At 35.0% G+C, this 72089-nt stretch overlaps 3 protein-coding genes across 4 annotated transcripts; 1 reads left to right on the top strand and 2 right to left on the bottom strand.

Annotated features, from left to right (window-relative positions):
* Positions 1-7694: 7694 nt before the first annotated feature.
* LOC129004344 (serine/threonine-protein kinase meng-po-like) lies at positions 7695-25854 on the bottom strand. Its single transcript, XM_054432906.1, has 8 exons — positions 25711-25854; positions 16421-16558; positions 15796-15987; positions 14948-15080; positions 14730-14811; positions 12549-12684; positions 11720-11894; positions 7695-11303 (listed from the first exon to the last, which is right to left on the bottom strand). The coding sequence occupies exons 1-8, from the start codon at positions 25774-25776 to the stop codon at positions 11002-11004; spliced, it is 1224 nt and encodes a 407-aa protein (XP_054288881.1). The 5' UTR covers positions 25777-25854; the 3' UTR covers positions 7695-11001.
* A 1438-nt stretch (positions 25855-27292) lies between these two features.
* On the bottom strand, positions 27293-42473 carry LOC129003771 (ecto-NOX disulfide-thiol exchanger 2-like). 2 transcript variants are annotated; one of them, XM_054432066.1, is made up of 14 exons: positions 42159-42473; positions 41556-41621; positions 40923-41078; positions 40384-40555; positions 39580-39808; positions 38897-39101; positions 38472-38597; positions 37527-37760; positions 36502-36714; positions 32646-32752; positions 30630-30776; positions 29804-29944; positions 28603-28816; positions 27293-27909 (listed from the first exon to the last, which is right to left on the bottom strand). In XM_054432066.1, the coding sequence occupies exons 1-14, from the start codon at positions 42196-42198 to the stop codon at positions 27692-27694; spliced, it is 2268 nt and encodes a 755-aa protein (XP_054288041.1). In that variant the 5' UTR covers positions 42199-42473; the 3' UTR covers positions 27293-27691. The 2 variants fall into 2 exon arrangements, with proteins under 2 accessions (XP_054288041.1, XP_054288042.1); XM_054432067.1 differs by lacking the exon at positions 41556-41621.
* Positions 42474-44279: 1806 nt separating this feature from the next.
* LOC129002231 (DNA helicase MCM9-like) lies at positions 44280-58681 on the top strand. Its single transcript, XM_054429882.1, has 15 exons — positions 44280-44367; positions 44776-44872; positions 45827-46002; positions 46692-46858; positions 47960-48097; positions 49741-49847; positions 50617-50833; positions 51032-51268; positions 51835-51981; positions 52317-52492; positions 52841-52990; positions 53830-53907; positions 54514-54686; positions 56803-56999; positions 58622-58681. Exons 1-15 carry the CDS (start codon positions 44337-44339, stop codon positions 58679-58681), a joined length of 2151 nt encoding a protein of 716 aa, XP_054285857.1. The 5' UTR covers positions 44280-44336.
* The last annotated feature ends 13408 nt before the right edge of the window (positions 58682-72089 follow it).

The following is a 72089-nucleotide window of genomic DNA, read 5'->3' on the forward strand; positions in this document are numbered from 1 at the left end:
GTTTGTTTTCCCCATATTTTTTAGTTTATATTGTACTTGTACAGCGTACACGTATAACGTAGCCTATTGTAAAATTGAATAACTAATTTATATTTGAATCTTCTCAAATTTAAAACAATTAATATTTAACAAAATTGAACAAAAAAAACAACTTTTGAAACGACAGTATTGTTAATCTTATGTACAGAAGATTAAAGCGTTAAAACATCGTTAAATGCAAATCAATACCAACCACGTTTCTTCAACAATCCATGCAACATTTATGTATTGATTATATAATCTAAACATATAAGCATACACTGAATTCAACTTCTTATCTAAAAAAAAAAAAAACAACTCGAGAGTAATGTTCACTAATTTGAAGAGTTTTAAGCAGTAGTAATTTTAATTTTTTTAAATCAATGTTTCGTCACTTAGTTTTTTCAATATGAACTTGTTTGTCAACATTTAATTTGGTAGGGTTCACGAATACTAGAAAAATGCCAGTATGGATCATAAACATAAACAAATGACGCTTTTGGCCTGAAAGTAGACAAAACAAAACCCCTATGCTAATAGCATTAATTAACATATGGTTTTGTTTACTCTCGGGCCAAAAACGTAATTTGTTTATGTTTATGATTCATACTGGGTCTTTTATAGTATTCGTGGTAGGGTTTAAGTCTCAAATATCTACCAAAATTAGTTTTTATACATTTTAAAGTAAAACGTTACAAGTTTTACATAATCTGCTAGAGAAATGAATCTAAAATACTTAGAGGATGAATAAAGAACTGAAGTATAATCAATACAGTCCATTTTACTGTTCATTCATTTCTGAAATTTCAAAATCAGTTTTTCTGGAAATGCTCTAATAACATCAAAGAACACTCGATCAAGCACTTTCAAGCCATGACAGGTTCTTAGTGATGCCTACACCTTTCAAGGGGTTTCAAGAAACAAGAATTCTCGACCTTATCACCGACTCTTAATAATCAATAAAATTAATCATTCTTGTTAAAAATCAATGCAAAAATTAAGTTCTGATTAATTTTAATCTCGAATGTCTACACAAAATTATATTTACTACCTTTTAGCATTGACTATATATTTCTATAGTCAGATATAGTTATATATATATATATACCTAATAATATATATATATACCTATATGTAGAACCTTGATAACAAGACTCTCATGGGGATTGTAATATAAGACTTGTTATCAAGGTTGACTTCTTATCGAGGTTTGTAATAACATGTAACATGTAACATGTGATTAGGGGTAAAATAAATCTAAGGGGATTTGAAAATGACACTTGTTATCAAGGGTGACTTGTTATCGAGGGTCTTCTTATCAAGGTTCCACTGTATAGTCGTATACATAGTACGATAGGTATATATAGTGCAGTAGGTATATATAGCGCTTTTAGCTAATTGAAAATAATTTATGTTTAAGACCTTTTAAGCAATTAAAAATCAATAAACGTTGTTAAATTTACATAAATTAACACACACCATGGTAAAATTTATATTAGCAATGCTTGTCAACAATCAATGAAAATTTCGTTTACTATTCAACAAATACAAATTATCCACACAAATTCAACTGTTTGAACAAAACATAGACGTGACAGTAATCCATATCTGGTATGAAATAAATAAAACACTACCAACATACATAACGTTAACTCGCGAATCAATACTGTCAAATGCACTGCCCTTTCACCTGCAAGATATGTTCCGTCTAACTTACAGATGTGTTCAAACATTTAATCCACTAATTGAAACATTGTGTTAATCAATTGAAATTATAAAATATGCGTGTAATTTATTTTGATTGATTCAATTGCCGATCAATTGTTTTGCAGTAGACAAAAACAAGTGTTTTACCTGTCACTGCACCAGCGTTTTAATACATTCCTTGAATCCACCCAAAGGTAATAACAAAATGTACACTATTTAGTAAATAACAAATGTAGCACCGCAACAATGAAAAGTAACTGTGTAGACGCGCCCGTGCTTACAGCTCGTTGCAGACTAAAGCTGCGTTTCGACCCTGCCATAGACAGACTGTGCTGGTATCTATCGGAGCTTCGTGGAACTAACAGGATCTACAGGTAGTTTACTTCCACCCCCTTACGGCAAACCTGCAAACTCATGCCTTTTGCGGTAAAATCACCATCAATATCGATTTGAAAAACCTTTTTTGGGGGTTTTGGGGAACTCCTTAATATGAGTGTTTGTGTGGATGTGTACAGAGCTACCACACCTGTGTTTCAATTTTAATGCAATTAGGTATGTCACAAACTCATAGTAGCCTATCTCCAGGATTTTTTTTTGAAAATTTTGATTTTTTTGGGGAATTTTTGTAAAATAATAAAAAATCTTACTATAGTTCAAACGGTTTTGTTTCAAATTTAGTATGTTGATCCTTTTCGCTCTGGACGAAATGGCACAACCCCCGATGCTGTAAAAATTACGGCTCAAAGGTTATTGTGAAATTAGCTTTTGGGATTTTACCCATAAAATACCGTAGTTAATCCCGCCTCCTACCTACTGATAATATTTTTTTCAAGGCAGGTGTTTGTGTTTGTGTAGCAGAAGGTGTGAGTCAGTTTGTTGATACAGTTTATTCTTTATAGTACTTCTTTACGTGATTAACAACGCTTTCATTTTGATATTTCCACATTTTCAACCAGTCTATGATCTATGGTAGGCCATACACGAATGTAGGCTATTTAACAATCGCAGATATTTTTAAAAACTATGGAAAATTTAGATAACAAAATGTTTAAATGCAGGACAAAGAAGATACAGAAGCAATATTTTATTTAGTTTAGTATGGTACCAGTTACTAAACTTAAACTGAAATATCTATGACTAGGAATTAGACAATTCTTAGAAATATTTGAACTTAAAACCAAATCGAATCGCGAAAATAACTGTACAATCATTATGAAATAAAGTTTAGCTATTTATTCCATGTTAGTACCTTTTAATATGGGTTTTGAGTCGATCTAACAACCTGTAAATCTCGTTAAGGTAATTAAACAATTAGTTCACTATTTGGCTCATGGACCAACTTCAGCCTCGCATTCTAATAATTAATTTGGGTTATAGGCATAGTTGGGAAAGTTAGTCAAAAGTTCTAACTAGTTAGAAGTTATTAGTTAGTACCGTAAAAAGTAACTGATAGAAGTGATTAGTTAAAAACTAACGAATAAAATAGAAGTTAGAATTTCTATTCGTTATTCCCAAGTACTCACGTAGCCTATATATAACTTATATAGGATACGTGAGTTTGCATATTATTTTTAATTGTTTTATAAAATAGTTTTCGCGTATTGTTGTTTATTTATTTATTTAGAGTCTAGAAGTGTATAAACCAAAGTCTCGATACAGAGTATATTATTTAACTAAATAGTTTTTGTACCTAGGGCCGAAAATGAGGTTTTGTCTGCTTAAACAAACGAAAGCTGAAACCCCGTTTCGGCCTGTGATACGAACTCAATTTTTCACTAATATACAATATTGATGTTCGGTAATTAGACAAGTAATGCAATGACTTACGTCTGAAGGTGAAGCGATCTCTTTTTCTCACCACTCCCCAAACCTATGAAATTCGACATATCTTTACTTATATTTTGATGGTCTTCAGGTACTGCTTCTGCTTTTCTTTTCAATGAATTCTGTATTTTTCCATTTGATACAATGTACACTAACAGTCAACACAGCTACAACTATAACGTTATGTGAAGAACTAGAGTAATCAGCAAAATTAATAAATAGTTGACAACAAAACATTTCTATAGCAATGCATATGTATACTGTTTGTGTAAATAAGTGAACAGCTGGTTTTACCTATTTTGATTCATTATTATTGCAAATTCGTTTTTAATCCAACAGGGGATATATGTATAAATACGTTTCCACCACACTATGATGTTTTTAGCTGTGTTACATACGTTAATTGGAGACTGAAAGTTACGTTTTGCTGTCCAGGGCCGAAATATCAGCTGTCATCGTCATTTGAGGGCCGAGCAGGGTTTTCCTGCAGGTTTCTTCAAGCCGTATAGGGCCCCTAGCTCGACCCCCAAATGATTAATGATGGTTGATGATTGAAGATGATCATTGGGGGGGGGGGGGGCTTTTCAAACGAGGCCGCCACTTTTTAAATTTGAGTAGTAACCGCAGTTTAGGTTAGGTATGGCTAATTTATAGCTTTACTCACACGTTTATTTCATTTACTGAGCAGAAATAATCACATAAACTCAAAAATCACCTAACCTAAACTGAGGGGTTTCCAAAGTTTAAATAGTAGTGACCCTTTTCTGGAAAAGACCCAATTCATTAACAAAAATTACTAAATTCAAAAGACTGCAAAATCAAATGTGACGAAACAAGAATAATAGTTCCAAATAAATAATAGTTTCATGCAACCGTGACACAAGGCTTGGTTGGAGCGTTGAATCTGCTGCTAAAATATCGAACACTCAAGCCGCTGCCAAAGAATTCGCCATCGAAATTCAGCCTCCGTTTGGCGCCCGGCCCGACTAGGCATTGCTGCGCTTAATGCTGTGCAATTAATTTGTTCTGTAGTACTATGTACTATTTGTACTATATTATACTGTGTGTAATGAAACCGATTATATTCACAATATTTAGTCAGTTTGAGGAAAAGTTTCCCCACTTTTTGTGTACTTAATGTATGTTGCTTAATCAGCTGTTGAGTTATTATTTTAAACATAAGGGTCAAGTGGAGGGAATATATTTCTTTCCCTAAAACCAAAATATTGTGAACGAAGTATATAATATTACGTGTTAGCGCTGTTATACGAATAGTGTGTTACGTTGTATAACACTTAGACAAGTTTAAACTGTAAACATTTGCAGGACTTAATTATACAAAATGTTAAATTGATCGATTTTGACCAAAAACTCTTATCATCATCAGACCCAAATGGATATTCTTTAAAGGCTATATATGTGTAACCGTCCTCTATAAATATATCAAATGGCGTTTTACTATGTGTGTAAACCCAATTAAAGAAAAAAACTTTCCTTTTTTATTGTTCAGCCTCACCAAACTCGAACACGAAATCGAAAATATTAAAATTGTATTCTGTGTACAGAAGGGAAATGCAATTTGCCTATTGCGTTGATGAATTAAGTGTTCAATCTAAATCGATCACCACTTACCATCTTTTATATATAGGAATAAGTCTTGTTAAAACAGTATGAGTGTAAATATATAACACTTTCAAGTGTTAGACTTATTTTTATTTACTTTCCGAGACACAAAAAGGGTCTGAACGAACTTAATTTTATCATCTGAAACGTAAAAACTATCTTTTCTTACTCCAGTGATGAAATATACTATCATCTATATTATTAAAAGAATATGGGTTTTTGTATTCAGCAAATCAACTCCTAAATATTAATTTTATAGGCATATTTTGTATCAATTTAACGCTATTATCCTCTAGATGAGCCTTTTGCGGGTTTGGATTATATCCCGTGAAAGGTCTTCGGCCTATAGGCTTTTAAAATTTTAGAGTTTGTGCTGAATTCTGTAGTCAATCATCTGAACTTTTACAAGTTTACATTTGTTTACATCAATACAACGTGTACGATACAATTATACGAAAATTGTGTCATCGTTGCAGTTGGTGTTGTTTTAGTGAATTCAAGTAACATATTGTAATGGTATTAGTATAAAATGTAAAGAAGAAAATGACCAATGCTATATTTTGTGTTTTGATAGGATTTCCAATAGAAAATTTTAAATTAATTCAACTATAATAGATCTTGAAGTCACAAAGTGACGCTGGCTGCTAGTTATTTTTGTTTGTTTTCACCACTGTTTGGTAAAGTACAGAGAAGTAGTAAAAGCTTTCAAAGCAAATACGAAGTACGTTTTCTAGTATTTCAGGTCGTGAAAATGTATGTTTGGTAATGTACAGTATGGTAAATAGTTCAGTCTCGCTATTTACTGTACAATCATTTCAGAAATCTACGTGACGTCATCAAATCCTTTTATGTGTTTATGATCACATAACACTTTAGGTTTACTACGCTCACCTACATTTACACATTACTTTAACGTAGACGTTGTATGTTGAGTTTAAGAATTTATATAAACGACAGGTAGCTTCATTTGTACTCAAAGGAAAACTAACCTAAAAATATGTACTTTGAAACGTCACTACTTTTTATCAGTACAGTTCACCCTTGTACTGTACCGGCTCACCCCTTGCTTTGCTGGAAACATTCCACGCCTAGGCTTCTGTATCCCATGTGGACGGGCATGCAAGGTAAAAGAGGAGACTCCAAACTCTTTTAAAAGAAAAATACATGCATACATCACCAATGATTAAATAATTCCTCCCATCTATGTTCATATCGTTCTATAATCGTAAGCGTGAAATAATTAAATAAACAGTTGGGCCTTTTATAGTAAAAGATTATGTGATTTCAGAAATAGTTTCTAATCTGTTCTATGATTCTATAACACATGAGATATACTAACACAATATGTATGTTAGTAATACACTTGCTTAATTAAGTGACTACAGTAATGTAATCGTAATCGTAGTGTTTAAGTAGATTTTAACCGCCTGCTTTAAAAAATAGCTTGTCATCTGTATCCATACTGTAATTATAAAATAATGTTTTCATGAGTCTAGAATTAAAAAAACAAAGTTGGAACAAAAAGAACTTCTTTTATCAATGATGACCGAATTTTACATTACAAGTAATCAATGGTATGATAAGTACTCTTATAATTTTAAATACACTATTTATTTATATTAATGACCCGTGAGACAGTATGAAGTAAAAGGGTTTGGAAAATATAATAAAAAAATACAGCAAAGTGCAGATTTTTTGTTTTTTCTATTTCTAATCTATAATTGATGCAGTTGATTTTCACACCTTCCCCAACTAACATATTTTACTGTTTTTTTGTCGTTTTGTTTACTTAAACTTAGAGAAATCGTGTTTAGGCCTATAGGAAATATAATTTGAGGCAGATTTTGTGACATTAAACCAAAATATTCGTACAATAAATAATACCATCCTACTAATTCCTTTGTTATCCCTAAAGCGACCAAAACTGTTCTCATTGCCTTTCTGGCAATAAATCATTGAAAGCATAATAATTATTTAAATGCCTTATAGCATCTTGGACACTAAACCTAAAATTACCACTGACAGTATAATGGAAGAGGTTAAGACATACAACAAAACAATTTTACACAATTTAAAAGAAGAAGTTTGTTTACCTTTTTATCAAGAAAAAACACCCGACCAAATAAGCTTAAACATTCAACTGGCATAACCTCTATACGGAGGGGAAACATTGGCATTAATGTATATTTTCTTTATACTGTAATTCAATAACTCAGGACATTGATCTGGCACTAAAACGTTCTGAGGTAGAGAGTTTGGGCATACATACTTAATTGTGTTTGTGGTAATTTAAAACCAATAATTTTACATAATTTTCAAGTCTCTTTCATCTTCTTCTTATTTGTCGTTTCATTGGGACATTTTCTTCATGCAGCTGATTTGAAGAGAAGATGTAAAAAATGACTTCCATGATATCAAGTCTATACTTTTTTATTAGGACTGGAGAAATAAATGAACATTACTGCTGCATTTTTAGATGTTAACGAATAATGAGGTAACAAAAACAACACACATAATACTACAGGTAACATTTTATTCATGACATCTAGAAGCGTTTCAATAATGAACTGGAAAGTTCTCAGTCTTTTACGAGTCACTTATTAATTTAAGATGGTATTCTAGCCTTTGGATTATTGAATATTGCGTAAATATGCTCATTTATAGTAACTATCAGGTTGTGGTTAGCAACCGAGTTTCGGCACAAAAGGTGACATGATTATGATATAAAAGAGCACGAATACTAGAAAAGACCCGGTATGGATCAAAAACATAAACAAATGACGTTTGGCCTGAAATCAAACAAAACCAGATGTTAATTAATGCAATTTCTGTAGGGGTTTTGTTTACTTTCGGGCCAAAAAAGTCAATTGTTTATGTTTATGATCCATACAGGTATTGTATTTTTCTAGTATTCTAGTAGTAGTATGGAGACTACATTTTTTTACAATAATCGAGAAATGTGTACTTACAATATTGAGATAACCAAAAAGAGTATTTACACATTTTCAATAGAAATTTACAAAAATAGTAAACTTACGACACAAATTCTAATTGTTTGTAATCAAAAATAGGCACATTTTGTGGTATAATAAAAAAGCTTCGTTTCATTGAACAAATCACAGTAGTTTAAACCTATGTATGTATATTTAGATTGTAAATTGATTGTTATAAAAAACTCTTTTTAAATATACAATTAAGAAACAGTGTTTTTATGTCAATATTTAAACTTGGATTATTATTAACACTTTTTGAACTGTAAACCAAACAGTATGTAATGCAATTGAAATTGGATTATAGTTGCAGTTTTACGCGCATAAACGTAGTGAAAAGTTAATTTTTCTCAAGAACAATATCTACAATTTTGAGGTTTTACAACATGTAATAATATTATTATAACTCGAATATTATAAGAACCGTTGAAAATATTTCCTTCTATTAAAACTGTTTAAATATATTTTCTAATATTTACAATTGAAACATACGATTATTTCTAAATCCATAATATAATAAAATATTTTATTACAATGATATGTTGGCAACATTACATCAACAAATAAACCAATTAAAAAATAACATAGAACACAATTACACTTTTCTGAGATATTACTAAACTAAAACTATATTTCTCTTTCTGTTTCTACATTTTTGAAGATCAACTGAGCTACTTATTAAATACACGAGATAGCAAATTTTTCTCTTAAAATCATAATACAATTGAATACACTTTTATTATTTTGTTTTCATTTTGAAACTAGTGATTCAAAAACAAAGGTCTTATAGATTAGATTTGCAAATTAGAATAGCTTCGTTTATATATTTATTGTAATTTAATCGATTGATACTATTGTATTTTTGAAGGAAACTATGCTACTAAACTAACATATATTGCTATTCAATAATGACATTTATATTGCATGGTTACTAAGGACTTAAAACAAAATTCCTTCCCTGGACACAAACACAATTTACATAATCATAACTGGGTGGTTCTTGGATATACTTGGACACATATATATGGACTTACATTAAATTAACTTACAAACGTATTTTATTTACAAACAATGACTTATTTCTAAGTCACAACAGTATTGTCCTAAGTTATCAGGTAATTTCCTATACATATCTTAAACATTAATACAATAACCCTCACATATAAAATATCCTCTTTTTACTCTACAAAAAAGGCTGGATAAAGATAAGGGATATCTTAAATTAACTTTACAATAGTTTAGCACTTAGAAACTAGTTTAGATATAAAATGAGAACCATTTATCGAGTTGTTCGAGTACATGGTTATCCTTTGCTATAGAGCATCAATTTTAAAAATCTAAAATAATAAAAAAAATCAATGACAATAATTAACTAAAACATTGTATCAACATTAACACAAATACTACATATGTGCTGTACATTAACCCTTATGGGAAAACAAGAGAATCAAAACAACGTCCTTGCTTGAATACCAAGCTTTGTTGAGGTCACCAGATATTTTGGAAATACAGACGAAAATCAATCAACAATATGATGGTGAACTTGCCACTGGAACTTGTCCGAATTTCCTTTACAAAACTACCAGCGACCAACTGTATGAAAGCAAGACGTCTTTATGATTCTCCGAGTTTCCCATAGGCCTGTGTACTGATCGAAATACACAGGGTGTCCCGGAACTCTCCACCAATATTTTAGGGCATTGTTCCTGGGTAAGAAACGTTTCTAAATATCATATTTAAATTGTCCGTAAGCCCTTAGTTACTCACACATAGCCACCATTGAGTTTTTTCACTTATTGTTTTTTTAGAGGAAAGTGGTTAAACATACAAAATTGGAACTTTGCACAAACGTGTATCAACTAGACAAAGCTGCAAAAAAATATGACAGTTTTCCAAATTCATAAAACAAAATGGCGGCCATTTAAAATTTTGTATCCTAATAACACAAAAACCGTTGATTTTACAAAAATCTTAAAGGAATAACCTTTTTCAAGGCAATTTAATTACAAATCGGTTGCAACCTTATTTTTTTAAGATTGAACGAATGTTAACTGAGATATGGCAGCTTTAAGCTTTATGATACGTGTCCGCTCGAGGTAGTTGCAGTGTATGCCGAGGCATGCTGTCTTGTACTATTAAAGCTCCAAATTTGAACTTTTTTTAGTTATTTAAGAACAAAAATTTTAAATGGCCATAATTTGTTTTTATGAATTTGGAAAACTTTAATAATTTTGTAAAAGCTTTGTCTAGTTGTTACATATTTGTGCAAAGTTCCAATTTCCTATGTTTAACCACAAACAAAGTGAAAAAACAAAATGGCGGCTGTATGAGTAACTAAGGACCTCCAGACAATTTAAATATGATATTTAGATACGTTCCTTACCTAGGAAATATTCCCTAAAATATTGGTAGAGAGTTCCATGACACCCTAACAGCCAAAAAAATTTGTCTTTATCATACTAAAAGCTTACAGTAAAAGTGCATAGATGGTATAGATATCGGATACTTTAAAGACTGTATCATATACCCATATAACAGCACCAGAACGTGCAACATATTTACAGTCGGGTTCAATCTAACACGAAGCTCGCTTTCAGTGTTTGTGAAGGTAAACAAGAAGAAACAGTGTCTTTTACAGATGTTCCTGACACGACGACCAGTCTTGTAATAGTAACGCCCCTTTACAATCCTTGGATTGCCTGTACCGTGCAAGACGGTGGCGCAGGCGCAGACAATATTAATCAGTCTTGGCAATGACACAATGATTGTCTGCCAGCAGACAATCTGAAGTCATCGCCCAAGACTGAGGAAGTTTAATATTTGGAAATCACCATATTTCTCAGGCACTCGCAGATCTACTGTCCGTCCCCACGGTTCCTGTAGAAGATCCTGCTTCCTTGGATCTCCCGTAGTTCCTCGTCCTGCTAGAGGTCGCGGTACTCGTTCCTTCCTCCTCTTCTTCATCTTCGTCTATCACGCTGCTCTGGATCCATTGACGGATTCTGTCCTTCTTCGCCTTCCTGTCCACCGTAGTCTCTATCCCGTAGGCCACCAGGGTTGACAGCAGTTTGTTCTTCTCCTCCGCGCTGCTGTGGAAGCTGTACATGGAGGGGCAGAGGCCGTCATCTTCGTAGCCCATCTCTGTAAAATTATAGATACATTATAGGCTACATGAAAACTATGACAGCCTTTTGGAAATAATCAAAAAGAAATAAGGAAGGACTCGTTTTTGAGGATGTGCTTTACGGCTGTGCAAGTGTGGACAGTAAAAGCATAGAAGTAGATAATGCTAAATAATGCTATAATAACGGGTCCATCAAAGGTCGGGGTAATGATTTGAGCAAAATCCCCCACCGTCAATGTTCATTTCTTGGTTAATGGTACAAAGATAGTTTTGAACTTATAGTAAACAAAATCTTGGAAACGTATAGCTGAAGCTTTCTGAGGTCGACACTCAGGAATGTTCAGTTCAACGCCATTGCACAACTAAGAAGTGAAATAGACATGGTAAAACCATCTTGGAATCGTTAAGTTTTGTAGTGATTTCTGATACCAACCAGCTTGTCGGTCCAGCGAAGACTTGGCCAGCCACCGATCCTCCAGATACCTCGGCAGATCCGTGAGACGCTGCGGTCGCTTGTCTGCGCGCGGCTCCAGGAACTTGCGCAAGAACCTCTGGGCTCGCGCAGACACCAGCTTGAACAGCTTGGGCTTGCGGACCGGCATCATCACCTGAGCAATCAGGTATTGTGGGTCAATCAAAGGTTGTTTTGGTCATTAGGCCAACGTACGCATGTCTATCTTTCATTGGATTTTTTTATTACTTACGAATATGAAACGTTTGCTATTTATTATCGTTTTGGTTCGTTATGTTTACTATTATGAAATGTAGTTTTTATAAATAAACATATTTTTTACGTCTTTGGAGTAAGGACTCACAAAAGATTATATATTTATATATAACAAATATCTATGAGTTAAATGACATTTTTATTTATTTTTGCTTCCCCACTGTATTCTAGCGTCACCGAAACAAATTACTAATTCTTTAGGATAGGGACTTCTACTTTCACATAAATTGTTTCCAACAACAACAAAATTATGTATGTAATTATGTATGTTATTATTATGTATGAGGTAGATAAGTATTCTACGTCAGTAGGACACATTCCCTTCACAACTGAGTGTATTTACACTCAATCCCAACGCCCTTGAGTTACTCATTAACGAGTATGAAACTTTAAATTGAGGTAATGATAGCGATCATCATAGTCGTCACCCAAAGACCATTCTATGAAATTGCCAATCCACTGATTCTATATACTACACAAACACGTATTAATGATCTGATTAAGAATAATTTAACTCTAAAGTATAACATGTTACCTGGTTGCTGCCGTGCCATTGGAGGTACCTTGTATACCTAGGGTCATCAAACATCGCCTTCTGCCAGGGAAGACACCCAGTGAGGCAGACGAACACAACGATGGCGAACTGCCACACATCGTGCGACGTCTCCGCTCTGTACACAGAGAGCAAAAGTCATAAGTGGTTACGGTAGCAACTGCGCCAGTTAAAACAACTGCGCCGGTTAGGACAACTGCGCCGGTAACGACAACTGCTCCAGTGACGACAACTGCGCCAGTTACGACAACTGCGCCAGTAACAACAACTGCGCCAGTTACGACAACTGTGCCAGTAACGACAACTGTGCCAGTAACGACAACTGCGCCAGTTACGACAACTGCACCAGTTACGACAACTGCGCCAGTTACGACAACTGCACCAGTTACGACAACTGCGCCAGTAACAACAACTGCGCCAGTTACGACAACTGTGCCAGTAACGACAACTGTGCCAGTAACGACAACTGCGCCAGTTACGACAACTGCACCAGTTACGACAACTGCGCCAGTTACGACAACTGCACCAGTTACGACAACTGCGCCAGTTACGAAAACTGCACCAGTTACGACAACTGCGCCAGTTACGACAACTGCGCCAGTAACAACAACTGCGCCAGTTACGACAACTGTGCCAGTAACGACAACTGTGCCAGTAACGACAACTGCGCCAGTAACGACAACTGCGCCAGTTACGACAACTGCGCCAGTTACGACAACTGCACCAGTTACGACAACTGCGCCAGTTACGACAACTGCACCAGTTACGACAACTGCACCAGTTACGACAACTGCGCCAGTTACGACAACTGTGCCAGTTACTTGTGGCATTTGTCACCATAGAGGAGTTTTCATAGAGGAGGCAAGTCGTAAAGGGGCATTGGTATAAGTTGAGTAGTCGCCATAAGAGAAGCAAATTATAAATGAGGGACTTGTAATCATTTATCATACTACTTGTTGGGTTTTTTGTCTGTAATTTATTTACGATGCAAATTTATCGGTGTGTACAACACAAAGGTCTCTAATTGATGCCATCATATCAGTGGTATAAAATACATATACCTATGTTCTAAACCCCATAATGCAATTAATGTGTGTTTTGACTTTATTGTCCTTATATAACAGTCTACAACATTATTTGGACGTGAGAATGTAATCAGTTATAAAATAAATGTAGACGCCAGCGAAACCTTTTGGATGCAATTCATTCTGAAGAGGCGTGTTAATTTCCACCTTTTTCACGTTGGTATACATTTTCAGAACGTTCCAGGAAACGTTGGAATCGTAGTTGTAAATTTATGTCAAAGACATTCGTAATGTAATTGTCCCTACAATCATACTTGGCGAGTTCAAAACGATTTATCAAGTCTGAAAAAACTTCACTTTCTTCTCTTCACAATCGTAGAACATAATTTTTGACACCGTGCCAGAGACAAGCTGTATGCCAAATCCCATCTGAACTCGGAACAGTTTACGATCAACCTTTCAAACCACATGATTTTCATACTCAATTATTGAATACAATTAATTATTATCTCAGTAATTATAGTTAAAAGTAGAGCATTATTAGTTGTTTCAATCTACTAACTTAGTTTAGCTGCATTTAACCAGGTTACTTTACAATTTAACCTTGATTTTACACTAGTCTCATAATTTCTTTTGTTGGGTTTGAAAATCCAAAAGACACAGCTTGGAAACTCCCCCAACTCGCACAACTACTCACTAAACCCCCACAAACTAATGGAACCCTTTTGGGTTAATTTATGCTAGGCCACATTCATCCCACTCGACTTCATTCCAGGAACCAGTAAATATCCTAGATAACATCTTGGTTTATACGAAGATGTTTGTGGAAGTTACAATTTTTCTTCAGATTTTTCTAAGGCAACAATGCCTCAAACGTTTCCCTCTACGTTTTTCGGAGGCACACTTGATTTTTATAGGACGGAAATTTGTATGCAGTAATACTTATACTACTTATGTATGTTCAAGGTGGTTCAACCTCTCCTCTCACACGAAGGTTCTTCCTGCCTTAGATAATTAATTATGGTTTTAGCAATCCCCTTTTATACCAACTGGCGTAAATTTGCAGAGACTTTTCTATTACTCCACAGCCACATTAGTGACATTATTCAGCTACATTTTTCTACCACTACCTACTCACTTGTATGTTTCATCTGTATTTGTAAGCAGAACTTCTGGTGGTGAGTATGGAAGCCATTCGTTCCTCCTTCTTACCAGCGTCCCTGAAAATATACAACTATTTTACTCCCGGAAGAAAACAATCGTTTGGAGTTTGGAGTATAGAAATCCTACATTACTCAAGTTTTATACGTTTCTGTCCACTAATTGTTTATTGTTTGTATTTGTTTTCACAATCACCTGCTCTCCTGGTTTCACCGAAGTCGCACAACTTGACTCTAGCAAAGTCTGACCTGAAGACCAACACGTTGTCCAGTTTAACATCTCTGTGTACCAGATCTCTGGCGTGGATGTGCTCCAACGCGGCCGCCAGCTGAAAGAATACATCAAAATTAACTAACTTAGTAATACAGTACTTTCATCAACATTCAATAGGCTATTGCGTGATTTTTCTTAATTCAAGAATAGAATGGAATTAAAAATTTACACAAACGATTTTCTGGTGAAATTCTAGATATTTATTCAACAATTCGGTTTGTAGACATGGTTATGGTTCCAGTTGGTATCCACCTTTAAGTCTTCTTGCATGATTGTATTCATTCAGCGTGTCTACTGGAATAAATTTATCATAGCTCTATGATGTGGAATCGACAAATTTATTTTTCCATCATAGTTTCAAGAACTAAATTAACGAGAATACCTTTGTTGTTGTCGCCTGTGGTCCTTGAGTAGGTAAGATGTTTGTGTCGCCCTATACATTTCGCCAACTTGCATAGGAAGATGCCACACAAGCTGACGAAGTGCTTCGGGTGACACAGTCATCTTACCAACTCAAGAACAACAACAAATGTGTTCCCTACGTCGATTAAGGCAACAAAGTAAGATATTTCTCAAATCAAATGCTTGAACCTCTCTGGTTCTCAAAGGGAAGGTAATTTCCATACTCAGTTTGACATCAGTAGGCTATTTCTCGAACACATCGATCGGACGTTGAAGTACTAAAAATAACACAGGCCAGGAAAGTAGTAACCGTTGATTATTGAGACTGTTACCAATGCTACGCTACCAATGCTACAGTCATATCCTACCTGTCTGGCCACACGTTTGCTATGCAGCTCTCCTATTCCCGTCTCGGACACGTTGCTCGTCAGATCCCCCAATGCTGCATATTCTTGACTGAACACGTAGAACCCTGCAGTCTCAAACGCCACGTCATGAGTTGTGACTATGTTCTTGTGAGCGGACAGATGAAGACCGTAATGGAATTCTCTGTAGAAATCCTGCGAAATAGTGTTAGTTTTCAGTGTAAAAGTTCAATGATCAATCATTAAGGGAGCACTAAGATTACTGGACGTCCTAATTTTTTTTATATAGGATGTTATGTTATCCCTTAGTTAATCTTTTGGGGTGTGAGAAGTGAGAAAATACTCCTTTAAAAGTTCGTTTCGATGGTTGATATATTTGAATTTAAACTATTCAATAACATGATTGTTATTGTATGATTGTAATAAGGATGGATTGTTAAAGCGTAAACTTAAAACATTTGTTCCAATCTAGGAAGAGAAGCATTTTATGTTGTGATTGAAAATAAAGCTATTGTATCTCTCTTTTCTTTGCCTTGAATATATGTTCATAACGATTAACAAATAGCATTCTGTGCACGAATCCCCATTTATTAAAGTATTCCACTAAACTTGTTATCTTTTTACTCACTTTTATAGAAACATAAGGTTTCGGCAACGCCTTCAAAACCATCTCCGTGTCTGTAACTTTGTGTTCTACCAACAGAATCTTGCCAAACCATCCTTCTCCAACAATCTGTAGAATGTCGAACTCTTCTGCTAGGTTTACCTGAAAAATACAAATACTTTAACATATTGTTTTCCCACTCAAATTACATGTTTTGTATTTTAAAACTTGATGTTGCATCGGAATATGCTCTCAAAATGTTTTGGAGTATGGAAACATTCATCCAAGTCGATTCAGATCAAGAGTTTAGTAACTAGGGTGAGTATAGTGATATTTAGGTGATTCAGAACCTTAGAAAAGTCAGCAGCTTTTCAATTGTTTGATATTGTAAAAGTCTGGGTAGCTGAGTGGTCGCAGTGCTCGCCTAACAATCAAAAGGTTGCAGTAACTTTTTGATGGTTTGAAACTGGACTCAGCTGTTCCTGATCATTGGGCTTTAAATAAATGGTCCTGGCTAATGAAACAGCTGATCTTAGTCAGTAACAATGCTAAACAGATCACCTCACTTCGTTCTATCACTCATCCTTCACTCATTTGGATTAAAATACGCAAGGTGGTGTCCCCATCTCAATTGATAATGATAACGTTGTTACTCTGCCCTTAATAATATGATTTGTAAACAAGATTTTGAATAAGAAAAAATACTTGGTCAGTAACAAAGGCATTCAATAAGAATCACTCCAAGTAGAAACACATTTTACTGAACTAATATTTGAGTAAGAATTGATTAAATACGTCCATTATCCACATCTAAATTTTGCTTTTTTTTAAACGTAGTGATTTTATGACTGAGCTACTCGTTTGCAATACAAATTTAAAACATGTACTAGAAAACATGCATATTGCGCATTGCATGGATGGGAAGTTGTTCAAAAACAGTTGTTATCTATCAGAGATCTGCGTCATAGCAAGACTTGCATTAGAACAATGGAGAGACTTGGCGCTTACAATTCATTATAACTGTTCTGTTTAGAGAAAATAGCTCCTCTAGAGCTCCGACTCTCTCCCTCAGTCTCTCTCGCTCCTAAGTATTGCATTCAACAACTGGTAAACAACAAGCAAAGACATATTTTTTGTAAACCACTAATTAAAGGAGCTTAACACAGATTTTTAGTAGTAAAAACTTCTAACACCAGAATTATATCAAAGAATTTTTGTTTCACACAACATCATAAAGAACCACCTTGGTTTTTTTTCACATACCAATACCTTAACAATGCAAAATAAAGTGTACAACAATCTGACTCATACTTTCTCCCCTTATCTTGTCATCAACTTTTATAAGGTAAGGTGGGAGCAACTATGATATTTTATAGGGAAAATCACAAAATGTACAATAACTTGCACTATTTTGTTTAGAATTACAAGGACCATAAAATACTGTTTTAATCGAAGCGGAAATTTGTTCAAAAATTCAATTTATTTTATTTTATTTCTTTATAGGGATAGTAACAAAAGTTACAATAATTTTTGAACCATAATTTTTACATAAATGGGTATACCATTTTGTTCAGAATTTTAAGGGCTATAACCATTAACTTACTAACGTTTTATCAATATTGTTCAGGTTTTTTTTAATTGATTTTTCCTTTTTTTGTGTTTTTACGGGAAAATGGCCATTAAAAATCTAAAATTTAAAAAAAAGGGAAAAGAACACCTTTAGATACCGTTTGTTAGTTTTTTACATACCATATTTTACCAAGATCGGACCCGAGGGTGTGGTCTCTAGCTCTGTACACAGCCACACATACAGACAGATACACACAGGCATCACTTCGAGTTCGAGAACAACTTTTTTGGGTCCAGGGGGACCCAAATCGGATATATCCACTCAAAACATCAACTCGAAAATGTTTACGAAAACAATACTTTCTCGATATGGCCTATACAGTAGGGGGAGAAAGTAAAACATCTGATTAAAGAAGCTATATCCTCATTCTTTTGCCTATCTTGAGCGCCTTATTTTTGGTTGATAATTATTTGTATGTGTAGCTTCAGTAAAAACAGCACTATTCAAATATATTGTATATTTATATGTATACACTGTATAATGGAATTTAATATTTGGACGTAATTTGATAACACGTCGGTTATTTATTTACGATTAATTTGAACTGCAAATTGAACAAAATAACACACGGGTGCTGAAATCGACACATTGTAAACACTCTGTCGGGCCGACTCCGCTATAGATAGCTGCACGAGATTAGAACCAGAACCAACAGTTGAACAGTTCAACAGTTCAGATCACCTAGCTAGTGGTGATGTGGGTTTATCACGAATACAAGAAAAATACCGGTATGGATCATAAACATAAACAGATGACGTTGTTGGCCCGAATTCCATACTAATATCATTGAACATATGTTTTGGCAGCTCTATCTAAGAAATGTTAATGTTTACTTTCGGGCCAAAAACGTCATTTGTTTATGTGGTGTTTATGTTTTCTCTATTTCATAGTCGACTTTTGCATTTCAAGGTAGACATCTCAACTGTAGGAATCAGCTGTTTAGTTCAAATATATGTATTGTTTAATGACCCGCTCAAACTGTTCTCTGTTTTGACATACTGTAGCGAAAACGGCTGTTGAGGGGGTAAAACAGAACTTTTCATCCCTTGAAATATCAGCTGGAGTGTATCAGCTGTACATCTTTCTCATTTCTACATCCACTGACTTTCAAGAATAATATTATAGTTCCAAATTATAGTGGAAGGAAAATACATAGGTGTGCTATTATTCCCGTCATATGCTGACGTCACCCAGATTGCAAACAAAGAATCAGCTGATTGTATTGCCATATAAGTATATATTTGTTTTGATTCGATTGTTATTGTTTTTTTTAATTTGTATAAATGGTAAAAATATGGTGTTTGCAATCTGAGTGACGTCAGCATATGACGGGAATAGCACACCTGTGTATTTTCCTTCCACCATGGTTCCAAATAATAATAGTCTACTATCGTCATCAAAATTTATTTGTATTTATTATCGTGTCAAATTAAAAATTTAACAAATAAATAGCCTATTTAATGTCAATTGTACCGATTTAAATGTAAATGTATATCATTAATTTTAATTCAAATTTATAATTTAGTTGGTGGAGTAATACCAGTTGCGTAAAACTTTTTTAACGACTAGAATATGGGTAAAATGGTCGAACTTAATGGTAACAGCTGTTTGTTTATGAAGCAAGACAAGATTGAAGTCAATTTGGAGCTAACTTCTAAAGATTGAATGCAAAATATTCGTGTTGTGAATGAGTCAACTTAAAGAATGGTGCAGTATGACGAAAGATGTAGTTCATCGCTCGGGCCAAAAGTGTCTTTCCTTCTCACACTTATTTTTTAGCATCTGCTTCGCCACGGTCTTCAAACTTGAGTTCGTGTCGAAAAGTCACTTTAGGTCCAAGTGATGAATGTTGTATAGCTTTATATAATATTTTTATTTGTTAACAAATTTGTTCGTAGTTCAGCTTGGTTAAACATTCCATGCATATTATCTAACACAGCTAATTTGACATGGTAATCTCAACTCTCATCCATAGGTGAAGTTTTCATTTCATTAAACAAAATAGTTCATGTTGCACACACCAAGGCTTTTTCACCCAAGCTATTTTCAAGACAAGCTCCGACATGTGAATAAAAGGTTATCATGTGTCGTGTTGTGATTTATAATATTAAATTAAATTACAGAGTTTGCAATAGGCTGAAAACTGAGCGTAGTGAATTAGTTTCTTTACAGGGATTTATTTTACTTGTGTTTTCCCTATTTCCCCCTTCATTTTTTCTCATAAATATATATATGTCTTTTCGTCTTTATTTCATTCCACTATACACAAATTGTTCCCGTAGCACACAAACCAATATTCTGCTCTTTATTTCCACCCTAATAAATAATGGTTTTGGCATTCTTGAAAAGGACAAAGTCAAAATGAATTAATTTTCTTTGCGAAATGAAATTCTCTGACTGGCTGTGTTGGGAAACTATCATCCAATCCATTCATTACCTACAGTTTCTATATTTTTGATTAGTTATTGCTACGTTTAGTTTAACGTATCTAGAACTTTAAACACAACCTATTAAAAACCCAGAAATATCACACAAGTGAGAGAAAACTATTCGTAAATACATTCTGATTCCAAGAAAACACAAACACTATATCAAATGCATAGTGTTGACAGAAAGTAGATTGCACTGTTTTGGATTAGCCATCCAAACGGAACTTCTTAAGACGAGTAATTTTCAATTTTTGATTGTTTTGCCAACATTGGTCATATAGGTTGCCATATTGGACACGATAATGCAAACAACAGTATAGCTGCTTAAAAAAACAAAAGTCAACTCAAAAGAACATTTGGTTACGCGCCATTAGACTTGTTTTAGAGTTTACTGATGATTTCCCTTATGAAAGATCGGTCCACAGTTAAACTTAAAGGGTGTTTACCTTAGGAATATGGGAGTGCACTGAACATATGTATTTTACCTAACCTTCAGGCATTGACTGTATTAATAGTCAAAGGTTCAGGGTTACTTCCGTATTGCTAAGGGTATGACTGGGTCTAGAGGTCAGTGTAATGCAGGGTTAACCTACAACCGATAAAGTGAAAAAAAACAACAAAAAACGCCCGATTATGTCTAAGAGTCGAGAGTCCCGTCAACAGATGGTCACAAGAGAAGTACCTGCTTAATGTAATCCCACCAGATTCAATGTCGCAAGGGAAGTGGACAAAAATACAAAAACATGGTGATATTTTAATATACAGTGATTAATTAGGCCTGCGTTTAATTTTTTACTGGAGTTTCGTTTCACAATTCGTGTACTGAGACATTGACATCCCTCGTTACCAAATGTTGGACTCGCCCGCTGGTCCAATCAGAGTATTTGGCATTTGGCAGCCGTTTGTTCAATTATACATTTAGACGCAGGTCCGCTCAATTTATGTCTCACTTCGTGGTTTCAGACTCGTTAGAAAGCTTTTAGATCCTAGACGTTAGCTATACTAATTCCGCCAATTAATTTACGATAGTAACGGGGTTTTCCTGCCTACAAAATCGGTTGTTTAAACTCAAAATGTTTATTATTCGCGAAAATAGTACATCACTGTTTACTGTGGTAGATGAGTATGTGGTTTTAGTGCTTAGCAACAATGTGAAGATTGTTGGTTCAATCTTAAAAAGTCAATACCTTTTTGAAGGTTATATCCTGTGAAAAGTCAATAGCTTTTTAAAGGTTATATCCTGTGAAAAGTCAATAGCTTTTTGAAGATTCAAAACTGGACCAAGCTGTTCTTGATCAAAGACCTTCTAAGACTTCCTGGATGTAAAATCACAGATTTTAGTCAGTAACAAAGCTATGGGAGGCTCATCATTAATCCGCACACCTCTTATCCCATCTACATTATTTACAATGATACCCTGAGTAGAAGATAAAAGAAGTATTGACTTAGTCTTGCAGTAGTGGTTTGACACAGACAAAAGGGGAAGTGTGGTGCAACAAATAAGTTTTTATTAAATAATCTCTTCTGCACTCTGTGACTCGTTGGTTTTTACCCTGAGTGAGATCTCTTTTGCACTCTGTGATTTGTTCTGCCTTTGATGGTGCAGTTACACTTGCTTGGATTTACTATCTAAATAAGATATCTTCTGTTCTCTGTGACTCGTTGGTTTTTACTCTGAGGGAAATCTCTTTTGCACTCTGTGACTCGTTGGTTTTTACCCTGAGTGAGATCTCTTTTGCACTCTGTGATTCGTTCTGCCTTTGATGATGCAGTTATACTTGCGTTGGATTTACTATCTGAGTGAGATATCTTCATCTGTGCTCTGTGAATCGTTGGTTTTACTCTGAGTGAGATCTATTTTGCACTCTGTGATCTGTTCTGCCTTTGATGATGCTGTTACACTTCCGTTGGATTTACTACCTTAGTAAGATCTCTTGTTGTGCTCTGTGACTTGGTTTTTACTCTGAGTGAGATCTTTTCTGTGCTCTGTGACTCGTTTGTGTCTCTGCTGCTGCTCTGTTTGTGAATGATTGTGGAGTCTGGTTTTCTTCTCTCTGGGTTTGAGTAAAGCTTCTTGTATTTGATTGTTTTACTAACTAAACTTTTAAAACTTTCTATGTATTGTAAATATGTCTTCATCTGAAACTACATATCTTACATTTACATTATTTTAAAGCTATTGTGTGTGCAATAACACTAATAACAGTTTAGTTGTGATAATAATGGAGTGACTAGGAGGGGATATTAATGCCCTAGCAAGGAAATAATTTATAGTAAATCCGGGTATGATACAGAGAATCTACCAAGCGCTTAAAAAATATAGCTGCCAAATTAACGCTTGACTCCTCTCTATAAAAAAATATTGACTAGTGGCCAACACCCAGAGGCTTTTATAGGTATCAAAGATAATAGTAGTTTTCAAGCCAGGAAATGAGCAAGAAGTTGCGTAAAAGTTATGCGCCCCAAGGCCCTACCAAGTGTGTTCCTATTAGCTGCTGAATTAATTAATTTTTTGGACTTGAAGACATCTCTAACCCCAAATCAAATCTTTCCTGGCTGAAAATTCTGTCTGCAACAGTGCAATGTTCTATATTGTTGTGTATGGTAATTGGTAAATTGGTGATAAATGTTTGTGGTAATTGAAAGAGTGGACTGTTTCTTGTTCCTCTTCAGGCAAGCCTGTTATCTTTAGAAAACAATGTAAAATTAAATATCAAGAGATTTTTACCGTCACATAAAACCAGTTTTTAAATTTTGGTTACTGGGAAAACTATATCATAAGATGCTCAGATTATACAAAAGAGTAAGAAAACTACTTGCATTATCCAAAGGTAATGGTGTGACTACACATAAACTTCCTCAGGCAAATCTTCAAACTTGTTGTTCATAAAGATAAAATTTGGTTGTCATATTTAGCTGCCAAAGGCAGGAAGTCTGTCTCTTGTTTCCTCTATTTATAGACAGCTAATTCACAGAACCATCATAACGAATTGTCTCTTCTAAGACTGTTTTAATAGAAGAATTTGTACATTTTCAACTGAATTATTATTTATTATATTAATTAGATTTTTTGCAACTATGCCTAAAATAGTATCTAGTACAAGCTCGCAAGGAACCTTTTAGTTTCAAAATTAAATTCGAAAAGCATTCCACGTCTGTTGATAACTTTGAAGCCAGTTGATTTGGCAGTGAAACGTTGTTTACTTCAATCGCATACAATACATTATTTGAGAAAAATATTAAATTGCCAATATTGATTCTGCATAGTCAGGGGCGCATATTCATCTATTTGTGTGTCATTTATAAACTATCTTTTCCTGTAAATGTGTTCCATTTGCATTGTTTATTTTAAATACGATCAACTATTTTTATTCTGGGTGCTTTTATGTTTTAAGGTTTTCTACTTTCTACACACCTACTTCTGTAGTTCTCAGCGAATAAGACTGGACTTGGGGCACCGTTATAAAGTATTTGATAATGTTTCCTTTTTGGCTCTCTGAAAAGGAAACTCTTGATGAGTAAAATGTTTGAGCCGTCATTGGGTATAAGTTACTATCTTTGTTCATTAGTAATGGTGTCAGTTTATGTTATCTAAAAGAATATTGCAGACATTTTCATCACAATGAAAAAAAAACTAAGTGTTCGGTGTTGTGTTGAGTTGAATTTACAGGATCTGGAATCTGATCCTGTCCTCTGGTGAAAAAAATATTTAAACAATAGAAGAAACCAGGTTTAACCATGTATAGTTTTTATGATTCTCGCCCACGACACACTTTTCTGGAATGAGCTTTCAATTGATGAGCATATTTGTTTTGACAAACAAAAATACCATTCTTTGTAACCTTCTCAGATCAATTCCCAACAAAGACATAGGAAAGTATTGAAGAAGATGGTGTGTAATTAAAAGAACTAGAGGTCGCCCAGTGGTCGAAAACTCAACCAAAAATATCAATGTACAGACTATTTTTCACCCCATGCTGTCAATAAAACGTCATATGATTGGAATTTCTTCCATTTGTTTTGATTTTCTGTTTATATTTTGTTGTAATTTCATCCATAGAAACCACCTATGTTATTTTATTTTTTTATTTTTTATTAATTTTTGTGCTTATTTTTGAGCTTATTTTAATTAATAAAGGGATTCTGCACAAGGAAAATATCTTTCTAAGAATTTGCGTAGATTTTCCCTACGATGTACTGAGGAAAAAGGTTTTAACAAAACATCCTTGCCTATTAAAAATTGATTTTCAGAGGGATTTTATTTTGTGCGTTTTACAATAGGTTATATTTGCAGGTTTTTGTATTTAGATGGAATATTTTACAAATAAGTGACACAACTATAGACGGAACATAGTAAACGTCAATGTCCATTCTACAGTTATTGGACACAATCAAGCCTTAAAACTTATCTATGTTTTATTTACTATTTTAAAATAGCCCTAAATGTTATCCAAAAAATAATACCATAGGGGACAAACAGTAGTTAAAATATGATTCAGTTTTGCCCATATGATACAATAACAATCAGGAAACAATGTAATAAAATGTATCAAAGCACGGTTGCTGGACACTGTAATTGAAATTTTCTTCGGCTGATCCATCAAGATGATAAACATATGTGGGAGTATGTGCAAAGTTATGGCAAAAGCTAGTTGAGTCACACCATTGAGTGATTCATGAATAACTTCTATCCACTGACTTAAAATGATTTTATTGGTTATCCAATTGAATTTTGTTCAAACATATTTGATGGAAACATTCATCCTTTTTTGTTTACTTCAATTGCAAAATGTTGAGCTCTTGGGCATGAAAAGAACAAAAATTTCTCAAATGGCTTTTAATCTAGGAAAGGTCTGAATATTCAATATCTCAACTCAATTTTGGGCTACTTAAATGTTCCTAGACTCATCTGATCTTAGTCCGTTTCAAATCTAAATCATTTATTTTAGTTTCAACGCCAGTGGTGCCACACTTAAGTGGTATCTAGCACTAGTGCTAGTGTCTAGGGCAAAGTCCAACACCCTTCACCTTCATGTACTACAATGCTCACGGTGGAGGAAGGCCCTGTGCAACAGGAATTACCGCCCACATTGTCTTATCCGATTTAAAAAAATTTCTCAAAACCAAATCTAAGGGAAGGGAAAGATTTTTATACAATAGCACACTATATGAGTGGCTTTACTATGAATAAAAAAATTGCTTCAGTCTACTTGAGTATCCAAAAACAACAATGCAATAGTTGCTTTAGGACTTACTTTTTCCAGTTCAAACTCCCTGATGCGATGGATGCTGCCGCCTATTGCTTTCTTGCTGCTAGTCATGATCCCTGAGCTACCTATCACATTATCACTGCACCATCACTCACAGACACACACACTGGTTGACTGACTAGTGGCTCGTGGCTCGGGATACCCAGACTGTTGTGGCTATTTTCATCTTGGCAGTTCACTTAGCCACCACCTCTCTCTCTCTCTCTCTCTCTCTTTCTCTCTCGCACACACACACAAGAACACACTTACAATAGCACATACAAGGATTAATTGTCTTAAGGGTATTCTCTTTGTTTGTGTATTCACATTTGTTTCTCTCGAATAGTTCAATATAAGAGGAACCCCAATACAAATTTTTAACATTATGTAAATATTTTCAGAATGCTTTTTAATCAGAACAATCAACATAAAAATGTGAGTGTTTTATTGTACTATGTATTAAAATTAAAATTTTTGTCATAAGAGAGGAACCCCTTAACCCTTCCCGGACAGCCTATAATATGTATACTGACAGCAAAATAAATTTTTAAAAATATCTTTTTTACACCTGTAATTTATAGAATGTTGTAAATAGTTGACCTATGCAGCACTTTTGTCCCAAATATTTTTTATATCTTTTTGTTTACTTTTTTTTATTCTTCTAGAAAAACATTCCTAGTACATCAATTAAAAATATAATTGAATAAAAGAACGTTTTTACAAAGATTAATGTTGTTGTTGTTGTTATATATAATCAACTATAACAATTAATAGATGTAATAATCGGTGGATACATCTGCCTACCGTCCGCAATGCACAAAATGCTAACGGATGTATCCACCTATGTCCGGCAAGGGTTAAAACAAAAATATATTCAAAAAACACTTCAACGACATTGACCTAATATTACAAAGAAAATAGGATGTGTTTTGTTGGTATCAGCTTTTACTGGGGTAACTTAAGTCAATCAATAAAAAAACAACCCTCTATTTAGGTAAACTATAAGAGTCCCATTAAGCTTATTTTCCAAGCTGGTGTACTGTTTTGGTTGTATTTGTTGTTAAACAAGCAAGTTTTGTTATAACATACTTTTCAAACTAACTTAAAAGTAAAATTAAAATCTAATATTATATCCATATTCCATTCACATTTAAAACGCATCAAACGTTTATTTTCTTCATTGCAGCATTGAAGGAGTTACAGAATTTTATTTTAGAGCTCCTAATGATGAGAGGTCAACTGCAGGCTAAGTAAGAAAAAACAGTTAAGGGAAGTGAAGCGTGCGGTTGGGGCCAAGACGGATCTTTTCCCTACACTTAAAACCTCTCGCTGAGGTACCGAGGCTCTCCCGGTTGGTCTGCCTCCTGTACTGTTATCCATGCGGATGAACATAGCAGCATCTCAAAAGGAAGACACAAGAGCAAAGCTTTTAACGCTATAAATAAACCGAAAGCAATATTTGAAAATGAAAAATGTAGATCATGGAGACTTAATTAAACTTAAAAACGCCCAGGCAGCTAAGAAGGTTTTAAATACCACCAGATTCTACCTGACAACAAATTCACAAGGGAAATCAAAATGAAAACAATTACAAATATTTTTGTTTATTAAGTTCTTCAGCTGAAAATGTTCCCTAAAGTAAAATGACATAAGTATTTACAACTTACGAGGTAATAGCTTTAAATGTTTAAAACATTGTTCAATACATACTAATTACTCAATAAAACCACAAAGCAACAATACAATTGGATGAGAAAATAAATAAAACTGTACACAATATATTGGTCTTGTACACTACAGCATTAGAATTTCAACAGACTACAAATGACTAGTTTTAATTATTATTATGAATAATTAATGTAAAGGAATAGAATTGTTCTGTGAAAATTTGTGTTTACACCTTTCTTGCGTCTTCTAAACTTGATGCAGATTAAGTTTTGTGGAAAACAGACTGTGAAACTTTGTAATAATACTAAGATTTTCTGTTTCACTCCGACTTGATTGGTTTGTATCCGGCGTAAATCCAGCGCCGCTCCATATTGGCGCCGATCCCGGACAATTCCTGTTGGAACATGCTGGGAAACCTGGACATCAACGTCTCAACTTCGCTCGTCTTCAGGTTCGGATCGAGCTTTTGTAGATACGACCATATGTAATCCACGCCTGCGCCGAACGGATGTACGTGCAGGAAAATTGAGATCAGACCTGGGAAACAACGAACACAATCTTGATTACACATGGAAGAAACAGCTATACACATTACTACTCACTTGACAATTAAGTTGCTTTGACTACGGATTAGGAGTGTACAAATAGTGATTTTGGATTTTGAGGTTAAAAACTAATCAAATAGAATACAAAAAATGTCTATGTGAATATTTAGGTTCCACCAAAATAATGTCAAATCACAAACTCGAAATTGTACTAAGGTTGATTCTGTATTCAACCTTTGACTACAGTTAGAACTAGACATTTCATCCCCATTTTAAAGTTACAGTTTTAGTAGGCTATCATACTAAACGTCAGAGTGCACGGATGTAAATTACTGTTCTATGTTGAAATAGTCAAAGTAGGCCTAATGGGGCAACTTATTAAGCTATAACATCTTTTAACTATAGCCCATTCACAAAATTTAAGCGGGTGGAGGGGAAGTTCCCTCACCACTTTTTTCTGCTTAATGAATGTTGCAGCTGATTGGTGTTTTGACAAATCTTAGATTTTGAGCTATGTTTTTAATGGTAGATTCAATATGTGGAGGGGATAGATTTCTTCCCCTAAAACCGCCTAAATCGCAGTATAAGGTTGAAAATCAAATTTTATGTAGTAGCACACACTGCGAGCAGCACAAATAGTTTTTAAATTAACAACAAAAATATTGTAATAACTAAAACAACTTACCGATCAGTTTAGCCTCTTTCTCGGACAGCTTTGAAGTCAGTAGAAGAATAGAGTCGGTTGTGTCGACTTCAGCTGTTTCAGTCTCGTCTTTCAAAGCGTCATCTCCTTCCTTGCTTTCTTTCTCCTTCGCCGCCTTAACAGCTTTCAGTCGCTCTTTCAGCTCCAACACTTTGAGTTCTTCTTCTCCTTGTTTTCTCTTTGCATCCAACAATTGCTGAAAAGGTTTAATATTAATATGAGGGAAAGGTAAAAATAAATTCAAATAATTACATAAAACTGTACTGTTTGCTGTTAAAACGGTGGCAGGTTTCAGCAGAAGACGATGCGTGTGAAATGATGGCCCTATCGCCATGTACCATCTGATGATAGCAACACTTTTGTGAAGTAATTATTTGCTGAGTCCAGTTTGTGGGTAAAAAAGGCATTTTCACAACTTTTTAATGTAAAAAAAATAATTTTATAACTTGGGATTGATTACCTGTTGTATTTATGAAAAGGAAAAGCTGCATTTGCTTAAATTATCATATTATATATATTTCATTTGTATTTTTATGTTAGAAAGATCTGTTTTACACGCTTCTTGTTTTATTTTTATTCCTCAATTTTCAAGGATTCATACGATGTTTTCCTCAACCAATGTCTAATAAACCTTTATTTGACTTTTAACAACAGTTATTTAATCTAAGATTCGTTATGTTAATCGTTAATGGAGATAATGGTTTTTAGAAGGAAAAAGTATATTAAAGAAGTAGGAAATAATACAAGATAAGAGTTCTAGGTGGATTATCGCACACAAAAATTCATAATACATTCCACTTGATATTTTTCCTACAGTTACCTGACAAAGTGGGCTTCCTTGCACTGATTATAGCACACCTGCATTTACCTACTTTTGCCCCACTAATTTTTTTGCCATGGAAAGTTTTTAGTGGAAAGACTACTTATTTATATGCTTATCCATATGAAACTGTAGGAAACATATAATGTGTAACACAAGCGCAAAGGGCCTTTGCTGCATTTGAGGTACTTTCCATACTTGCCTATGGCTTGTGCGTAAACATTTCTCTCATGTGCAGCAAAGTGCCACTTCGCACACTAGGTAGTTACACAAATAACTATTTCCTCTCTAAGAGTGCTTGGCGTGGTGAATATAAAGTTTAATGTGTTCCTTCTTCCCTAAAGGATGAAAGGAATCGCTTACCTGCTGCATGCCTTGAAGTGTTTGCTGACACATTTTCAGCTGTTTGTCTTTCTGATCTAGTTCTGTCTTCAAATCTACTTTGACCAGATCTACTTCATTCTTGTAAGCTTCCAACTGACACCGCAAACTGTCGTTTTCTTCCTGCATCAAGAATAAAAGGTTCTAGTTTTACACTTAAAAACATGGTATACAGGGTGATCAACTCAAGGAGGCCACCATTGGGATTTTGGAAACGGTAAGAATTAAAGAAAACTTTAAATGGGGGACATTCCTATATTTTTTGTGGCAGTTAAAAATATGAGTTTATTTATTCGTTATTCAGCCGCCATTTTCCAAAATGGCGGCCAACTAATTAATAGTTATAATTAATTAGTGGAGACAAAGTTTCCAATTAAATATTTAGATTCTCCCATGTTAATATATATTAACGTGTTATATATATTATGGGAGAAAACCCAACTTTGATGGAAGATCCTGCCCAAACTAATAAATATTTAAAAAAATGAAAAACACTTTGCAAAACTACAGATCAGGACCATTTTTTTGACACTTTACTCATTAAAATCAGTCTAGAAATGAGGGAGGAGTTCTGTTTTAAAAAATGGGCTTAGCGTATTATATATATAGATGTTGAACCGGGGCAAAGCACCTTAAGTCAGGTACCCTGGTACTCTACACTTTTCCTTACTGTGAATTAAATGAGCACTCCAAAAGTTTAATCTTTAACAAAAATTGGCATGTTTATATTTACAAGGTTAAGGGAAACAAAATACAAATTGACACAACTAAGTCACCGAATGATCCATGAAGTTTAAAGGATGACTACCTTAAGTGCAGAGGTAGGGTCGTCTTTCTTGTGCTTCTTTCTCGGGGCGCCCATGTAACCAAACTGTTCCTCGTCAGTATCGGACACTTCCATCTCCTCATCTCCCCCAGCGAGCAGATTATCTTCCAACTCCACAGTTTTTATTTCCTACAACACCCGTGCAAATGTTAGGGATCCATTTTGCTTCTTGGGTTGGTGACTAAGACTGAAAACATACCTTGGGCTTCACCTGTGCAAATGTAATGGATTTTGTTGCTCTTTACGCTTATGACGAAGACTCTGAAGTTGTATGTACTCAAACTATAGCCATTAACCAAATCAGTAACTGGATTACTAGAATTTCTCATTTTAAATGACTTTCCTATTATCAAACTATTTTCACATGGTCCAAGTACATTAAAGATTCTGATTTGGATGTTATTGATTTTAGAATTTTGTTGTTAAGTTAGCAAAAGAATTAAATCTCTTTACATAATTATTTACTAGACTTTGCTGCTTCCAAGTTAAGGAATTGTGTAATGGTAGTTTTTTAGAAAATTGTTGTAATGGTTGCTTTTGAGAAAATTTTGAAAACACAGATTGGGCTAGTTGATTACATACGTACAACTACCCCCCATGTTGGCACATGTTATTGTTTAACCCTTTACTAAACAATTATGTATAAAATGAAAAGTTTTTTTTTAAGACGTGATATTTTCTTACAGTTGTAACCTACCTGACAAAACAGAATCCAAGTTTGAATTTTGAGGAATTCATGTATGCTTACATAAATCCAGTCTTAAAATCTATTTTGTGACACGACTAAATACACTTATGTATTTCACCTTCTTACTCTCTTGATGGAATTGTTGATGACAGTTAAAATTTGGATACCGTCCAGATCTTCCAGAATTGTTGGTAGGGTTTGCTTTTACACAACTCACCTTCATTCCCTGACATTGGTTTTGAGAGTAGGCGTCACCGAAACCTTACTAAGAGACTTTCAGGTTGTCGTCCAATCTGAACGGAATCAGTCTTAGGCCTATACTTACTCCAATTTGCATAACAGGCACACTTACATCCCAAAAAGTATCAAGAAGTTTTAGAAATCGAAAACAAGAACTGGCCAACATAATGACTTGAACACCTTTTTATTAGGTTGAATAGATTTTTACGATGAAGCAATTGAAGTTTTAAATCTATATACACTTAAACTTACCTTTTTAATGCAACCAACATTTATGAAAAGATCTCTAACTGGTAAGAACAGAGTGTTTGAATTTATATATTACAATATTTTGACTGCCGACTCTAGTATTCCAACAGATTTTTTAGTCGAATTTAAACCCTAGAAGTGCTTTAATTTCAGATTACAAATATTCAATATGCGCTACAGATATTATAATGTTGAAAAATTATAATATTAATTGTGGCTTATTCATTAGTCTTTAGGTTCTTGTTAAATAAATCAATTTGTAGACTTTTGGTCAAATTTGTTTAACCACTAAAATGAAGAATTTATTTTTCTAAACTTTCAGCTTAAATACCTTAAAAAAAAAATATGTTGTCCAAAGACAGTGGTTTGAAAATATACCGTTAATTAAACTCTGATATTTTCTACGATTAAATGTGTTTGTTTGAATTTAATGTTAGAGAAGGCTGCTACTTTTGACAATTTAATTTAGAACGAGTTTTTTATAGTATACATCACAGAGAGCAATTGTTTAATTTGTAGCTGAGTTGAGCTGATGTTGTGTTTATTTATTCAGTAAGGATTTTTTTTTTTCACTGACCACACAGCTTGTTATGTCCAAAAATGTTACTGTAAAAGACTGTATGCTTTACAATAGAATTAAAATTATTCCTTCATATATTTCCAAAACCGGTTAAAATATAGCTATGATCGTAACCAATCACTACAGTACAGACACACAAGTATTGGGAAGTTCAGCGCTTCTACGGTTAAACTTGTCAAACCTCATCACTTTGTAATTGACAGACAGTATTGTTGTTGGGTACACGTGCTGCAATACCTACCGTAGCTTGCTTCTTCCACATTTCTATGTTCTTGCGTTGGGCTTTGGTGAAGTGGTCCCAGACCTTCTTGTGAGATGCGGCCGAGAATACTCGCTCAATCTGACTGACTTTTGAGACAGATTAAAACATGAGTACAGTTCGGGCAGACTCGTATACTTACTCTCCGTGTGGTCCCCCAACTGTGATTAAAAACATTTCTCCGGTAAAACCAGTTTGTGATTTGAATTTGTTAAAAAGTTACCGATGTAGGAGTACGCTTTCTACCAAACTCAATACAATTGCAGAAGCTTTTGTAAAAAATGGACTAGAAACCGGAACCATCGCAAATGAACAGCTACATAGCACAGAGGTTCACTCATCGCCTAATTTTGTGCAACTATGACCGTGTGAAATAATAAAGAAAAGATACTGAAGAAAGTTTACACCAAAATTAAATTTGTTAATGAAACATAGCTGAGTGATAGCCAAGACAGAAAAAATATAAAATCTTTTACACAGTGGACAGGATGTCAGAAAGTAGAAAAACGGGATAAAATTATTGGGTAAACATTGGTAATGTAATCATGGTGAAAAATCGAATATGCCTCAGGTAGACAAGCCCAAAATTGATGGTAAGAATCTATTTTCAAGCTCAAAAGAATAAATAAATGTTAGTGTCCACAATGTCTGAAAACCCTATCCTAGAATAAATACAATACACCAATTTTTGAAGTTCAAATACAAACGAATGTGAGAGGGGAAAAACGTTTTGGAAATAAAGAAAATAAAAACAGACACGATCCAAGATAAAAATTTGAATCTGCGGTAAATAAAACATGTTTAGCGCAAAGATTGAGCGAAATCTAAAATTAACAAATTCACCAACCCCAACAAGAAGTTTCTTTTCACCGAGATGAAGAAGTAATTTAATGCACATTAGTACTTCACTGGAGAAATTAGTGTTTTGGAGACAGTTGGGAAACCACACTTGACGACACATTTTACATAACCCAGAAGTTGGAGGTATTGCTAGACTAATGAGAGTTACCATGGGTGATGGAAAAGTTTGGTGAATCGGGAAACTCAAACGGCTAGACTGTTGCAAGTTGGTAAGCTGTAATGGACTTTGGTAATAAACATTTGAAGTGAGTTAATAATCTGAATCTCAAAAAAGATTTGAAATACAGGTTCGAGAATGTAATATCAAATCTTCCTCTAGTAGTATTCAAAACTACCGATTTTAAAATTAGTGTGATTGTCAAACGCATGTATTTTTCAAACCAGATCTTCCGGTCTTCCAGATTCCTATCTATATTGTATGGATCAGACGATGAAACAGTAACTTGAAATAGTCGCTTGTACGTGGTAAGCATTGCGTTAATTTTCATTACCTTTAAAATGGTATAAAAGAGCAATAATAATACCAAAATTTTGTCAAAAATATTAAATTTTGGATTTTATTTTGATGACTAAGAAAAAGTATGTACATTTGTATGGACTACTAAGAATTTTGGAAAAATTGTCAATAGACTACGGCTAAGCCCACAACACATGCACAGATTCACAACAGAGTTATGTTGATCTCTTTTAAAAAGAAATCTTGATCTCTCAAAGAAAAAAAGGATTTTTTGTCGTCAGGTAGTAAAAATAGCACAATCGCGAGATAATTACGGGTGTTACCCCCAATGTGATAGATTACAGAACACAGATAGTTCCACGATTGCAGAAGACAATTATGGTGTCGTCTTGATCATGCTTGTACCCAAAAGAAATTTTAAGACAAAATGAGGTTAAAAAGGACTTCCACACTCTGCTTAATAAAAACTTAACCAATAGTAAGACTTATTTACAACTAGAGCGAGTGACTCTTCTTACCCATAATGGTCTCAATAACCACTGTTATAGCGCCAATGTTCCTTAATTTATAGTTTTAATCTAGCCCAAGACCTCTTTGGCTGCATGACAGATCTACATGGCACAGAAACGCTGGATACCATAAGGACAAGGTGCATAAGGTAGCGGTAGCTTACTTTTTCCATTCTCCACGGGTGCATATTCTTGAACCTTGGAACACAGAATCCGTCTTGCCTGTCTGCGTACATAGATCTTACCAGATAAACTGAAGTGTAGGAATGTTGAAAACTCCAAGGCCTATTGGGAATCACCAGTTTGGTCTGTGAAAATTCCTTACTTAACTACCCAAAACCCATCAGGATACGTATCAAAGTAGAGATCCAACCAGTTAATTTATCACTGTAATTTTTATAAGGTTAGAGCGTGGGACTTTTTCTTTGGAGTCGTAGGTTCTAATCTCAGTAATACCACAAAAATTGTTTAAAGTATAAATGATTTTTTAATTGAAAGTCCTTTTTGATCCTCATTATAACTTAGGCTTCCTGATATATAGTTTTTTTCCAGAAAAGCAGTTTTGCCCGATTCACCAAACTTATCATTAGTGTCACCATTATAGAACAGTAGATTAGCAGAATAGATCTACAGCTGTATCAAGCTCCATCCCAAAGGCCCTGCAGCATGTCTGAAAGTTTTCTTACCATTTTCATTTTACTCAACATACATAGGTTGAACTGGTTAAACACTAGCTTTCATCTTGCTAACTCCTAATATATTTGTTTTAACTTTCAAATGAAGCAATTCCCTAATCGGGAGTGGAATTTTGTACAGTACAAAACCAAGGAAAAAAGTTTTAATTTCTTTAAGTCACGACCCTAATTTAGGAACTTGCAGACTTCTTTTCTCTACACTTAAAAAAAGCCAGGAGAGGAAATATTATGTGTATTGTGGTGTTATATGGCCTACCTGTATTCCTTTTAAGGTAAACTATATCTGCTACCTACATTCTACAGATCAAAATCCTAAGCTTACAATCTTCCATTCAACAAATAACTAGTTTGTGTTAATTTAGGTAAATTAATTACAAAATTTTAAGTGGTTAAAAAAATATATCAAATGTTTTTTAAACATGTTGTTATGTTCTAGTAAAATATAACTGTTGAGTTTCATCTCCTTTAAAAAATAGGATTCGGAACTAGACTACAATGTAGTAGTGATGTTTCAAAAGCAAAACGCATATGGAAAACTAAAAAACAATTCAATAATTTGGCTGATTTTTAAATCTAAACCTCAATAGTGCTAGATTCCGTCCTTGCTTTTTACAAATCTTGTTCTTTTCAGAAATCACACACTGTAACTTTGCAATGAACTGTTTAACTTTTTGTTTATAATTAGGGGAAATATGGTTTAACAATTCAAGTTTCGAGTTTTATGACACAATTTTTTTTAGTTCAGTTTTAGATTCAACACTTAACCGTAACAACACATACCCACACAGTACTAAAACACAAGAGCATTGGTAATAGGCATTGAGATGAACATGAATACTTGTAAGCAGGAACAGTAGAACCTTCCATAACCGACATCATGTTAACCAACACAGATACCTAGCTTATTTAATTGTGAGTGGGCTTATAATGTACATTTTTGAATTGTACCTAGGCCTACAAAAAAACTTAATGTGTGTGTTCTGGTTCAATTAAAAAAAAAAAAAAAACACTTACAGCAAAATGTATTTGTTGGAAAACAATTTCTTTTCCGAACCAATATTGTTTCAACCAATATAAGTATCCAAGGAGAGATCCAACCAGTTAATTCATCCCTTATCAGGGTAGCATGAAGCTAAGATTTACGTTTCTGGAATGTTTGGTCCTTAGAAAATCTAAAAATTCTTGATCCAAAGTCCACTTCATGATGGATATGATAGGTTCCACTGTAAATACTTTCCCATCCTACACCTGAGTATCCTGACTTACCACCTTGGTTGAAGATGCTGACTAGAGCGGAGAATGTTTAGGCTACTTACATTGTATCAGCAGGCCTTGCATGCGTCCCTTCATCAGCTCTTTGGCTCGGGTCAGCTCCTCCTCATACGTGGCTTTCTCCGTCAGCAGACGACGGACGTGGGAGTTGGTCGACTGTATCATGGAGTAGAACGTGTTTGCGTTGCGTTTGCTGCAGTCCCCACGCTCCAACCAGGTGATAACTACTTGTACGGCTTTTGTAAACTGCTCGTCAGCTGCAACGATAAAATCTCCATCAAAGTTGTTAACTGTGATTGTTGGTTTAAAGTAGTCCCAACACGACGAATTGTGGATCGTAACGGTGGATAATCACTGTGTGTTCATTGAAATACTGGTTTCTGTCAAACAAGTCAACATTTAAAAAAGCGAAACTATAGATTGGTTTTTCGCTTTATGCCTAATCAACTATCACAGCAACTAAAACAAAGAAAGAAATATTTTAGTTCACCACTAGTCCCGAAAGTGATTTGAGGGCAAAATAATGGCTTACAAGAGAGGCAAAGCTGAGTGCAGGAAAGAACTATCGTGTCCTAGAATGGAACTTCTGTGACAAGTAGACCTAATGAACAATAAATCAGAAATCAAAATCTTTTCATCAGATATCAAAATCAGAGTCTTTTTATCACGTTTCAAATACTCACACAAATCTTCTTGGATGAAAAAAAATATTATTCATTAGTCCACCAATTCTCAAAGTTGTCATAGCATCTAGCTATACAATTCATTTAAAAGTCAGCTGTTTCAACAATATCTGTTTTAAAGGAATCCTCAGTGTTGCTCCTGTTAAGTAAAACTGGAACTTTGTTTGTTTGGGACAGAAAAAGGTTGGTTTGGGACAGAAAAAAAGTGTTTAGGGCAGGCAAAATAATGTTTTTAAATTGTCAAGCTGAGCTGAATGGAAATGACCTATTTTGTATACAGAGTGATAAAAATATAGCTATAAACTGCAGTGTGACCTAAAACCCTCACTACACATCTTTAAAAATTGTCTACATGTGGTTTACATAAATGTCAACTTCAGACTCACTTTTGATCTTCTCCGCCACGATGTTGGCCTCGTGGTCGCTGTAGTGTACAATAGGTGGAGGAGACGGCACTCGTAGTCTCTCCTTCTCTACTCTGTCTCTGTGTCGTTGTTCCCGTTGCAACTGTCTCTGTCGACACTCCCACTCGTACTGGTCGTCCCTGGCCTGGGCGTAGTCCACGTGTAGCCGCCCTGTGTTGGGAATGTCTGTGTTGTTGCCGATACACATTCGGTATCCTGCAGAAGAATAGACGATCAAACTATTTGTCATTAACGATTAGTATTAAGTTTTTTTTAGTTCTGCTATCAGGCATCTGATCGCGTTTTTAGGGATTAAAATACTCAACATAAAAAGATAAGTCTACAAACAGAGCCAAAACAAGAAAAGGCACTAAGAGAACAGTATGGTAGTCAAAACTACTTGAGTACATTTTGAAAAGACACCATTTTGGTTTTCCGTCATCGTTTCGCCATGTGCCGACTTACCTAAGCTCAATCGAGCACATATTGTAAAGCCATGTTAATTTTGTGCTCCAACTAGCCTCCATTTCTTTTAATTCTTGTTTTCTTTCAACTGTTCAACTGTAGGCTACTACTTCTATACTATTACTGTATGACCTTGTGTGATTTTATCTAGCTTTAATTGTGTTACTCAAATCATGCTGTTTTAAGAGAAGTGCCTTCTCAGCTGAGGTACTGTTCAAATTTTATAAAATTTTGTGAACACTTGTATTTTGTTATCATAATGTAAAATGCCCCCAATAATCCCTTAACATATAATAACCATCACCAAAGATGAACTTTCAAAAATTATCTAATCTTTATTCAATAAAATATTAACTTAAGCATTGTATTCTCACAACCTCTAGAAATTATAAAAAAAAATTGGGGTTTCTAATTGTTTACTAAACAAACCATTACAAAGAAAATGACTGAAACACAACTCACCGCTAAAGTAGAGAGCAGCGTCCACTGAAGCCTCATGTAGAAACCGTATGTGGCAGAACTTCTTGTTGTTGAGTCTAACAGTCAACATCTCTCCACAACGACCAAACAGTTCTCTGATCATGTCCTCTGTGTGGAAAACATATCTTGAGACAAACTAACTCCTTAGAGGTACAAAGTTGGATAGCTACAGGCCTTTGACACAAGAAGTGGCTCAAGTTGGTACCAAATAGAATCAATAACTTTTTAACCTTAAGATGGGATATACCAGTAAATTGTCATATATACCTACTAGATAAGTGATAGCAATAACAGGTGATTTGATTTAAAAAAATCTAGGGTATTTAAATAACACTTGTTATCAAGGGTTACTTGCTACTGAGTGTCTTATTGAGGTTCCACTATAAAACTAATCCAACTCTACGCACCTGTAGCATTCTCAGGTAGGCCGCCGACAAAGATGGTCTTACATCCAGGAGGTCTCTCTCTAGTGGAGGGGGGAGGAGCGTTAGGACTGGGGGGAAACAGCGTAAAGTTCTTGAATGTCATCACTTCCTTGACTGTAGACACTGGTGTCGGCACCATCGTACCATCAGCCATCACTGGCCCACTCGGGCCCATCATCATGTTGTACTGTAAGGACGGGAAATACCATAGGCCTTAGCAATAATAGTCAGTAATGTTCCCTAGCTCTCTGGCAATAGGTGAAATAATACTATTATTTTTGTCACCTATTTTTTTTAAGAGGTTGGCTTCTTGGCTTGTGCGTGGAATGTATCCAGCAAACTATGAGGTAAGCAATACAAGGATTGAACTTTACTGACAAAAAAGTAGTGGCAGATAGATATTAGAATGCGAACCCACAACATAACTGCCTTGGGCTCAATGTCTACTGAATGAGTATTTTGAGCCATTTTCCATACTTTTTTGACACTTAAATGCAATTTCTTAAAAAGTTGTCCAAGAAAATTACATTTCTTGAGTTTTATTAGTCTCTTATTCAACTCTTTTTCACAACTAATGGTGTAGGTATAATTAAATACATTCTTTTCTACTAACTTTCCATTACAAGGCAAAGTGTCGGACGTGCAATAAAATTCAACTGACTCACTTGTCCCATCATCATGCTGGGATCCATCATCTGCGGAGCCATCATGGGGTTCATACCCATCACGTTGACAGGGTAGCCGACCGGTCCCATCATGCCTCCCCACACTGCTCCGCCAGCTGTGTTGGCGGTGGAGGTAGTCTCCTGGAGGCCTGGCGGAGACATTGAGTCTCCCGCGTCCCTCTCACGACCATCGCGGCTGCTACCGTTGGTGCCCGAGTCTCGGTCATCCCTTCAAACAATTGATGTTGATTACAAACCGTCACCTTCGACTGTTCAATGATCAAAGTATAAAATAAATAGAAAATATAATTTTGTCCAGTAGCTACATCTGTGAATGAATCATTCAACTTTGTTCTATTTGGGTGAAACATTTGCTACTACTGGTCCATATAGATGGGATACAATTACTTTAGAATCCAAAAGTTAATGATATAAGTCAATAAACATAAATTAAAATTATTAAAACATTCCTCTATAATAGTCGATGCCGTTACACTCTCCACTATTCAGGAACCTTACCAAACCCTCGTCTAAACTGAACAAATCATGACCAGGAGAAGTGAATGCAAACAAAAAAGGAATATATTTACAACCACAAGCAATGTTTACAACATTTAACATTACAACACTAAACTAAAGGCCTGCTGCATTTCGACATGCCGTATTGAGCGTCGTGAAGGGACTTAGGCCTACAGCAGAACTTCACTAGGTAATTTAATTTGTAAGATTACTCGCATCTGTAAGGTTACTCTTACTTGAAATCCTTGTCATAGTCTCTAATTATTTTTAAATTCTTATTCTCACCTGCGATCCCTATCTCTATCTCGGTCTCTTCTCTCTCTGGTACGATCTCTCTCTCTAGTTCTATCTCTATCTCTGTCTCTACGACTCTCTCTATCCTGGTTGTCTCTACTGCTGTTCCTTTCTCTCTCTCTTTCTGCCAAAGCTTTTAGCTGTTCTCTTTCAAGGTCTTCCCCTGCAAAGAATTTCTTTGTTTTAATTGAGACTAAACCCCGCTATGAATCAGTTTGTTAGACCCTAAATTAAAGAACTACAATCTAAGTTAATATGGTTCAGTTGAATACTCAGGATATCTGATATCTGATTTCTCGTGCTACATGTACGAGTAAAATAGTGGTGGAATTATTTTTGGGTTTTTATAAACATTTATTAATTTTGATGATTTATTTTTGACATCTATAAAAACTAACATTTAATTTCAAATTTCAATGAAGATCTTTCAGCTATAATATTCATAGGTTCTAAATACAAAAGAGTGTTACTGGAAATTCACATTACGTATTGCACTAAGTATAGGTCTAATGGAAAACGCATAAACTAACCTGACAGAGGCATCGGAGGTTTATTTTTGCTCGTGTTGAACTCTAGCGGGGCATCGTTGAGGCCAGGAGCCATATTACCCATCATGCCTTGCGGGAAACCCTGTGGTCCGATCATTGGACCCATCATCATGGGACCACCCATCATTTGGCCTCCTCCTAGACATTTAACACCTTGTCATTCAAGCTCAAACAAACAGAAGTAAGCTTTGTATGATTAGAAAATTGTTCTGCTATTTTGTATTCTGGACCTTTTCTGTTCTACAAATTTCATGTTGGCTTAGTTAACTTGGGTTAAAACCAAAACATAAACTAAAACTTCAATTAATTGTTTAGGCATTGTTACATAAAACTTATATAGGTCTGGAGGTAGTAGGCCTACTGTAGTGGTGGTAGTAGGGCCTACTAGTGGTAATAAGTTATGTCAGTATGGTACACTTAATTCACTATTTTGGACATTTTCGGATATTTTATGTAGGCTTAGGCCTAAATAATTAATGGAGTCTGATCAAAGTTTGACCATCCATTGGAGATGTAACTTTACAATAAACCATGTGATAGTTTTATGTCAGCCTATTTAAAAATGTAGGCCTAGGCGCATCATATACAACACACGCTTAAATGTGCCATGCTGACCTTGTTGCGGACCCATCATAGGCATCTGCATCGGAGGTCCCATGGGTGGTGGGGGTGGTGGGGGATCTGAAAACAATACCAATGTAAATATTCCACCAAAAACAAACTTTTTTTAATGATGTTTAACTACCATGGGACCAAATTCCAATGCTTAGAAAAAACAAAGACCGTTTTTTAGGTGTATCTTTACCCTAGGTCGAATACTATTCATTGATTGACCTATCCTACACAATCACTTCAGGAAAGATAGAGTAAAATCAAAGCAGTCCCTAATTGAGATAGCCTATAAAAACTTAGGCCCAAGGCCCAAGTAAAATTACAGCGGCTGCACTTTACTTGACGTCCTACACTCATTCGAATGAAAATATCGATTGATATATCGATTAATCGATTGCTTCATTCGATATATCGTTTGGTTAGTTAGGTAAGGTTAACCTAACCTAACTAACCAAACGATATATCGAATGAAACAATCAATGAAAATATCGAATCGAAAAAAAACTTACATTTTACAAAGCGATACACAAGACCTAGGTTCTATGCAAAAACAATGTTTAATACGTAACATTAATTAATGAAAGGGTAAATTGATTGTCTACTTACTTAGAGGTAAAGGTGGGTTGCCAGGGTAGTTGAATGACATGTTCCAAGTTTATAAAATCATAAGAACTATTATTATGCTAGGTTATAGGTGATCAAAACCTAATATTTGAACGGTACTATTTTAGTCTATTCAATGATGAACCAGTTCTGAACAAAACCAACACCTACTCTAAATCCGATTAAAAGTTATCAAAGGCGAAAATAGAACATGAACAAATACCTCACCAGGACAACAAATAATAAAAAAAACATATAAGTTAATCCAAAACTGGTCTCCAAGCAAAGAAAGGAGTATGATGGATGAGAGGAGAGATGATGGCTGTCTGCAGGTCTGGCTGAAGGTTGGGTTGAAGCAGAAGCACAAGCAGACAGAGACAGCTAGCAGACAGGGAGTAGACTAGAAGCAGAATAGCAGATTCACGCAATACGCAATAACTTAGGACAGACTCGAGCGACACAGACCGACAGACCTTTTCGAAACGTTGATTATAAAATCTATTTGTGTTATACTGAAAATATAAATTAGAATTTTTTTCCTATCACAGTTTTCATTTTTATCAGTCTTTTCATGCACTGTTTTAAGTAATGGAAACCATAAAAAATACATTATTATGTTTCAAACAAAATGCTGAACAAAAAACCATTGCATACAGTGTACATACAAACATACTCGTACGAAAATTTAAATATTCGGTATTGTAGATTCGAAATTTAAGATTTATTTCGGCCATTAAGTTATTGAACTAAAAATAATATTTCAGTCTTTTCCTGAAAAAGAATAAAACATATAAAATAATCCACTGTAAACCAAACAACACTACTTCTGTCAAAACTTCACACAGCAAACCATGCAAAATATAATTGTCAAACAAACATACCTTTCAGTAGACGTACATGACTTATTAAGTATTTAAGTTGGGAACGGACAATACCAGGGAGGGCATTGAAAAGCTTATACCTGTAACAGGAAAACAGTTTTGGGATTTACTTAATCTATTACTACTTGTACATTTGAGCGATTTCTGGTCATGTAAGAGTGAACATCCTAATTATATACAATATCAGCCTCCATATCTTTAATTAATTGCTATCAAACATTGATATATGTACACATTGACTACAGTCTTGATCCGAAGTTCTCTAAATACAGGTTTGTAATGCTCTATGAGGCTGACACATGACTCGAATCGCTCTTTTCTGAAGTAACAACACTTTCATAGCATGTGGGGAGTGACCCCAGAGCCGAGTACCATAGACAACATGTGCCTGAAAGAAAGAGAAAAAAAGCCAGCCTCAAGAAATGAAATGGCAATTCATGAGACTATTAGCTGGCCATATGATACCGTGTATATTCTCTTCATTTTTTTCATTTTATATATCTATATTTTTAGGAGATGTATTGTCAATGGTAAGTTGTTGATGTAACATCACTTCGCAGAGAGCATGTCTTCAGTCTCGTTGACGTCAATCGTCAAACGTGATTGCGGCACTAACCGTGAACAAATCTTGTAGTTTCGTGTTTCGTCAACAGCTGTGATTGTCCACCGCGATTTCGGCAACACCTGTGATCGCCCTTTCGGTTTACCGAACACACTCGGCCTTTTTGCCCCAGCCCCAGACAGGAAACAAGTACGATATATCCCCAGGAGTTGGTTATGCCGAGGTTGTATAATAATAATATGAGGGACTTTTATGATAGTTATTAGCTCGTAAGGATTATAATCGTATAAGTCTTAATCCTTTATAATCGTTAGTTTAGTTAAGTTTTCTGTAAGACCTCATGCAAGTATACTTTTACGGCAACAAAACCAGAAAGAAAAAAAAATTGGCGGGAGTTTGGACTGAGAAGTCGAAGTCAATCAAAACAATTTGTTGTTGATGGTTTTTTGTTTTTTGGTTTTCTAAATGTCAAACTGATATTAAGATTCAGACTAGAGGTTATTTTGTTACCAATTTGATACTTTTTTGATAATGTTTGTTAAAGTAACTTACAAACAAGTTTTTTAGTTGAACTCGGCAAAATTAATGTTATTGGTTGATCTTTTAGGTATACCCATACCTTTGTGATAACATACTTGTAGCTGAAGTAGGATCTAGGATCCTGCTACTACTGCTATCCAATCCAGTGTTGTCTTATGGTGGAATTTTAACCAAACAGTAACTTTTGAACTTATTAAAATGACAGCTACATCTTCTGGTGATTTTAAAAGTTAGTATAGACTACTGTAGCCTATACAAATTCTAGGCTAGGCTAGTTGAGTTTTATACCATCCTTTACAGACTTAGGCACAGGCTAGTATTAGTACTGAATTTCAGTGGGTTAAAGTAAGGTGACTGACAATACCTGTCAAACAAAAATTTGTACTTTTATTTGCCATTTACTAAGTTATTAATATCGAAAGTAATCAGAACCAGGCGAGGAGTTTTAAAGACCACGAATAAGGACGTTTTTAGACTTAGAACGTTTGAATGTCATTTAAGATCCCTATATCTGATGTAGGCTAGCAGAATAAGTTAAGCATTCCATTTCTGGTCCAAGAGGAATACAAGTACGATTGGTTTAGTGTACTCAAGACATGCCTGAATATATGCAATTATTTAGCCTATATTTTTCCAGAGCTGTTCAAGAACTACGCCTTAAACCATCATGAAGAGGAATTGTTAAGGATTATGAAAATCAAAGATGATACCCGGCATGTGTCAGTCACGGTGAAGTAAGTTAAGCTGTGTTAATGTTTTATTAATTGCGTAATTCAGTAGGTCTTGTAGGAGTACAGTTTTGTGGTTGACTAAGGTTGGCACATTCAACTATTTTGTTTGGCTATATTATATCTTGTGTTTACATATTTTCTGTAAGTTATACCGTAACCTCGCTATGCCATCTAAATGACCTTTGTAACTTATTTGTTTTTTAGTGAGTTTCCCATAGCCTATAGGGAAAAAGCTATTACCGTAGTAACTCATGGTAAGACCTGGACTCGGGACCGATTTACTATTTCCTTTTTCTTGCACGATAACTCAAGCAAAATTGATCCGATTTTGATGAAATTTGGTATAAACGTGTAAACCTACATTTATTTGAACAAGTTCGAGAACCAGCATGATCTGACTACCCATGGAAACGGGGGTTTTATGGGGTAAAAATTAGTTTTTTCCCATTTTTGACCCTAAAAACATAAAATTTAGCAATTTCTTGCATAACTGTTTTGTGGAGCTTAAAAAACCAAAGTTATTAAGTTAAATATGCAGGTAATGGTTGAGGAGAAAATTCTAAAAAATTGTAAATTTAAAAATTCCTCTGTTATTCTTATGGAGAATAAGTAATTGTAGTTTGCTTGTTTATGAACATATTTTAATCAAATTTGGAAGATGAATTTATTTCTTACTAAACTATTAATATAAAAAACCAACCTAAGTACTAGTTGTTAAACCAATTCTATTTAGGGAATAAATGTGATATTTTTAAGGTGACATTTTGGTGTAAATCCAATCAGGCAAATGGAAATTCGCTTATTCTGCAGGTTTGCTGTGGCAAGGGTAATTTTTGTTAATCCGTATTTTCACCTGTTAAACCCTGATTATCACTCGGAAGACCAAGGTCCATCAGACTCAATTATTGCAAAAAATGTCTTATCGTTATGTTATTTTAATCTACATTTTCTCTCTAGTTTTGTCACATTATTCGAGACCAGCACGGAACTTGGGGATGGAATTCTATCCAGACCTTCAACTGTGTTGCCAATCTGTGACCGAGCGCTCGTCTTAGCTCAAACAGAACTTAGGGAGCGGCAAGATGACAAAGACTCACTCATTGTCAAGAGCAAAGTCCACGCCAGGATGACTGGTAAGAACTTGTATTGAAATAATCTTCGTAGTACAAATAGAACTAGACTCCAACTATGCTGTACAACAGTTTTATTATGTGTGTTTACATTATTGTCAACAGAGCTATTAGAATAAGTAATTCGAGTTGACGTTAGCTAGTCTCAAGACCAGTGTTTGAACGTTTTTCTTACAAAAAACGTATAAAGTTCCACTGGCGTGTAAAAAGTATGTTAATATCAGGTATTTATTATTTTGTTATAATTTCACAAAATGCCTACTTGAAAATAAGTAAAGAATAAGCCTAGTTGTTTTATCTGCTATTACCTAATACATATATCTGTAACTATTCTCGCTACAGGAATTGTATTAATACAAATTAAGAACTACCGGTACTATTTTAAATACTAGTATATTTAATTCAAATGAGAAAAAATTACAAACATATTTTTAAGAGTTTCATTGTAACATTAATTCTGCAATGTTTAAAAACACAAACTAGGCCTAACCCTACCTCTCTGCCAAAACTTCACCCTTTGCTTGGCATGCAAGTTGTACTGGCAATGTAATTAACTCACAGAATTGTTTTAACAAAAAAGGCAACCTATACATAGTCTTTAAGTCCGCAATGGGTTAAAACTTCTCAAAATTCATCTATTGTTTCGTCATATTTTGCTGGCAGTTTGCTGTTTATTTTCCTATTGTTGGTAGCCCTGCCAGTTTGTCCGGAGCTTCACAGGACAGTGTTCCCCAAAGGGGAGGACGTCGGGTCTTTCCTACGAGTGGTGGGAACTGTCGTCCGCACAGCGGCTCCAAAGATGCTGGAGTTTCAACGGACTTACATCTGCGCCAAGTGCAAACATCAGACTAATGTTAAGGTACTTGAATGTTACTTACTATCATAACGATTAACTAAACAGTGACACCAGGCGACATACTTAAACCTAGATATAAGTGAAATATAGAATGAATGGAATTAGGAGCCTTAGTTTTGTTACTAAATTAGATCAGTTGATTCTTACAGCTAAAAAATTTATTTAAAGCCCAATTATCAAGGACAGCGGATCTAGTTTTGAGTCATAAAAAAGCTTCTGACTTTTTCAGGATGGAATCTGCTAAACGGGACCGAGACTACCTTGGATAATAAAAAAACTCAGATAACACGGCAGTAAAATTTATAACTGGTGGAACTGCATTTTCCAATACTATCAATACTTTGGACCTGGGACAAAATTGAAAAAAAAAACTGCTATATTGGCTGCAGTACTGTATTTGCTCTATTCTTGTAAGTCTGGATTTTTCGTAATCCGGACCGAACCTCCGCCACATTAGTCCGGATGAGCTAGAGTCTACTGTATTTACAAATACTAAGCTGATAAAGTTACTATTACCATTAACATAACAATTTTTTATTTCCAAGAAGTCTATATGGAAATAGTGTTTACTTTTTTTACCTTGTGCATACGTAATCCAGGGTAACTACACAATAGAATTAAAAATTGTTTGATAGGTAGATTGGTTGGTTGAAACTAATAAAAGTACAAAATTATTCCTAAACTCTGTGCAACTGTTACTGAGCCAACCAGCTTAATTCAACCTAGGCTACATAGACCTATCTTTTAGATAGTGCTGTTTTGAAGAGTAATTGCAAAGAATTCAATGAACCATTGTATTGATAAGGATATCAGATGTCAAAAGGGAATCACACAAAAGTTATCTGTATACTCGTAGATTGAACATACTCTGCTATAGCTATCGTCCCTATGGATCAGATATACAAAATTTTAAGATATGATTAGGCCTATATAAGTGCTCTGGAGAATAAGAGACTTCGGTCCATGAGGTCCCGTTTCAAATCTTGCCAATGGATTTTATCTAAATTTTTATACTGCATCCTCTAGACATAATCTGAAGTAATGTGATAAACAACAACAGGCTAGAAGGGAGCGGGGGAAAAATGTATAAACTGAATGTCACAGGCAGATTACGAGAAGTATTACGTGATTTCTGCGCCTAGCGGTTGTGGCAACCCTGAAGGCTGCAAGAGTACCACCTTAACAGCAGTGAAATCCATGGACCACTTCAGCTACAAAGACTATCAAGAAATAAAAATTCAGGTAATAATTATGAAGGGGTAACATGCATTTTGTTTGAAAATGAAACAACAAAAATAATTTTTAGTTTGTGATATGATAAAGCTTGTTAAATAATCAATACACTTGAATGTGGCTAACATTGGTTAACATACATCAATTAAATGATACTTAATTACTTACTTGTACTTGTTGTCTTGATCTTTGACTGAAGTTTCTCGGAGATTGCTTCATTATGACTAAAATAGGCTACTTAAAAAATAGTTTTGACATCATAAGATGTGGAATTGCCCCTGAACTGGTTTATAACTAATATAATGGTTTAATTAACTTCAGTCTCCAGTTCAAAGTAAGTCGATTGCGACCTAGGTTTCAGCACGACGTTGTGCTATCATCAGGCTTCCAGTCAAAAATGTTCAGTCCATTGGACGTCGTTTAGTAAAAACTATATACAGTTCACAAGACACAAACACATACACATTTACCGATCGGTATTTACAAGGGGAGAACGAGTACATTTTTGTCAAATCACCGGCCGCGACGAGTGACATCCAAGCCACAACTAGCTAGATAATTCTTGTGGTCTACCTGACCTTTGTCCTTTGTATTGTCTTGATCCTTGGATAATAGGATGCGTTAGTGTCGCTTGGGTCTCGATTATTTTGTTGAAAATTAAATTGGAGCTGTGGTGGATTTGATCGTTCATTAAGTTGTCAGTATCTTGTTTTAATGACTTGTAGATGAGAAACTCTTCTAATGTATATAATAAAAAGCCTTTTTTGCAATAGCTGAGAATGGTAACATTTTCCTCCAATTTCCCCGCTCTATGGTCGTTTTCGATCATGTGTTGGGCGAATGTAGATTTTTGTTGGATAAGTCGGGGGTTTGGTTTGTGTTCTTTCAACCGGGTTGTCGGTCATAGAGCGGGGAAATTGGACGAAAATGTTACCATTCTCAGCTATTGCAAAAAAGGCTTTTTATTAGATACATTAGAAGAGTTTCTCATCTACAAGTCATTAAAACAAGATGCTGACAACTTAATGAACGATCAAATCCACCACAGCTCCAATTTAATTTTCAACAAAATAATCGAGACCCAAGCGACACTGACGCATCCTATTAACCAAGGATCAAGACAATACAAAGGACAAAGGTCAGGTAGACCACAAGAATTATCTAGCTAGTTGTGGCTTGGATGTCACTCGTTGCGGCCGGTGATTTGACAAAAATGTACTCGTTCTCCCCTTGTAAGTACCGATCGGTAAATGTGTATGTGTTTGTGTCTTGTGAAGTGTATATAGTTTTTACTAAACGACGTCCAATGGACTGAACATTTTCGACTGGAAGCCTGATGATAGCACAACGTCGTGCTGAAACCTAGGTCGCAATCAACTTACTTTGAACTGGAGACTGAAGGTAATTAAACCATTATATTACTTACAAAACTTTACTATACAAAATTTGAAATACTTTAAAATATTTTAGGCTGTCGTATGCAAGTCCGTGGTTAATTTCAGCCTGGAATTAATGGATCGGAGGACAATTCTTCAAGATTGTACAGGGTTTGTGAGCAAGTTAAGGAATTAGTCCATCCAGGGAGTTGAAAAGACTTGAATTTAACATGACGAACAATAAATGTCCAACTTTATCTCATGTCTGTTTGATAGGAGCAAGTGGGCAAGCTGGGGATGGGGACGATCCCTCGGTCCATGTGGGTCACGCTGGAGGACGACCTGGTAGACTCTTGCAAACCTGGGGACGATGTAGTGATATGGTATGTACCAACTGATCTGTGTGGTACCATTGCAGTACAAGTTATTTGGGAAAGACAGTGTGGTCTTGACTTATAAGGTAGTTCTGCGGGAGTCTCACAAATAACAAGACAAGAGTCATTTTGAATCAATCTCATAACAACGGTGAAGGTTGTGGAATGACAACGTAAAATGTTGCTGTGGTTGTGGTAAATGTTAACGATCAGTTAAATGTTATAATTTTCTTTGATAATTAGGGTTGCATCCTAAAAATATACAAGTCTTGTTGTTATGTGGTTAAAACCCCATGATTTGTATACTTTTTTATCACTATGCACTAATTGACCAGGACCTGGACAAAAGTTAATGACTTTAAAATCTCATTTTGTTATTCTAATTGCTACCTCTATGGATATCTGGTGAATTTGGCATTCAATCTTTTGCATTGAATATGCAACTCGTTTGTACTATAATTGCTTTAAGTACACCTTAATTGTTATCAACAATTTTACAATTTAACCTTACTGCTATGTTGTTTCATCTTGCTCACCCGTATAAAAACTCAAGAAACAAAATAATTTAATCACATTCTGCCCCAAAGTCAAAATTGGTGTCCTGCATGTCTCTAATATTTAGAACCAGTACTATTTCCTACCTACTCCTGGTCTAACTTACCAGCTCTATTTTTGAGCTACAGAACCGTATTATGTTGGGTACAGTGTTCATACAGTGGAGAATTTGTTTCTACAAAGTGCATCTCAGAGATGTAATTTAATTATCAGTTGGTTTCAGCGGCACAGTGTTGCGACGGTGGAAGCCACTGAACTTCGGAGCACGATGTGACATCGAGATGGTTCTCTCGGCCAATCAGCTGGAGGTATGCAACGACCAAAGATCCAATGTCCTTATCACCCAGGACGTGAGAGACGCCTTTGCGGCTTACTGGCAAGACAACTCCCACAGGCCTCTGCAAGCTAGGAATCTCATCCTGGCATCCATGTGTCCTCAGGTTCGTTGAAGGAAGGGTTTAAATTTTATTAGTCAGGATATTGATCAATTATATGAATATTCATTGATATGATATGATATGATAAGATTGATTGATATGAATATATATATGAATATTGATTAGGTTGTTTTTTACACTATTTTTGTTTTTCTAAGAAGTATGTTTACACATGTTGCAAGAGGGAAAAAGCTGTTTCAGGTGCATGGACTGTACCTAGTGAAGCTGTCTGTGGCCCTGGCACTGGCTGGAGGTGTAGGCAGACAGGAGGGAGAGGAGGGCTCTAGACTGAGGGGAGAGTCTCACATGTTACTAGTGGGAGATCCTGGTACCGGCAAGTCTCACATTCTCAATTTCGCCGCCAGAATGTGCCCACGTAGTGTGCTCACGACGGGAATCGGATCTACTTCCGCAGGTCTCACTGTCACAGCTGTTAGAGTGAGTATCTTGCTTGATCCTCTGTAGATACGTATACTTATATTTATACTTCCGATGGCGATAATCCCACTTATGGATTTCCAGCCATGGTCGTAAAAGGTATTCTCGGTATAGGGCCTATTTTTTCTTATTCTCCTAAAAATTCTTCTAATTTGTTGTAGGCTTTTACAGTAGTAGGCTTGTGTATCAACTTATTTTAAATTTGCATTAAATTTTTTTCAGTGGCCTTTACTGATTGCACACTCCATTACAAACATATGGGTATAATAAAACCACAACTGTTCATTAAAACCCTCTACTTGAAGGAATAAAACCTGCTAAATTAAAATATTAAAACGAAACATTATTGTCAGTTTAAGAATTTAAATTTAATAGAGTTTTCAAATCTCTTGGCAAATTTTTTCAGTACTATAGCAAAAGTAGTTGGTTAGTTTTCATTAACTCTTATTCTATTTTAATCTGAGCTTTCCATTCAGTTATTTTTTAAACTTATCCATGTGTAAAAAAGGTCCTTCTTAATGTGGAGATTTGGATGTAATCAATTTTTTAGTGAACTTGTCTTCTAGGAAGATGGTGAATGGCAGTTGGAGGCAGGAGCATTAGTGTTGTCAGATGGCGGGATTTGTTGCATTGATGAGTTCAACTCTATCAGAGAACATGATCGAACTTCTATACACGAAGCGATGGAACAACAAACTATCAGTGTAGCTAAGGTAACGAATCAGATCTATTAGAACAATCAGTGTGCCTGAGCTAACAAATCAGAGCTATTAGAACAATCAGTCTGGCTTAGGTAACGAATCAGATCTATTAGAACAATCTGTGTGCCTGAGCTAACAAATCAGAGCTATTAGAACAATCAGTGTGCCTGAGCTAACAAATCAGAGCTATTAGAACAATCAGTGTGGCTGAGGTAACGAATCAGAGCTATTAGAACAATCTGTGTGGCTGAGGTGAATCAGTGCTGTTTGAACAGTGTGGCTCAGATAATAAATCATAACACTTACTACTATAGTTGGCCTAGATAATGAGTCTGTATCTTTTCTAGGCAGGACTGGTGTGTAAGCTGAACACGAGGTGTACAGTGTTGGCCGCTACTAACCCCAAGGGACAGTATGACCCGACACAACCTCTGACTGTCAACATTGCCATAGCCAGTCCTCTGCTTAGTCGCTTTGACCTGGTGCTTGTACTGCTCGATTGTCGTAATCCAGATTGGGACAGGTATATATAGTGTTTTCTGTCAATATTTTTTACCACATTTCTAAATGGATTTTTGATTGTGATAGTGTACAATAATTATGTTACACTTTTGCACTTACAATGACCAAACTTTGGGATGGTGTTATTTAGATAGTTGCAGGCATTTTCAAAAACACAATTTTTACAAAGTTTTTTTAATACTTTGAGTCCTTAAGGGTAAAACGGTAAAAGTACCTAAAACGCACACTAAATTACACTAGGTAAACCTCAAAGATAACTGTATAGTCAATACAAGTAAGCAAAATAAATATAGTCACTAGATCTTTCATAAAATCATTTCTTGTTCCATCAGTGGATCTTATGTTACAGGATAGTGTCCGGTTTCATCCTGGAAGGGAAGGATCCAGCTTGTCTCAAGTCCAACTCCTTGTGGGCCTTGGAGAAGCTACAGGCCTACCTGAGTGTAATAAAAACTCTGCAGCCTCGTATGGGAGAAGGAGCCAACCGTATACTCAGCAGGTCTGACTACAATAATACCTTACTTCGGAGTAGGTAGTGCTTGATTCCTTAAAACATTCGCTCTGACAATTTTTTCATAGCTCTTAACGTGTACCACCCACAACATTCACACGTGTACACACAGTGATCCCTAAAACCCTGGTGTGCGCCCCGGTAGATACTGATAAGCCTTCAAAGTTGATTGTTCACGTTTTGACGTTTTGGAGTTTCTGTGAGTGGCATTGCTATGTAAGGCACATGAACAATATTCACAGGTGGTGCATGAATCTGAAAGTACTTGGCAAGTATGCCAAACCTAGTATGACCTTATTAATCGTGATCAGTAGATTTAAAGCAAATGTCCCCCGGAGCTGGATGGTTCGAAAATAACAAGCCCCCCTGTGAAATTCCGGCGACCTAGGCTTGTGTGAGCAGATAGGATGGTCCCTAGGCTCTGGCGGTCAAATCATCAACTAGCTAAGCTAGCCGTCTTCCAGGTTGTCTCTAGTAGTTGCTACTCAAGCAGATATCATTATAACCTAGTGATGCGCTTTTTTATGCAGTACTGTGCATGGCTATGAGTGGCGCACATTTACCAGTGGGTTATATCGAGACTGAACACATATAGACATGGCAAGGAATTTTAGGTTACACTTTTCCTTAAAGTTCAATGTCTAACGTAAAATAGATTTAACATCTATATCTAACTATATAATTATATTAGCGCAGCACATAGAAAAATCTCCATTGAGTTCCTTAGTAAAAAACCTTTCCAGTAAAAGTATTTAAAAATATATATTTTCAAGTGATCCTTGATAAAGAACTAAAAACTTGCATTGACAATTATATTATTATTCCAGATATTACCAGGAGCAAAGACGGATGGCAGCCCGCAATACAGCTCGCACCACTGTACGACTGTTGGAAAGTCTAGTGAGGTAAGAATAAAAAATAAATAAATTTTACATAACTTCTTATAGATGTGTCAAAACAAAAGTTCTTGTGTATCTAATCCGCTGGACTTTGATTGATTAGTTTATATCGAAAATCAAGATCGAATTCATTGCAATCTTTCAATTGAGACACTTGATCACTCACTGTACGTATAATCAAAACAGATATAATTTTTTTTAGAAAGAAAGAAATTTTAGGCTGCAAATATTCATCTACAAATTTGGCGTTCAAATGTAAAGGGTGGCAGTAAAGTTAATGAGAAATATCAATCTGATGAAGGTTTGTAAATTAAGGTTGGGAAAGTGACCTTAATATGTCACTTAGTAGTGCCTCAAAGCTTAGAAATTGAGTAACTAGGCCTATTCAGTTTGACTTTTTGGACCTCATAACCCCAACGTCACTCATGAGGTCGAAAACGTAAATGAGTAAGGATCTGATACTTGGATGAGAACATAACAGCTGCAAAACTTTTGTAGTTAGTGTAATCATGCAGCACAAGATTGATTGATTGAATCTCAGTGAAAATAAACTTTTAAATCCTATTTCATCAAGAAGCTGTTCCGTTATAAACTGATGTTATTTCTTGGCAGACTATCCCAGGCTCACGCCAAGCTGATGTTCCGCTCAGAAGTGACCGTGTTGGATGCAGTAGTCACTGTGGCTCTGATGGAATCAAGTATGCAGAGTACGGCTCTGATCAGTGAAATAAACATTCTACACACCAGCTTCCCGTCAGATCCAATAGACGAGTACTCTCACCAAGGTACGTTGTGTGTAAAAACATTACGTCTTAAGCTAAACTTTTCTTCATGTGCAGGCTTCTGCGGCTGGTGTTATAAGAATTGATGGCTGTTTTCAGCATCAAACACATCGCCAAACTACAACTGAGGATGTAGTTGATGCTTAAAACTACCATGTTCTCTAGGAAACTTTTGTAATAGCCGGCTTACCGAATGAGAAAGAGTACCTGCTGGATTTAGAAACAAAAACTGTATACACAATTTTTGTAAAGTTTTTGTTTTTCTTGTGCCAAGACCTCATTTATGGTTCAGATACACCTGCCATCCTAACAATTATCCCCAAAAAATTGGTCATTGCCCTATGTTTTACTGCAGATCAAGTCATCAAGTTTCTTTTACCTGTTTAAAAATTATAGCCTGTATACTGTGTAAGGTTTGAGAATGGCTGTTCTTATTGTTGTCTTTTTGTGTCATACATATTCTTTAGTCACACTTGTGATGATTATGAAGCCAATTTATTGTGAGGTTGTTGGATATAAAGTTCAAGGATTAAAACAACCAATACATACATGATTTATTTTTTTGACATTGGAAATATACAGTATTTCTACGCTTATTTATCCTCACTGCACTTTTAGTGCTAAAGAGTCATCTTTATGTTTAGTTATACCTCCCAAGTATTGTCTTGTGCCATTTTATGTTAAGTTTTACTATTTTATACTTTTATTTCTTACATTTTTGTTTTTTCAGCCGAACTAATCTTGAATAAGCTACAGCTTTACGATCTATTGGAGGCAGAAAGAGTTTTAATACAAGAAATGAGAAAAAGCAGTAAAACACCTCTACATAAAACCAAAGGAAAAGATGTTAAATTGCATTTTAAAACCATGAAAGAAAATAGTCAATTGTCAGAAAATGAAGACCTGAATGAAGTTTTGAATCCTGAAACAAAAGTAACATTGTTCGAAAAGTCAAGCTCAAACGTCCACAATGATGTTGAGAAACTGGTGTTTCCAACTTCATCAAAGGTTTCTGAAAAACTCAGTGAAGTCCTTGCAAGCATAAGACGAGCAAGAGAAAGAAATGCATTTGAAGCAACTCAGCATGTAAATTTGAAAGCAGGTAAAAAGGCGTTACAAAAAAATAAGCGTAAGCAAAAAGAAGTCTCAAAAAGTAAAAGTAAAACAGAAGAAGCTGATAGCAGCGACTCAGACCCATTAGATTCAAATTTCTTGGACATAACAATTTCGCCCATTAAGGATACTAAAAATAGTAAAAAGAAAAGTAAAAGTAATAACTCTGAATCAAAAGCAAACAAAAAGAAAGTAATGAAAACTCCTGCTAAGTCTAGCTGTGGTATGAAAACAAGTTCATCAAATTCCAAGTCTAAAGTTACTAATAAATCGATCAAAGAAATTTCTAAAATGAATAAAATACCAAACCAAACGGCCTTCAACATAGAATCTGCTGCACAATCTGATTCTGAGTCAGATAATGATGTTTTTGATTTAGTTGACAATATCAAAGTACAAAGTAGTGAAGGAAATGGAACGTCCGCTTTAAATGATACTTCAAAAGACAGTTTACCCACAGGGAGTCGTAGCTCTAATAATATATCTTATCATGAAAAAGCTATGGTAGACAAAACAGAAAATACATTAGTAATGAGCAATAACAGTGAAAAGAACGAAGAAACGGATTTATCAAAAGCTCAGTCAAAACAAATTGTAGTTGAACACAAAAAAGGCGAAGAAAAAGAAAAACACAAAAGCAAAATATGTAAAAGGCAATCTCATGAGAAAAGTATCTTAGATCCTAAATTTGACGAGATATGTGCGAACGGAGCAAGTAAAAACAACATTAGAGACAAACTAGATGTTTTTTTGAAAAGAAAATTTGAGTTCAAACCTTCAAGTAATGGCAAAAAATTCAAACATGATGTTGAATCGGATGGAATCAGCACAGATCCAACTAATTCCGATTGTATTGATGCGGAAAAAATATCTGCGTTAACTCCTGATAGAAAAAAAGAAAATAATATCACTAGCAGCATTAATTCAAAACCTCAAATATCTCCAATTAGAACTGAAAATGTCAAAGTAAGTGTCAAAACTCTTAGTAAATTGTCCATGTTTTCAGCCAAAAGAGATTCAAACACCGCAAAAACTCCTGTGAAATCTCCAACACCAAAAGGTGAAGGAGATAAGTTAAGCTTGGATGAAAAAGAAAGCGAAAGTGATCACGATTTTAATATTACAACTTACTGTGACTTGGAAATCAGTAAAAGCTGTGAAAGTGAACCTGTTGAAGACAGCGAGGATAAAGCTGAAGTGTCCGTAAAATGTTCCCAGCAAAATTCAGTACCACTGAGTGATTACTCGCAACCGTTTTCATTGCAAGAGGGAGATGAAAATTTAGACAATATTGATTTTGACTTGTAGTTCATAGTCTGTACATTACTACAGTTTCATGTAATCTTCATTGATTAGTTTCTACAGCCACACTTTGTAGTCAGGGTCTTTAAACGATAAACAAGTAACAACAGTTTGATCATTACTACACTTACTTTTTGTCACAGTGATTTGACTTCTTGCAGTGGAATTAAGTTAAATTTTAAAGTGAAATATAAAGTATAAAGTCAAAAGTGAAAGTGAAGTTCACATTAGAATAGAGTTCTAGAAACAGAGTGAAATAGTGATCCTGTTGCTACTCGGTTGTCGTTTGACGCCAATGGCTCTACAATTTTATGTAAAAAGAATATTGTTAGAGTACCTTTATTTCCTTTGCAAGTGTTAAATATTAATTTATTTGTGCTCAATGGATTATTTTGTTTTATAATGCAATTGATTTTATAACTTAAACAATCTCCATTCAATAACTTTAGTTGGCTAAGGGGAAGGTGCTATGTTTATATTGTTTCTTATTTCTTATTAATTGTATATACTTTCTTAATAATCTACCCTCAGTATGTATTCGTGTTACTTATTTTAACACATTTGCTATACAATCATTTTTACAAACTAATTGCAATCATTCTTGTTTCTGTAGTAAAAAACAAGTTTTCAGCATCTATTTTGTAAGCTGTCTATTTTTCCGTAGTATCTTCTTTCATAATACATAGCTTATGTTATATTAATGTATAAAATAAAAATTATTATAGTTTTGTCTAAAACCTGAAAAAATTATCAGTAACTTTTCTTCTTTATTTCTGTACTTATACCTTATTCATAAAAATAATACTTACTTACTTGTTAAAATTCCTTGTAAATAAAATATATCTTTCTTTAGTTACTTCAGTGTACTATAATTGATTTCCATTGTTACTTTCAATGCTGTTCAGGTCATAAAAAGATATGAATGTCAGAAATGGGGGAGCCCTAGCTTATGTCACATACCTATTTGGTGACTTGTAGTGGTGGGAATCACCGAATGAAAATAACCGAATCAATCGATTATTGATGCTGAATAGACTAATTCGGTTATTTTATCCTGGTTCGGTTAAATTAGTCTTACCGAGCGATTCGGTGATTTAGTTTGTCACATCATCAGGAAACTAAAATTGATTCGGCGATTCATTCAACTAAAAATAACCGATTGACGCAAAAAATAAAACAATCCCAGGTCTGTGCTGTGTCCAATTAAGTAGAGGTGTTTTTTAGTGTAGTCTGATCCATTCAGGAGTCTAGCAATACAGGACAGGCTAGCCACCTGTGTCATAAAAGCAGTTTCCCACCTATCCTTAATGGGATGTGTACCATTTTGTTCAGAATCTAAAAGACTATATCATACCTACTAAATTTTTATCAAAATTGTTCGGGCTATTTTCGAAAAAATTGATTTTTCCGTTATTTTATGCAAATTTAAAAAAATTTAAAAAATGCCTGGAGATACCATGGATTAGTACCTACCACGATTACTAGGTATCTACATACCAAATTTAATCAAAATTGGACTACAGGTGTGGCCTGTAGCGCTGTACACATACAGACACGCACAGAGTAAATGGTACAGTACATGACACCATTGAGTATGCACGTACTCAACCAACGCACATACGCATACGATACAACATACTCAATGATGGCACACACGTTGAGTAAAAAAAGTAAACTTTTCGGTGAGCAGTTTCCACTGCCACTATACGATCTTGTATGATACGTCAAATACCTCAGTAACAAAAAAAAGGTAGGACATAAAGTTTCAGACACTTACTTGCGCAATCTGTGACGGGATACATAACACTATGTCCGAAGTCAATGTTAATATCATAGATTAAACAAACTTACTCCCTTAGCTCACGGCCACCTTTTAAGGTGGCTATTGCTATGATTAGCTTCGGCAACGAACAATCTATGTTGCCATTTTCAGACAGGCTGATGAAGACTGAAGCATCAAGACGACGGACTGCGTTGATAGGCGTTGCAGTGTTGTTGCAGTCGCTTCACTCACTTCCCACTCCCACAACTATAATTCATAGCTTCTATTATAGCTGCCATCGGGTATTTCTTTCCTATTTTTATTTTCTTCTTGTCCCGTAGGTTTTATTGTGTGTATGGTGTATGATACAAATGTATTACATTAAATAATGCAATAGGTATACCTAAAGGGTGATTTTTTTATTGGTACGGTTTTTAAAACTAAATACAAAAATGAAAAACAACCTGCATTGATATAAAAATGCATTTATTTGAACTACAGTGTCATGACATTAACGTTTAAAAATGATTTCTGGCATATGGGCTCCATTCCGTTCGCGTAGAAAGCTCAATCGAAAAATCCAATTTTCAAATACTCTTTCCAGCAGCTGTGGTTGAATTTTGCCAATAACTCGACGAATGTTAGCTTCCAAGTCATTTAAAGTTTGTGGCTTGTCAGCGTATACTTGAGACTTAACATATCCCCACAGTCTGTTGGCGTGATGAACACGACCGTGGGGGCCAGTTGACACTACATCTAAATGATTACGTTCACCAAATGTTTCTGCTAAGAGGCCAATTGTGTCGTTTGCCGTGTGGCACGTCACGCCGTCTTGTTAGAACCAGACATTTTCTAAATCCACTTCAAGTTCGTTTAGCTGAGGAACGAAAAAGTCCTGTAACATTGCCCGATAGCGTTGAAACTTTAAATGACTTTGAAGCTAACATTCCTCGAGTTATTGGCGGAATTCAACCACAGCTGCTGGAAAGAGTATTCGAAAATTGGACTTCTCGATTGGGCTTTCTACGCGAACGGAATGGAGCCCAAATGCCAGAAATCATTTTTAAAGGTTAATGTCATGACACTGTAGTTCAAATAAATGCATTTTTATGTCAATGCAGGTTGTTTTTCATTTTTTATTTAGTTTTAAAAACCGCACCGATAAAAAAATCACCCTATATTTTGAAGAGCTTATAAAATACTTTATTAACAATATGGTCTAATAGCCATATGGAAAATGTTTACTTTTGTAGGTTTTTTTTTATAAAACGTTTTTATAAAACTAAAACAAAAACATACAAAAAAACATTTTCATATGATATTTCCCCGTGAGATTAGCTACACATTTATAAAACTGCATCCTTTATTTGCGAAGTTGATTTGCATGATTTCTTAAGCACATATCCTCCGGCTATTTGCCAAATAATATATGGTCTAATAGCCATATGGAAATGTTTACTTTTGTATGTTTTTGTGTTAGTTATCTAGTTGTGTTTTTTCGTTTATTTTTTTTAATTTGACTTATTTTGAGATATGTCATTTATTATATTAAAGCGAGGTTGTAAGCCTAAGTGTTAAGGATGAAAATTTTAAAAAACTGTAAATTTAAAATTTCTATGTTATTCTTATGGATAATATTAAAAACTGTGTTGTAGTTTGCTTATTTAGAGATGAATTTTGATCAAATTTGTTTATTTTTACCAAGCAAAAAATATTTGAGTAAAAAACACGCTTTTTTTGTTTCCTATTAATTTAGGATACAGAAGAATAAAATATTCATGTACAGTAGACTCCCTTTTATCCAGACTTCTAGGGACAGAGGCAAGTACGGAAAACAATTTCTCCGGTAAAATTATGTCCCCTAAAACTCAATAAGTTAGGAACATCAAATGCATACCAACCTAAATATTTGGGAAAGCATTTTATTTAGACAGTGATCACTGGTCTCAAATCTTTTCCACGAGAAGTCATTTTAGTACCTGCTACTTCCTTCCAGTCCCGTCTGGTTAAACCGAAAAGCTGATAAGAATTATCCGTTGAAGAGATGTCGCTTCAGCCAAATATAGTCTGGTTAAATCGGTGCCCAATTCTGGTCCCTCCGTTTAAGAGGGAGTCTATTCATATAGTGTATAAGGCCGGGCTGCAGTTGTATTTTAATGCGTAACAAATGAGAAAACGTGTTTAATTTCTCTTATAACAATGTTTTTTAATACCGGTGCTGTTGGAATGGCAATTTATAACAAAACTTCCAATTAATTGAAGGACAACAAAATACAATTCAAAAATATTAAATAAAATAAAGAATCTGTTATATCATACTGCTACAGCAATAAATGCATAAAGTAAGTTGTAAGTATAAAATTCCATTTGTTAATTAAACATATTACTTAGTTTTACAAAAAAACCTAACTCGCTAAAAGGATTGCTGTTTAATTACAAATTTAATTCAAACGTCTGACATGTTAACCCCTTCAGCTTCAGAATTGATATCCAAGTAATTAAATCTGTGACATTTGTTGTACCCTACAAAGCTTTGATGTTTTCTTTTGACAACCATGCTGCTGGAAATAGCATTTTGTATAAGGAAAGTATCACAGAAACCTTTTCTATTGTGAACTTCATTTTGTTTATCAATTTTAATTTGGGGCATATGGATGGTTGTTTATGGATATATCTTAATCAAATTTGACAATTTTGTTTATTTCATTATAAGCTATCAACATTTCAATTAAAAAACACACCTTAATACCTTCCCTGTAGCAGCAAACCTAAGTACTCATTAAAAATTATGTTATTTAAATGAATTTTAATTGAATATTTTAGTAGAAATACAGCGAGGTAAATAGAAATTAGCATACTCTGCAGGTTTGCTGTGGCGGGGCAATTTTTTTTTATTTGCACTTACATATTGAAAATATATTTGCATAATAACTCAATTGGCTGGACTTTTGAAGGCTGTAAAATAAGCCTGGCTATCAATGTAATTCAAATTTTTAAGACGGTGCACACTTTGGAGCAAATGTTAAGCTTGATAAGAATACAAGAGTGTAGAATGGAATGAGCTATTCTTAGTAAATAACAAAGCTACACTAGATCCAGGGCTGCTTTTATAAATGGGCCCAAGAGGTTTTAGGTTTTGTTGGGGGCGCAAGGGGAAAATTTTACCACAAGGCAGGTCTCAGCAATTATCTCTAGGACCCGTAGCACATCAATAGTGTTAATCTTCACTCACCTTCTGTCAGTGTTACCAACACAGAGTCGTTTGTACTTGGCCCAACTAGCTGTTAAATATTTGTAAGTTTTTTGGCCTCATCTCCATACTAACCCTAATGACAACCTTAACTTCAATTCAAGTAGGCCTAATTTGACTTTTTAGGACCTAAGGATGTAATTGAGTACAAAACAACTGTATAGTCATTGTGACTACAAAGGATTTCTCAATCATACGAAGGATATCATGCTCTGGATTCATTTTGCCTCGGAAACAAGTTTTGGGCCCTGTGCAATTTGCGAATTGGTCCTCTTGTATTTAACTTATCTCATCAGAAACTTTACAAAAATCTGTTTTCTTCGTGTAATTTTGAGTCTACATACATGCATACACTAACTTATAAGTTGAAAACCAAAGTTGTACGTTTGTATTTCCTAACATGAACTAATTGAAGCTAATAAAAAAAAACAGTAATTTATGGTTTTACAAAAACTTGTTTTACTTTATAACAATAACTTTCCTGTGAGAATTGCTATTTAAACTTGTGTAGGGAAAGTTTGGAAATAAGGCTTGAAGAGCTTAAATTTTAAGTTTTAACCAGTGATATTAAAATCTTCAAGGGCACTTGCAGCAGTTTTCTTTCTCAGCCGCTGCTTGATGTTGCTATTTATCTTTCCAACCAATTTTGCGCTTGTGCAATCATTAAATCTTATTAGGTGGTTGAGAAAAGCGCTTGATTGTGAATTTTTAAAAGTTTGCAGTTTGTATTTTCATACATATTTTTATAGGAACTAAATTACCTGTGTTTCAACTATGATTTAACAAGAAAGAACATTTTTTTAAAGTTTTTTCAAATATATTTAACTTATTTGTTTAAAATAATTTAAAACATTACCAGACGTTTAGTAAAAGTTCTCTATTGTTGTTTCTAGCTTACTTTTTAAAACAATAATCTTAAGCATTAGCCAATTTGGAAACTAATGTTTATATCTTGAACACTAACATGTTGATGATGGTTCAAAGTGTTAGATATTAACAGCAATAGAAAAGATCATTACGAAGCTCTGCAAATTAACTACCAACTTACAGAGTTTCCAATTACCTAAGTTCCAAACCCCAATAATTTCAGGAACAGTAGAATCTAAAAGGTAAACCAAAAGTAATTTTGAAAGAGTAGCTACTCAATTGGCTATAAAAGGAGTCTTAAACCTACTTACCTTTAATGGATGCTGTTATTACGGCTTCCGAGCCTTTCATTTAACAAATAAATTACATTACAGATAGTTATACTATTCTTGTTACATAAACTTGAAACAGCCATCATGGGTTTTTAAATTACCGTACCCCCACATGAAATGTTTCAATTCCTCTAACAGCTGAAGTATATTTTTTATAATTTGTGCTCATTGTTGTGTATTAATTCATTATTATTGTTTGTTATTGTTTATGTTTAAGTTATGTGGGTTGAATTTCTTGAAAATAAAATGGACTTAACTAGAAAACTGTGTGATACAACTTTATTACTAGTCTTTTAAGCTATAAATGGTACATTTAACATTAGCCTTTGAATTTCAGAAATAAATATTTATCTTAGTTAGGCCTACTATTAATTGATACTGGAAAGAAAACCCTACTTCAACGTACATCTGTATTCTTTATTTGGGCAACCTTAGAGACATATATTTTTACGATATTCAAATTTAGGCATGATGGGTTTTAAGTGGTTAGAGTCCTAAAATGGTTTGCATCTTGGACTCCACAGAGAGAGGGACGAGTTCAATTACAGACATATTGGCAAATTTTTTAGGGGTTTGGACCGCTACTTAAAATCACTTAAAAAGGTTTTTGTCTCTAACAAAATATGAAAATTAATATCGAATAACAGCTCCTATAAGTATAATCCTATAGTTAATTTTTTTATTTCACCAAATTTTGGCAAACTTTGTCATACAATTACAACTCCACTGTAGGGCCTATTATGTAAATTTTAACAACCAATAATATGATTGGGTTTTGTTTCGTTAAGCCAAGTTTGGTGTAGGCCTAATCAATAGGCCTACTTTAATTGTTCGATAACACGATGGTGTCTGATATCAAAGTTTTGAAACAACTTAAATAAATAACTTAAATCGGTTCTGGGTCTAGGTCTTCCCATGAGAACTATGGTAATAGCTTATTCCCTATGTGTGAGAAATTTGCTAATATTCCTAACTTATATGGGAATTTCGCTTAAAGCGAATTTCTAATCTAAGGTGAAAGTCATAAATATAATAATCAACTTTTGACCTAGGCCTATATTTCAGGAGGGTACCTCCCATCAAGCCTTGTCCCAGGAGGTCAACTCATCTTGAGTTGCATACAAAAAAAGGCCTGAAACAGGATGAACGCTCGATCTACACAGGCTCCTGGTGAATCAATGACTGAAGGCCTGCACTTTACCAAGTAGGTAGACCAGTTTACTCCCCAAACCACTTGGTTGATAAGACCTAGTACTTAGCCTATTTTTGAACTCTACTCCATTCAGTAGGCCTAAATTTAGGTGGTTTGAGGCGACGAGATTCCATCCCCTCCTCTTCACCCTAAATATGAAACGACAGCTGACATCTGAGGCCTAAGTTATACATTAGGCAAACAAAAAGTGTGAGGGGGAACCCAGGAAACCTTCTCCTTAAATCACCTAACTTACCGGTAACTTACATTTTGTAAACGGAACCTAGCCCAGTTGGTAACTAGTTTCACCAATGATGATTCTACTGGTTAGGTAACGGAATGGTAAATCTAAGCCAGTTTCCTGTAACTTATTAGGCCTATGTAGGCCTACTGGGCAAATTCTATAAATATAGCAATATAGCCTACCATTCAATGTTGATTCTAATGGTCAAGGCAATGGTAATTCAATTCTAAGCTTGTTTCCTATATTACTTCAGGCACAGATCTTCCAACCATTGTTTATAATTTAACTTATAAACCATTGTTAGTTATGTTCACATAGTTTTCTAGCCTAGGCTAGTTAACTTGCTTTAATGGCATATGTAACTTAGTTCCTTTGGAGCATAGGTGCACAGTTATTGAAAACACTGTGGCATGACAATCATGTAAGGTAGGCTAAATGTAGTTAGCCTATTTAACCTAAAACTTTGGCTTAAGTTTGAAATATTGAAAATATAGGCCTAAATCAAGATATTCAAACTATTCACTGTAACATTATTTTTAATTTATTTATACTTTATGGAACAAAAGACAAATCGAAGCACAAACACCACTGATAAGTTATATAACTTACCGGTAGCCTAGCAGCAGTACAACGTTTTATTGTTTAAATTTTAAAAAACAGCTTCACACTAGTTAAGACAAGTTTGAACTCATAAAATTAATAGTTTAGAGTCTTGCCCTACAAAATACTAGTAGCCTACTTAGGTTTAATTGCTGGAAGGGAAGGGAACATTTCTTCAGTTTTTTCCAGTTTGCTGGCAGGAATCTGTTTATTACGATGGTTGGGAGGAAGAGATGATGCATGGGAGGTGTTTACCTGTTTGTTTCGGAGATGAGGAGGAACATAAGCGTTGGTGGTGGTGGTGTTTTCCTGTCTCTTATGTTCATAGGAAGGCGCAGAGGCTCGCTTGGTAGTGATCTTGCTATTTCTTAGGTGTGGCGGTACATAGGCATTCAGAACTAGAGTCGGTTTATTTTCTTCGTCAGGTGGTGGTGCCTCAATAGTTTTCCAACTTTTAGTTTCTTTCACCTGTTTCCCCTCTTCTATCTCTTCAGATTCTTGAGTCATTTTGTTCCAAGGACATTGAGCTTCATCCTCTTTGGCATTCTCTGCAGTGTCTTCCTCTTCCAAATTTACATCAAGAATTTTCAAACCGGAGTAATCTACTTTCTTTTCTTCAAAAACGTTCCATTCTTCATCAGGCAGCTCAATTTCCACTTTCTCTTTCTTGACGGATATCTGTTTTAGTTTTTGGTCAATGTCATTGATAGTTGTGTATTTTGCTTTTTGTTTCTTCTTGTCCTTTTTGGCAAAAAAGTCATTGAGGTCTGCCATGGTTTTGGAATGTAAATTAAACGGTCTTTAAAATATTAGTTACAATTGACAGTAAGCATAACCCTATCCTACACGTTTTTTCAGTGCCGGATTTACCACTAGGCCGATTAGGCCGCGGCCTAGGGCCGCAAGCAGGAGGGGGCCGCAGAGGATTGAGAAAAACATTTTTTAGATAAAAAATATATATTTTTTTACCACCAGTTTGCAGCGATCATAGGTGACCATAATGATGTCTCCGCGGACCAAGGGAGATGTTCACGATTTTGCCACGGCCGCGGGTGACGGCACAGAAAACGTACTACTATAACCTTATAGTATAAGGTTATATTAGTATGTTTTCTGTGGTGACGGCGATGTGTCCTCATGATCGCAGCCCGCGGGAGACGTTCAAGAATTAGCCGCTGTCGCGAGTTGTCAATGATGATGTCCCCATGATTGCAGCCCACAGGAGACGTTCACGATTTAGCCGCGGCCGCGGGTGACGGCGATGTGTCCTCATGGTCGCAGCCCGCAAGAGACGTTCAAGAATTAGCCGCTGTCACGAGTGTCGATGATGTTGTCCCCGTGATTGCGGCTCACGGGAGACGTTCACGATTTAGCCGCGGCCGCGGGTGACGGCACAGAAAACATACTACTGTACTATAACCTTATAGTATAAGGTTATATAGTATGTTTTCTGTGGTGACGGCGATGTGTCCGCATGATCGCAGCCCGCGGGAGACGTTCAAGAATTAGCCGCTGTCGCGAGTTGTCAATGATGATGTCCCCATGATTGCGGCCCACGGGAGACGTTCACGATTTAGCCGCGGCCGCGGGTGACGGCGATGTGTCCTCATGGTCGCAGCCCGCGAGAGACGTTCAAGAATTAGCCGCTGTCACGAGTGTCGATGATGTTGTCCCCGTGATTGCGGCTCACGGGAGTTGTTTACGATTTCGGCACGACCGCGGGGGACAATTATTATGATGTCGTGATGATCGCAGTCCACCGGAGATGTTTTTAACACGACTTTGCTGCGATCGCAAGTGTCGATGATGATGTCCCCGTGATTGCTGCTTCGCGTGAGATGTCGACGATTTGGCCACGGTCGCGAGTGTCGATGATGATGTCCCCGTGATTGTGGCCCGCGGGAGATGTTCACGATTTTACTGTGGTCGCGGGTGACGGTGATGATGTCCTCAAGGTCAAAGCCCACGGGATATGATTTCGCCGCGGTCGTGACTGTTGAGGATTATGTCCCTTTGTTGCAGCCCGCGGGGGATGTTTACGATTTTGCCGCGGTCACGGATACCTATGATGGATTTGTCTTGGTTTAGGAGAGATGTCCACGATTTCATCCATGATCACGGGTGTCGATAATGATGTCCTCTAGATGCATAGGAGATATTCACGATTACTTCTGCTATCTCAAGGAATTTCCACCACAGGGGGAGGGCCGCTCAAGTAATTTGGCCTAGGGCCGCAAGTACCCTAAATCCGGCACTGCGTTTTTTAACAACTAATGTTTTAAGTACGTTTTGAATGTCGGTGGAACATCACACTAGGACTAGAATTCATTTCATTGTTTGATTTCACGATCACGAAACAGGAAATACACATTTCAAAACAAACAGCTTCTGCTTCTGCACAATCCACACACAATCCAGTGCCATCATGATTTCATGCCTCAGCTTCGGAAGGATTCGTGGAGTAGTTATCGAACACACACTATATAGAGTTAACTGAAAATTTCCCCTATTTCTATTTATTATTATTCAAAACTTATATAACAAAATGATCAATTGAGATCTAATACTAATGTATTATAAGCCTAATACTGTAGCCTATATACATGTAATGATTACTTTATCTGTGTAATAGCACAGGCCTACAGTTGTTGCATATTCCCCATTGACTTCTGCATATGTATTAATTTAATTTGCTCTCATTGATCATTAATTTGCACGTTTTGCTGACTAAATATCCAAACAAGAATTCTGTCAAACAACACTTGAATATTTATATTAGGTATAGTCCTTTAGTATAGAAAGAAACTGCAAAAACTTTCAGATATTGTGGTAAAAACTTTGGTAGGTATACCAAGTTTTACCCTATAAAACATCGTTCTCCTAATTCAATTGAGTTTGGTTCGCAAACTCAATTGAGTACATGTTTGTTTAAATGTGTGTACCCAGATTCATCAAAATTGAACGATTTTTACTCTAGTTATAAGTGCTAAGAAACGCATATATATGAAAAGTTAAGGGTGGCTGAAAAGTAACTTGCACCCCCCCTTAACTTTCCAACCATTTGAGATATTTGAAATCTGTATGAGAGGCTACAATAGTTATGGTCAATTTTGAAAATTTTGCCCTTAGGGGTAGTGGGGGTAGGGGGTATCTCAAAATTTTCAAATGACAAGTATGGTCGAGTTTGGTATTATTTTACAGGTCTTGACGAAACATAAAAATTGACATAAAGAAAACCAAAATCGGCCGACTAATAACAAAATGTCGCCTTAAAACGTTTCAAATCCAAATAACCATGAGGGTGGTTGAAAATTAACTTGCACCCCCTTTAACTTTTTAACTATTTGAGATTTTTGAAATCAGTTTGCGGCAACTTGTTTGGATATGAGAGGGTCTACAATAATTATGGTCAGTTTTGAAAATTTTGCCCTTAGGGGTAGTAGGGGTAGGGGGTAGCTCAAAATTTTCAAACAGCAAGTATAGTCGAGTTTGGTATCATTTTACAGGTCTTGACAAATCATAACAATTAACATAAAGAAAATATAAATCGGACAATTAATAACAAAATGGAAGCTAAAATGATTAAAACAATGATCATTAAAAGTAATTTTGAACTGCCATTTTGTTATTAATGGTCCGATTTCTATTTTCTTTATGTTAATTTTTATGTTTTGTCAAAACCTGTAAAATGATACCAAACTCGACTATACTTGCTATTTGAAAATTTTGAGCTACCCCCTACCCCAACTACCCCTAAGGGCAAAATTTTCAAAACTGACCATAATTATTGTAGGCCCTTCATATCCAAACAAGTTGCCGCAAACCGATTTCAAAAATCTCAAATAGTTAAAAAGTTAAAGGGGGTGCAAGTTAATTTTCAGCCACCCTCATGGTTATTTGGATTTGAAACGTTTTAGGGCGCCATTTTGTTATTAGTCGGCCGATTTTAATTTTCTTTATGTCAATTTTTATGTTTCGTCAAGACCTGTAAAATGATACCAAACTCGACTATACTTGTCATTTGAAAAGTTTGAGCTACTCCCTACCCCCACTACCCCTAAGGGCAAAATTATCAAAATTGACCATAACTATTGTAGCCCCTCATATCTAAGAAGGTTGCCGCAAACAGATTTCAAATATCTCAAATGGTTGAAAAGTTAAGGGGGGGGGGGGTGCAAGTTACTTTTCAGCCACCCTGTATACATATGAATATATATGGGGACATCAAAACACCATCCGAAACTTTAAATCACTCCCGGATCTAGGTCTTACCACGAGACCTATGTAATAGCTTATTCCCTATGTAAAAAATTTGATAAAAATTCAACCTTATTATTAATGTAAATATTCTTACTTCCGACAGAAACATTCATTATATTAAAAAAATGTTTCATTGCAAACAACATTATAAATTATAATGATAGCGAAGGAATTCTCAACTAAGCATCCACGCTAATGAAGGAGATGGTTCATTTTGAAACTTTGTGTTTTAAAGTTAAGTCTTGTTTTGTGTTTTATCTCATTATTCTAACAATTTTACCGGTTCAAGGAGCATTTCTTAAATAATCTGGTTCTAAGTCATATAAAATTGAACAACAAAGTATTCTGAAAGTTCTCCAACATTAGGTAAGTTACCTATCTTAAATATGAACGATGGATTAGAGATGATTCTTCAATACTGAAAAAGCTCTTTCACTCAAAAACCTTATTTTAATTTTTACAGGTAAGTATCATGGACTTGTAAGTACATGTTTTTCATTTAGCAGTTTAAATCAACACCGTAAAGTCATTACAGCTAAGTTTTAATATTAGTAGTCAAACTTTACATTTCTTGAGTCTACTTAGCTACAAATAGATTGTCTTTCTCCCTTGTATGTTTTTAGCGAATTTCCCTATAAGGAACTAGCTATTACCATAGATGGCACGGGAAGACCTAGGCCAGGGACCGATTTACTTTTTCATTTTTATGTCCCCAGAGACAAAAAACACCATTTGTTCAAATTTTTATACATAATATAAGTTATACATATGTGTGTCCGAGAGAGAGTTATATGTACGTAAACGTGAAAACTCGAGTAATTTTTTCCTGATTTTGATGAAATTTGATTTAAAGGTGTAAGGCGGGATAAACTTGAATGAGTCGCAAACCAGCATGATCAGCATGGAAAAAGGGTTGTACGGGAGGTATGGGGCAAAAATTGGTTTTTCTCTTTTTTGGCCCTCAAAACACAAAACTTTCCAATTTATCTTAAGACCTTTTTAAAGAGCTTAAAAACAAATAATTTAGTATATCAAAGTGTTTTTGTACAATTATTGGTAACGGAGAAAATAAAAAAAAATTTAAATTTAAAATTCCCATGTTATTCTTATGGAGAATATTTTAAAATGTTGAAGTTTGATGGATATATTTTGATCAAACTTGGCAAATTTATTTATTTTATACTAAGCTATTAATGTTTTACTAAAAACCACACTTTATAAGTTTTCTTGTAATAGCAAACCTAGGTACTCGTTATACCTAATGTTATTTAAATAGATTTGATTGAAAATCAATTCAGACAAATGGAAATTCGCTTAGTCCGCAGGTTTGCTGCGGCGGGGGTATTATATTATACTGTACGTATTTTGGCATAACAATGTGTTTCTATAGTTTTGTTTTGTTTGTATATCATATATCTTGTACATTTCATATTGAATAGTCATCATTCCAACAAAATACCCTAAATAGATTTTCATTATTTTTAATTGAATGCAAAAAATAACTTACGTGGATGAGGGAAAGAAATATAAAATTGTGACAAACAACTTTCAAACAATGTCGTCAACTCTTCAAACTTTTCCAATATTCTAAGACTGATGGAGAGGTTAAAAAAATATTTGAAAATTTTTGCAAATTGAAATTTTACCTCCGTAAACAAGAAAAACCTTGGTTTGATATTTTTAATTACATGTATTACATATTAACAATTAAGTTACACAATAATATTTTGGTAGGAATATTTAGGGTCTATTAAAAACTATAATTACTTTTAGTAACATCATTTGATCCTTTAAAGATTTCTAATTAGTTCTTGGCACAGTGTTTTGTGTATAAATAGAAGATGTAACTTAAAATAAAAATAAATATGTGGATTTAGGCTCACTTCCAATAAGAAAGTAAGCTAAGCTGCTTCATGTTTGTGATGGTAAGAAATGGTAGATTATAGAGACAAATGTAAAAACATTGCAAAGTCTTCCATGTTATCAAAAGAAGAATAAGTTAATTATTTTTTATCAGTACCTAGCTCTACTTACTAGCTATAATATGACACCTACTTTGTATGAAGGTCATCATTGAATGTACTCTAGCCTACTTATGAGTTCAATAATTCATGAAAAAATTAGTTTTATCCGCGTGTTTTTATAATGAAGACATTTAATTCCATCAAAACAATGAGAATACTTGTTATATTAAAATAACAAAAGCTGGTTTTTGAAAATTCCGTTGGATTATATACTTCTGAGCTGCTTAACTCTTACAGTGTAAAAGTTTTGTATCGTTTTCACACCACGTCATATATAATTTAGCAAATCAGCATTACTTATTTATAATACCAAATATTCTGGAAAATTAACATAGTGAAAGAAATACAACACCAAATTATTGGGTGGAGGTTATTTAAACAGCATTTTCAGTAGAGTAGGAAACATCAATAACTACTCAGTAAGAGTTACAAAACACAAAGTAGTAAAATACAAATCATT

This window comes from Macrosteles quadrilineatus, unplaced genomic scaffold (genome assembly GCF_028750875.1).
Source record: "Macrosteles quadrilineatus isolate MER2022 unplaced genomic scaffold, UCM_ALF_1.0 Scaffold_9__3_contigs__length_116548681, whole genome shotgun sequence".
NCBI classification, from domain to species: domain Eukaryota; kingdom Metazoa; phylum Arthropoda; class Insecta; order Hemiptera; family Cicadellidae; genus Macrosteles; species Macrosteles quadrilineatus.

Bases quoted from the DNA above. Each gene is read 5' to 3' on its own strand.
- LOC129004344 (XM_054432906.1), bottom strand. From the start codon at position 25,776: ATGACTAGCAGCAAGAAAGCAATAGGCGGCAGCATCCATCGCATCAGG. The intron at 16,559-25,710 runs GTAAGTCCTAAA...TGTATTTTTCAG, and splicing joins GGGAGTTTGAACTGGAAAAA to GTAAACCTAGCAGAAGAGTT. The intron at 11,895-12,548 runs GTAACATGTTAT...CTGATTGCTCAG, and splicing joins AATGGCACGGCAGCAACCAG to GTGATGATGCCGGTCCGCAA.
- LOC129003771 (XM_054432066.1), bottom strand. From the start codon at position 42,198: ATGTCATTCAACTACCCTGGCAACCCACCTTTACCTCTAA. The intron at 41,079-41,555 runs GTCAGCATGGCA...TTAAATGTCTAG, and splicing joins TATGATGGGTCCGCAACAAG to GAGGAGGCCAAATGATGGGT. The intron at 29,945-30,629 runs GTAGTCATCCTT...TTCTTGATGCAG, and splicing joins ACCCTACCTCTGCACTTAAG to GAAGAAAACGACAGTTTGCG.
- LOC129002231 (XM_054429882.1), top strand. From the start codon at position 44,337: ATGACAGCTACATCTTCTGGTGATTTTAAAA. The intron at 44,873-45,826 runs GTAAGTTAAGCT...TTTTCTCTCTAG, and splicing joins CATGTGTCAGTCACGGTGAA to TTTTGTCACATTATTCGAGA. The intron at 48,098-49,740 runs GTAATAATTATG...TCTGTTTGATAG, and splicing joins ATCAAGAAATAAAAATTCAG to GAGCAAGTGGGCAAGCTGGG.